This window comes from Camarhynchus parvulus, chromosome 2 (genome assembly GCF_901933205.1).
Source record: "Camarhynchus parvulus chromosome 2, STF_HiC, whole genome shotgun sequence".
In the NCBI taxonomy this organism is placed as follows: Eukaryota; Metazoa; Chordata; class Aves; order Passeriformes; family Thraupidae; genus Camarhynchus; species Camarhynchus parvulus.
The window spans coordinates 82,503,862-82,557,494 of record NC_044572.1 but is presented as its reverse complement, the minus strand read 5'-3'; the positions used below and the strand labels follow the sequence as shown (position 1 = coordinate 82,557,494).

The window sequence follows — 53,633 nt, the reverse complement described above, 5'->3', positions numbered from 1 at the left end:
GTCTTCTGAGAATAAGAGAAAAGGCAAACACATTTCTCTGTATAAAAACAAACAAACAAACAAACCTCATCCCAAAACAGAAAAAAAAAAAGAAATTTCGCTGCTTTTTCACAGCTCTGGGGATGATGTAAAAAATCATTATACAAAGAGTCTTGTAAAAGAGCAGAATATTGCCTATGCCAAAGACCACTGGTTTGGACCTGACAGCACCATGCATCTGCATGCTACAGTAAACAGCTGAAATGTGGCTTTATAGGCTTTTGTATATATGTAGTGTACAAAGTACACACTTTTGACACAATGTATCCTTTTATATACATGTTTATACATACATATAATAAAAATGCGCATGACTATGTGTGCACTGTTGTCCATATAGATACTGTATATGCAAGTTTGCAAAGTACCTACTGCGAATCAGGTTTTGTGAGGGGAGGAGATGCAGTGCCGGGCACAGGTACAGCTGGGATGTCTGTCACGCACCAGTCGAGTTCCTGTCTAGACTGCTTAAGGTAGGCAATGGTTCAGAAAGTACTGTCAGGGTCACTGACTGAGGGCCCATTGAATTTTATAATTTTTCCTCTACTTATTTTGAAAGTTTTAGGGCTGTGTTTTCTTAAAGACTGCAAACACCTATGAAAGGAAGGCCTTGTGTTGGCACAGATGATAAATGTAGCTTCCCCAGCTGCTTATCTCCTCAGATGCCAAGGGCCCGCCTTAATCACAGGCAAGCCAAGCTCAGGCAAATATCTACCAGGCAAGATCTTTTCTTTCTTTTCTCAGAGGAAGGAATTTTTATACAAGATGGTGAATCTTCAGCAAGCTTCAGAAAAGGAAATAATTCCTTTTAAACTATTGTTTTTCTGTTTTAATTTTATAAGAAATTCTGTAGAAGGATTTTGCCAGCAGAAGCTTGATCATGGTTAAAAACTGAGAAAATATTTTACGTTGTAAGTGCATCTAATCTCTTGGAAAAGAAATTGTTCAAGACAGCATGCCAGTAGGCAACGTCTGCTATAGCTACTGCTGCTCCCTCTTACTTCCTTGCTGTCACCCTCAGGTAGGCCATGACCTGGAGAGATGTTGACTTCAGTGACATGCAGTCCCTTCAGAGTCATCATACCCGCTGTGCTTCTGGTGATATTGACTGGCTCTTCTCTGCATTCTGGGGCACTCTTATGAGCACAGTTCTTTCTAAAAACAACTAATTTGAAGACAGGACTGATGTCATTACTGACATTATGCTCTTTCCATTTTACATCGCCTATCTCTCGTAACTAAAAATGGCACAGTTTTACATTTAATTTTAGAAATAATACTGAGTCACATAATTCCCTCCTATTTGCAGTTTCTTAGCTTCTCTTCTGCAAATACAAAAAGCATGCCTTTGACAAAGCTGTTTCAAGAAAAGACAGACAGAATTTATTTTCAAGTAGATTATCTGAAGCACCAACAATTGGTCTTAGTCTATCCATACTAAAATAATTCTTTCTTTGGCTGTAGTGTCTTTTATTTAAATAACAAAGAATAAGAGAAAATGCTATCTAAGCAGAAGTTCTCTGTACCATGCCATCAGACCAAGGGTGGTTAGGAGCCCATGAGTTTTCTCCAGTTTCAGGAGGAAGGAATGATCTTATGTCGTGACTGTGCCCCTAGTAGGGTGTCAGTCAAGGTTCTGACCAGCATAATTCCTAGAACATCATGTGATGGGATCTTCCTACCTTTGGAGAGGGCTCTTCAGCCCAGAATGAAAAGAGTATCATAAGAGAATATTTTAAATCACCATTAGCTCTGTTTGTTCAACAGTTGTGCACATGCTATTCAAATTCTATCGGCGGATCCGGCATCTTAAAAATATTTGTCACACACTCTTGACAGTTTTGTATTTTTGTTCTCTGACTGTACAACCTCATGACAAAATGAAACATAGAAAAGTTGTCTTAAAATATTTAGCAAAACTTAAACAAACAAGAAAAAAGAGCAGGCTTATAAAATTCCATTGCTCTAAATCTCTGGTTCAAGTATTACTAATATGGAAGTTTAGTGAACAAGCAAAACTTCTGGACTTCATATGAGAAGGATTTTCAAGATTAAAATAATTATTTTTTGAAAGACTCAACTATTTGGGCCTTCCAGGTTGTGCTTTGTGTGTTCTGCTTGCAAGGTACACATGGTGTGTGTTAGAAATAATGCTTTCTCATGAAGAGCAAACAGTTTAATAGAGATTAATTAAATTAATCTGATTATAAATCACATAAGTTTCAATTAAAGTAATCAAATGCCTCAAATTAAACATAAATTAATCACCTTGTTTAACTGGGATATCCACAACTCTTTCATGGTTCTATCATTTTGAAACATCATAAGCAATTTGCATTTGTGAATAGAACTAAAGAGCTTCCTGACCGCTGGAGTTGAGGTGGAATGGGCTGATAATAAAGTATCTATTAAAACATCATTGGAAAAAGCTCTATAGTTCATACATTGGCTCAGTTAGTCTCTATAGATTTTTTTTTATGCTGCTGCTGGAAGGCTGGTGTTGGAGAGGGAGAGAGAAAGAATGCAACCTTCTTTTCTGTACTTCATGGATCCTTAACCCTTATTTAAAGACGACTTTGGATTTTAGACCACATAACTGCTCTTGTAATTATATCAAACAGTTAAAAAAAAGCTAGTTAATGATGTTCAACATAAGTAATCATGTTAAATAGTGAAATTTAATTTCTTAAAAACTTAAATCCTCATATCTTTTGGAATGCATTGTACTGTAGGATGTCTGAGTAAATTAAATTCTCCCCTGCACACTAAAACATCAATTTCCTTATGGTAATTATCTGCTAGATTGGATCTGTCAGTCGCAGGGAAGCATGCCTGACATTATACCCTTTTTACAAAAAATGATTACAAAAAATTAAGACGAATGAGTAAAATTAAGGCTGCGGCTGGTAAGCCTATATAAAGCTCTCATAGATCACTTTACATAAGCTACCATTGTACTGGATAGTAAGCTTTTAATGACTAGTTGCATAATGAGGTGAAGGCCATTAAAGAACAGCAGGGGTAACCGATCACAGAGATAAGAGCTAAAAATGATTTTCAGCCAACTAGAAGCAATTTATTATACACAAAAACACAGGTCTAAATGAAATGTCTGGATAGATGAGGAACTTTTGAAAATTGACAGGATTTCCTTCCTAGGAAAGTTTTACAAATATGATAGGAGCCTGTCTCTGTCATATTAGATTCTTTTTCTCTCCTATTCTGTGCTGCAGAATTGGGGTAGTGGGATGGTTTTTTTATTTTTAAAGACAGATGGACTGTAGTAATGCATTTCATTAGCCCACTTGAAAGGTAAATTAGTGTGAGGAGTAGCTGATATAAAGGAAATTCATAGCACTCTGCCAGCAAGTGTTATATGGAGGCAGGTTAGTTGTTGCAAGTCAACTGACACCCTGTCTGTGCTAAAAAAAACTCATCCATGCTACAGAACTGCCTCTAAGAAAGATTTAGGGTTGTAAAGTACCATATTGCTCTCAGAGCAGTGCAAAAATCAGTATATAAGTAAATTCTCTTATAATGAGCAGTCACTTGGGACCAAAAGAGAAAAAGAACCCAAATGCCTTGAAGGTAGCAGAAGGTTAAATTTAAGGTTAAATTCCCTCCTCTCATAGGGAAAGCCACATCCCTAATTTAAACATAAGGAATGTGGGGAAGGGTGCCTAAAGAGAGGCAGGAATGGCAGGTGAAGGTGAAAACCTGAAGCTGGGCTGTTTGAAGCACTTGGTGTGTAGCCACTTTAAGCTAGACAGTGGGAGATACACACATTCATATCTATACATTAATATACACACACACAAATATGTGCATTAGAAGATTTACCATGTCTGTATAAAACCCTATTATTTATACTAGTATAGCCTTTACAACAGAAAAAAAAATCTTCACGATGTTTTTCTAATAAAAAATAATCTGGGAATAATCTTTCCTCCCCCCTTCTGATATCTCCTTTATGTGGTATGGAAGTTCATTAATCTCCTGCCTTAAAGGATTCAAGTAGGCTGGATAAACCATGAGATACCTGGAGACAGGGGAGATGGTACTGACAAACAGGGGTCTTGAGAGGAGGGCCGCAGAGATGGTTCTGGGGCTGGATCACATCATCTAAGGATTTGGGAATTGGGTTACTTTACCCCAAAGGAAAGGAGTCAGATGGGAGGGTGAGTAAGTTACAGAATAGACAATACCAGAGGTTTCTGTGAGGTTCAATGCCGAGTGACGGGAGGCAGTGGTCACAAATAGGAATGAAGGCACTACAAGGAAAATAGTATCAAAAGGAGAGTTAGGAAGCATTGGAACTTGTGTTCAGAGAGGTTGTGGAGTCTCCATTCTTGGAGAATTTTCATAATCCAGCTGGGCAAGCCTGAGAAAAATGCTTTGTCTTTACCATTGGTCTTATTGTGAATTTGGAGTTTATACAGATGCTCCTCTTGAAGACAATACTTTTTATGATGCCATGATGGTTTTCTGGGTCTTATGGCCATTTTATTCCCATCATAGTTGTGAGTTCTATCCATATTTCTTCTCCCAAGGATATATCCTAATTCTCAGGGGACAGGCTGGTTGGAGAAACAGTTTTTTTATTGCTGTTCATTTCTGGAACTCCATCTGGCTTATGTATGTACATTATCAGGTAACTATGCAAGCTCTGAATAAAATTTCTGCCATTTTGTCTATATAAGCTAATTAAACACCACTGGAGACTGTTCCTAGCTATACTACAGCAGGACTAGCTGTACTATTAGATTTTTAGCCTGGTGTTCAGCATATTTTTGCTCCATGCTGAACAGCATTCTTCTTCACATATCCAAAAATTTCTCAGACCTAAATTTCAAAATACACAGAAACTATCAGTTCTTATCTCTGACGCCTTTGTTTTGGAGTCTTGTCAACAATATGGATATTGGCTATTCCTTGACCCAAGTGCCATCAAATGGCTCTTGATGTATTTTTTTCCACCAGTATGGTCACATCCTCAGTGTTTAGGCAACTATCAGGCCAAAGGGGCAGCTTCAGGATTTACTGCCAGTTGTGCAGCTTGATGTATATTGTGAGGAGGAGGATTAACTTCATTTTTTTATTTGAATAATTAAATCCCATCTGATTTCTGGTTAAGGCATATAATGCCTTCCATGCACTGAATTTTTAGCCATTGGAAAGCTGCAGCCTGATTTACATAGCATTGATGCCATTGGACGCTGTCATTAAAGCTTTTCTTTTTAATCACTTGCATTTGTGTTGTGGCTTGCCTTCTACAAAATCTTCAGTAATTTCAATCATTTCTCCTTTATTCTTTAATTATTTTAAATGTAAATTAATTTGATCTACAGCCTGCTGGCTGTGTCATTATTTGAGATGCGTACATACTAGCATAGTTACTCTTTCAAACTGATAGTGGCTAATACAATTATATGCTTTTTTTCACTGATATCTGATCTGTTAATTAACTGGAAAATATTTTGATTGGGGTGACTGCTTACCCAAATTATTTAATTGTTCCATGCAAGGCTGTCAGAAAAAAAATGTAAATGAGCCTAGGAAGTTCTATGACATTTCACAGTAATAGCTCTTCAGGTTAGGGCTAGAATTAGACAGAGAAATAGCAAGAGCAACTTGGAGCCTGCAGGAAAATAAACTAGCTCACATTTTAATTTCAATTAAAAAAATAATAGGAGCACTTAGGTCTTGTCTATCCCTTTTCCTCCTTGATTTTCTTACTTTTTTACAAAGCAAGTCTCTCTTATCCCATATGAAAGGAGTGTGTGTAGCAAATGAAAATTAAGAGGACTGGGAGCACGATGTAGGTAAATTGGAAATTAGGTCTGCACCTGGTTAACTGGACAGTGCTTCTTTCTGATCTTAGGTAGTCTTTTTATCCTGAATTTATTTGCTGTCACTGGTGAACTGAACATGACAGAAAGCTGTAACAATTTTTTTTCAGCAGACAGCTTTATCTTTACTTCATGCAGAATACTCTGGCCATTCTTTCTTCAAAACCAAAAAGGTCCTGTAAGAAACTTGGTACAGTTTTTGAGAAAATCTAATAATGATTTTTTAACCTAAAAGAAGTGGACTCACTGAACACTCAAGGGTTCTTGAAGGAAATTTATGGATTTAATAAATGTATTCTTACTTTACTGAATAACTGCAATATTTGAATGTTAGATTTCATACTTGCAACAAAACAGTTAACTAGCCTAGGTGATGTAGAGTGAGTGTTCTGTGGGGTTTTTGGAGGTCATAAATATCAATAAGAAGGATTGATACACTACAGGATTCAGCAAGGTGTATGCTGTTCTAAAACTGAGAGCAAGCAACGAGCAGAGAGACATTAATAATTTATTCCAATTCTGAGAATGTTGGAGTTCATGACAAAATCCCAAGATAATAAGTGTACATGTAATTTACATATACAAATTTGTTTCATACAGGATGACAACAAGAGGCCATACAATTACTTTTATCTAAAGATGGAAGCTGATTATTGTCTTTTTAATGGCTGCAAATTGTCTATGTATAAGACAGATACTGCCAGAGGCTTGCAGTATAAGCAGAAAGAGCATCTCTTATGACACTTCAGTGCTGAATTAGTGATGCTCCAAAGTTGCTCTTGCAGGCAAACAAAACTACTGGTCAGTGGAACATGGATGCCTAAAGGCCTTCAACTTTTAGGGCCTATATGTGATAAACTTACTAGAGATGCTCATTTCTAGACCAAGTAACAAGCACAGAGCAGCTGCAATGGTTTTGTCTCATTCCATAAGCAATTACACTTAGGCTGGCTTCCTATTCCTCTGAGAAGCCCCCGATGAAAGTCAAATTTTGTACATGAGGGATGGTTTGGGCACCTATTTCCCTTCTTAGTCTTTACAGACTTTTTTCTAAGGCTGCTCTAGAGCTGGTGTTTTTCAGAGCAGATGTGAGGCACAGTCTTGACTTAGTACCATTAAATGTCACACACTGGTATTTGCACGAGAAGGGGTGTCCTCAATCCTTAGTGCAAAGCCAGCAGTTACATGTTCTAAGTGCAACTGCACATGGACGAGGCGATCCTCCAGCCATCCTGCCTCAGCAGTCAGGTCGGTGTTTTGTGAGCAATCTCCTCCAGGAGAGGAGGCTTGATACATACTTTGCAGGGCTGCTTTGTATTCCTGCAAACTGCGGAAAACATGGAGTCCTTTTCTAAAGTGTAAGTCAGGCCTCTTAAACCCCACATTGCTGGAGTAGCAGAAAAGACAGCAAGGGTTAAGAGATGCTGAGACCCAAAACAAGGAGATTTTAGCCACTGATGAAGGGGAATACCACAATTAAACTTTTTTTCTCCTGTGCTTTGCCAGTCTTTGCCAAGTAAATCATACTTAGTTGCTCAGTTTCTGAAAGCCACACAAATTCTCTACTTGTTCATGATGGTTTTTCTAGTTTTAATTGCGCTTTATCAAATAAGATAAGCTTCCATCTACAGTAAAACAAACCAAAGTTTCCAGTTATTAAATGCTTTTGGTTTCTGACTTCTCTATAAGCACCTTATTTTCTCCAGTCATTTTCAAGATTTCAGGCTAAGATCACCACTGCCTCTTATATAATTTTTCTACCATGAAGTTGTTTATGTGTATTGTTTACCCAACAGACATTTCTCTTTCACTTGGTATATTCATTACTAAATAATTCTGTGAGAAGATACAGGCCACTGATTTTTTGCAATTTGCATCCCCATACTCTAAGCTATGTTGAAAGCTAAGCTTTTTGGTCCTCTTGCTTTGGAAGTACATTAATATTTCTATGACCTTTACTAGATGGCAGATGAGAAGCATTAGGAATAAAATCACAAACAAACCAAAGGAAACCAATTTTTTTAAATGCGTATTTCTGAAAGGAGCAAGAGGAAAAAGAATCTAGTCTAAAAAATATGAACTTTAGCTAGAGTTATGATAATTGCACTATTGTACCTATTTTCCCATATCAAAATGCTTCTTTATGATCAATCCACTCAGCATAATGCATAAATATATTTGAAAGGGTTTAGTAGCTATGCATACAAAATATATATAGATATTATTTAGAGATATTTAGAAAGAAATAGAATAGTTTAAGGCATGATTATTTACAGTGCACATCAAAGAGATCATATTAAAAGCATGGTCAATATACTAACAACTACTTTACACAAAACTACTTCAAATTAACTTCCAAAGCCTGCTAGTTCTAAAGAGAAATTCTGTGAAACAAGATGTAAATGCAGTGACTTGTGCATGGTATAAATCCTCTGCTTTAGAAGACTATACTTTCAGAAGGCTTTAGATGACTGTAGGAGGAAAACCAGCTAAATTCTACCCAGGAAACCATTTCTCTCACAGCAGCATTGTTTTTCAGTGGTTTTACTACACACCGGAAGCCAACTCTGTTCCTGTTCATCTAGCTGTCGATTTTTGGATCTGTTCTCAAAGGAACAGTTCCAAAAATCATTTCTAGTGACTTGAAATTTGACTGCTTTATGAACCCCACATACAGTTTAACACCACCTATGATTCAGCAAGGCATTTAACATCTGGAAACCAAAAGTTGCCCCATGAACTAAAGCATTTTCTCACTGGTTTCCACTTGAGGGAAAAGAGATTATTAAATAAAAACTTTCTTTCATAAGCTTTTTTTTTTTTTTTTACTTTATATCATATGCTACACCATCAAGTGAAAGGATATTCCGGGCAGGAGAGGATGTGTGGGTTAATTCTCTTTAGTATTTGGGTAGTGTGGAAGTGTTATAAAATTATAAAATAGCAATAACCAGATTATGATACCATGAATCTCATGAATCTAGAAGAGTTCAGATTAAGTGAAGTGGTACTACTTACAGGATGGACATGATGGCAAGAATCCCCTTCTGTCTTTACTATCAAGAGCAATGCTATTTCATCCAGTAGAATTGGGCTAGATCTTATATTGAGTGTGTCACATACTTCTTTTTTAATTACTATTCCTGTTATTTTTTCTGTATGAAAATTTTCCCTCCTTGAGATTTCAGGGAATACTATATTTTAATTTTAGGGAAAAAATAGATGTTTTTATAATCATAAGAACTTCTTAATGGGAAAGAAATATTTGAAAACATTGTTATCGTTGTTTTAGTACTTTATTTTTGAGGTATTTTTTATAGTTTGGATACAAGCATTTCCCTTGCACTTGGTCTTTAAGACCTAGAGATTTTTATTTTTTACTGAAATGTTCAGAGAGACTGAAAGTAACTAGAAACTAACTTTAAAAATACTTTTCCTCCTCACTGTTTAGTTATGGGTTTTTTTCTTAGTAAATGTCCTCACCTTGACCTATCAATATAAAGAAGTGTAAAACATCCTTACATTTTTTTTACAATTTGGATTTCTCTAGAGGATTTCTAAGACACAACTTCCCCTCATTAGAGCCGGAAGTTCTGGCTCTTAATCAGTCCATAAAATCAGATGAAACTGTGCTGAGTTATCCAACTGAGAACCCACCCATTTTAAATATAGTTCCCATATTCATAGATTATTGTACATTAATTATGCCACATGTACAATGTTTTTATACATAAAACAACCAATCTGAACTTACTGAAGCGATAGCATCTGTTTTTGCAGTCAATGTTCTCAGCCCAGTGCTGGTTTAAAATGTAATCTGTTTTCATCAGCTGGTTTGAATGGAATTTAAGTTTCTGTTCAAGGTACAGCAGTGATACTGCACTTGCATTGCACAGACAGTTCCTACGTTTGTACCTAATGTCACATCACTCTTTGTACTGCACAACTGGGGGTCTGAAATATTTAATTGGAATCCTTCTCAAGCATAAAACAACACAGCCTTAGTAACCAGTAACAAATCTGCAAATATTTTTAAATGGTACATAATAATTTAATAGGACATAATAAGCCAATTTGCAAAAGAGGCTATATTTTCATCTAAAGTATTCGCTGGTTTGTATACATGTGTAGCTCCAAATGGAGAAGAACAAAAGGCAAAAGCGGGTTGCAACCTTCCTCCACCTCAACATATGCTATAATTTTGCACATGTACATGTTCTCTGTATATATTTTATGCATACAGAGGAAGTAATTAGATGAATGCATGTCTTTTAAAAATCTGGGACTGGTGATTTTTGCACAATGAAAATACAGAAGGCTGGAAGTGTAAAAGTTTCTGTGTAAGTCTGACATTTCAAGAACTGGTATCCTTCTGCCCCCCTTCTGGATAAACAACTTTCTACAATCTTATTAGGGGAAATGTTATACCCTAGTATCCTAGCTGTCATCTCAAATTCCCTAAGGGGTTGTATATCTTCTGTGACTGAGATTTGCCCAGCAGTGTCAGGGATTTGGATGCTTAGTTCCCATTATTGCTGCTGAGGATCTAATCCCTTTGTTAAGGGATGTTAGCTCCTTCTGCAGATTTTGCACCTTTTGGCTCTGTGGTTTATTCTCCCTACCTCTCAGTGTTTCCAACAAGTCTTCAGTCTACTCTTGAAAGGGTCTCTCACCATTGGTGCACTTTGTAATCTTTCAGTGAAAGCCCTTAAGTGGCTGCAAAAAAGCTACTTCTTACAAACGTTTTGACACATGTATCTACCTAAAGGCTTGGAGAAAAACAAGCCTCAGAGGTAATAGAGAAGGAATATCGATTATTCAGATGATACCACAGACCTCAAGAGAGAAAATTCTGAGCAATCTGCAAGGCTGTCTGAATTAGAATAACTATTTGCACTATTTTGGTCCCTGGGGCTCAGTAGAAGTTCCTGACTGACAAATTTGCATCTGATCTTCTCTTTCTCTGGCATGCTCCTTCCTCATGTTGCCTACATTGACATCAGAAAATAAACAGTATCAAGACAGATGCTTAAGTAGAGGTCCTCCATCTTCCATGTTTAGATTTTCCCTATTCAGATTAAGCATAAAAGAATTTAAGCATGGGTGTAAGGCATACATTCTTAGTTAGCCTCCAAACCAGGGAATATAACTTGGCTCCTTTTATTCACTACACACACAAAGCCAGTTAAAGGTTAAAATCTCATTCTGTGACATTTAACCATCTTTGCAAGGCACACTCAGAACAGCTTGAGAACTGCTGCTGCCCTGTAATGATTTCATAGTTAATAATACATTCACATACGTGTGTCCACATTTAGTGTCTCTGTGCATACAAAAAATGTTCATGTCAATGTATGGAACAGCTACAGCATCATTTTCAGCCTTACTTAATGAGGCAATCTAGTACAGATGTCAAGTTTCAAGACTTTGAATTATGTCTCTTCTTGTTCTTAGTATGGTTTTAACTGTCAATGTTAGTAAGTCATAAATATGAGAATAATGCAATAAAGACTACCACAGACACCCACTTCTGTATTATTTTATTTTTGTTCTGTATTTAAAGTGTCTGCATATCTTCATACATTTCCTTCCTCCTCACTGTCAGACACTGAGGCTCTCAGTTATCTAGGTAAAAAGGACTGGCATTCTCTAAATCATAATAGTTTTTTATTCTGCTTTGAAAGAAATCTGAGGACCAACTGGAATTGAGAAAAAAGTCCTAGGTGCTTCTACTGAGTCAACTTCCATGTTTTGCAATGTATCTGCAGTCACATAAAGAGAGGGAAAAATGGAATTTTAAAACATGCTCTCATATTCCTAAACATTAGCTTTTTTTCTCTCACTGCTTTCTTCACAAACACTTATGCCCATTGGCCACAGAGAATATTAATAATTTGCAATATTCCATAGTGTTAGAATCAGCCCCCTAAAGATCAGTGGTGGTAAATCTTCCTGAAGATCTTCTCCAGCCTTTCTTGAACACAGACACACAGACAAGACTCATACAGAGACACAGACACTCACACACACAGTTGTTTTACAACTAATGTGCACAGTACATGTGCAGACCTGCCATGGCCATGACAAATGCCCTCAAGCACATAAGGCCCTGTGGTGCCTGAAGGTCATGCTGGAGATTTGGCTTTCAAGCCTTCTAAAAATACTTTGCTAGCACTGTCACTTCTGCATTAGATGCCCAGTTCTCATGGCTGACACAGAACTGATCGACATTTATGTTCACTCACTCTCCACATAAAAAACATGGTTTTGACCTAGAGATAACTTGAAATCTTCAAAGCAACTTGCTTAATGCTGCTTCTCAATCCTCTCAATAATCAACAAAGATATTATCTCAATAATCAAACAAAATCCAACACAATCTTAGATTAATCATTGTGAAAGCAATGGGTTTCCAAGCAACCTGAGATGCAATTGGATTTGTATTTTCCAGGTAGCAATGGACACAAGAAAAAAACAACACATAGAGCATTCCTTCCTATGCAAAAGCTAAACAAATCTGCCAGAATTTAATTGCAGTAAGGGGACTTTAAAACATTATTTTCTGTCTTCACCTTGGGATTACCTGAAAATAAAAATAGATTAAAAATACATCAATAAAACTTGACATATAAAACCACTATTCATATTCAAAGATGAGAAAACCATATTTCTACTGTTTCATATCCTATACAGTCCTGTTGACTTCAGAACACTTGACACTGGTGTACAGGATTTTGCTGTACATCCTGTAGGAGCACTGTGCAATAGAAACTCCATGCAGAAATGGTTGCATGCTGCCTGTCTGTCTGATATTGCTGATACTTTTGACAGGAATACTTATTAGACCAGGTTAGCAGTACACAAGAGACTCCATTTGATACCTATAGTTGTCTTCAGGAAAAGGACCATATATTGTAGACAGCAGTTATAAAACATCCACCACATGCAATCACTTGATACTTCTTGAAAAAATATTACAATCATTGCTTGAGAATGAGCAAAGAGACAAAGAAAGGGGCCACCTTTTTAAAAATGGTAAGGATCACATCCTAGATCAAAAGTACATGGGAGAAAATTGTCTGACCCCAAATTATGGGAATAATCTCTCTTCACCTCTGCACTATGGTCTACCTTGACCTGTGATCCCTGAAATCAGCAGGAATTCTTATAATTTATTTTATAAAGGGAAGGAATCAAATGTTAAGCATGTCTCTCTTATGGGCATCAGTAACTAATGTTGAGGGGAGATTCTCAGCATCCACCATAGCTCTATACAGAAGTTTTATGAAGGACTAGAATGTTCCATCTTTGTTCAGTGAACACTAAGGACTATGGTCCTAGTCCACAAGTAGGACCATACACCTATTACAATTTGCTATCAGGGATAATATCTCCTCAGGGAAATGTACCGTATAGGTACATTTGCTCAGGCTAAGGGTGGCAAAACCTGCTCTGCAGCCTCTAGATGTGATTATGCTCTCTAGTTTATTCCTACACAACCTACTTCAAAAAGGTCAGGAGATTATGTTCTGATTCTGGAAAGTATCCATTAGCACAGAATGAGAACCCTGTTCTTGCTATACGTTAAAAGTTAAGAAAATTCCTCCACTGTGAACTACACCCACAGTAATATCTGTGTAAAGTAAAAGGAAGTGAGTGATGTGTTTTCTTCAGATCACAGTGGTGCCTGTCATTTTCACTCTTGAATTCTGGTACCCAAATAAAGCCTTTCAATGATCTTTGCTAAGATGCATTTGCCTTTTTTGTTTGTTTGTGACATTTACAAGCAATTTAGAGTGGAATGAGACTGCTTTGAGTTCAGCTTTATCATATTATGGGGACTCAGGACTTTGTTGCATCTTTCCATTCCCTGTCAACAGCAGCCCATAACTACAGATGACTGCCTATTTTCCAAGTATAACCACAAGAGAAAAAGAGCAGAGGTGACTGGATGGAGGGCAGCAGAAAAGTAAGTTAGGTCATTAATTGAAATGGTGAAACTCTTGACAAGGTGAAGTCTTTAAAAGCCACACAGCTCCGTAAATCTCCTTGAGCTTTTTCTGGATACTTTTCACTGACAGTGCTGAAAAAGTGTGATGTGCTGTGAACAGAATCCTAAGGCCAATTAAAAGTTTAATTAGAAGATAAATGTCTCAAGAAAACATGGAAACTTGGAAAAGTGAGCCCATATCCTAGATTACTACAGATATCAAGAAAGCAGAATCTAAAGCACAAAATCACAAAGGAGAGGAGAAAAAAATAGTTACTAAGCTATTAGGGAGAAAGGCTAAGTTAGTTCTTTGCCAGCATATGAAGCTTTTCATGCTAGCAAAAGGAAAAGGATTTTTCAGTGCTTTTGAAGTGTCCAGATCTTTTGAAATCGACAAATTAGACATCTAAATACTTATATTGGCCCACAGGTTTAACCAGCCTTTTATGGAAGAGCAAGTGAGAATAAAGATTATTAATTTGCTTAGTGGGGCAGCCACGGTAGTGATGGGGAGCCATGATAATTTCACAATCACAGGGTCCCAGGCTAGGTCAGTGTGGTAGCAAGGTATGACTTTGCTTCTCACTGCCTTTTAAGTGAACGCACCCATTTTTAACAACCATTTTTTCATAGCAAATACCTGTTTCTTAAGTCTGCCTGGATCAATTGAGAAACTCCATACAGTTTTCTTCTGGGAATTGATAACTTTTACATTCATGGGCCTGTTTGAACAAAACAAAGACATTTATTTAAAAAAAAAACAAAGACATTTATTTAAAAAAAAAAAGTCATCTTCTCAACACATAATATACAATGTTCCAGAAAAATTCTAAAACCTCAAAAGGACTTCAGATGAGCATGACAATAATGTAGTGGGATTCAACTTTAACTGTTCTGTATTTTTTAAGTCAATAGAATATAATGTGTAACATTTAATTGTTCTTTAGCTAAATAAATGAAATTATGATTTTCCCAGTAATTTTCCTGAACAAGCTGAAAAATATACCTCATACCTACCCATGCATTCCTGCAATTACTGATGGAGCTGTTGATGGAAGATTAGAATTTGCTGGGTGAGTTGCTGACCAATGAACCTTGCCAGAATATCCAGGAATATTTGGAGTGCTAAAGGAAACAGTTAAAAGGGGGATGGGACAGAGAAATGGTAAATTAAATGATTATAGGCTTGACTTATGACTTATAGATAAGTTCTAGAATGGATAGGTTTTATCAAAGATGGATGGGGTAAAATCTCTTAATAATAAAATGAGAAGTTCTTAGAATGTATAAACTGCCATAGATTCTTTAAAGCCAGGGAAACAACTTTATGATGATCTTGCTGATGATCTGGGCCAAAATCTCTGGTTAGACATGTTAAAGCTGAGCTCTTTAGAGAGTTCTTTTTTCTTCAATCTGCTTAGGTTAAGTCTCTGTATAATATTCATGATTAGAAGCAACATTTAATCACAAAGAAGAAATGAAATCACAGAGTTTGCATAGACCACAAAAAGCAAGGACATATTCTTTAAAAATGTGATACAGATTTAGCTCATATTTAGTTTCCAGCTTCAAATATGAAATTTACATAACAGATTTTAAGCCAACAGGTGTGATTTCTCATGGGCTAAAACATAAATGATTTCCCAAATTATTCTAAGGTTCTCTAAATTTCCCTTTAGAATTTATTAAGATGTAGTAGTAACAACATTGCTTAGACACCAACTTAAATTCTACTGCGAGTGAACCACTGAACTGAGACAGTATGCACCACATCTTGGAAAATGAAAGCCTTTTGTTAATTCTGATGCTGTTTTAATGTGAAAATGAAAAGCAGAGACCCTTAAAGATGTGGAGTAAAAAACTCTACTTATCTGAAGCAGTACAAAGAAAATTTTGATAACAGTTGTTGCAAGATGAAGCAGAGATGGACAAAATTAAAGAAAAAATAGATAATATGAATTTAGATAATCCATGAGTATTAGAAATAAAACAATATAAAACCTCAATATAGTACCTTTTTTTGCAACTCAAAGTTTTTCAGAGAGTATCACTGATATTGTTCTGTATTGACATCTCAAAGTAGGACACTGTTGGATTATACAATTAAACATAGGACACACATGAAGTATGCATATACATCCAGACTGTCCATACACATGGAAGTAAAGGCTTACAACAAGCTGTTTCATCTGCTGAATCAACTAAATATTTGGGATTATACACCTCACCTCTGTTAGTCATTTGTGGGTCTTCACATCATATGACAGATAGCAGCGCTTCCTTTCAAACAATTTCTCAAGTATACTTCATTTTCCCGGAACTCTGTGTAAAAGCAAACAATTTCTTTAATTATTAAGTGCATAGAGTTACTAGTGTCATGCATGCATTACTAGTATCATGCAGCTGATGAACTCCTTCTCTACAACTAAGTTCAGCAGGGGATGCAAAAATGGACACATATGAAGATACAGTTTATCATACTTTGTGTATCTCTGACTTTTGTAGTGGGAAACTTTGCTCTGAAATTCCTCACAAGAATAGCAGAGGTAATGACAAAAAACTGTATCTACCTACCAGAGTTATAACACAGGACTCTGTATTTGGCATGGGAGCATTGGTGGTATCTGTTGTGGTCCTTGCACCCATTGTTAGCAGAAGGACCACCTAATTCTTTGTCTCACTTTCGAGTAACCCTGCGCTAACCCATACCTTCATTCACTGCTACAGTCCCTGTGCCACGCTCCATGCTCCACGCCACGTCTATGACTCTCCAGAGAGGATGGCTTTGTAGAATCAGTACAGAGGTTTTGTAGCACTTGGAAAGCTGTTGCCTATAGAGAATCACTAAGTAGTTGGCTGGGCAGGGAAAAAATTTGCTCTCTGTCTTGACAGTAGCTGTGCAGGGGCAACAAGTGGCTTGAAAACCTCTTACAGTAGTAGAACATGTTTTCAGACTTGGCCAAAAGGAGTTGCATTAAAATTTGCTTTTTCCTGTCAAAGTAGACAACTGTTAGGTTAAGTGCACATTAGGTGACTGTAGAAAATTCTTCCTGTATATCAGGATCCTATCAAGGGAGACAATGGATATTGGGTTGTTGTCACTGTAAGCATGTAAATTCATCCAAAACTGAAAAGATATCTGATACCACTCTGAAGGAATCAGTCAAACTGTCACCCCAGTTTTATTACCCTGGTAATGGGCTATGTAGCAAGATATGTCTGCCACATGGAATGAAATTCCAGTGATTTGTGTGAAGTGAATTCCAGTGATTCCAGTGAAGTGTATGGGGGTCACAAAGAGAACAAGATGACAACAAGAAGTCCTATAGTACCTTCCAGTATTTTATAAGCCTATTTGAAGTTAAATCACATAATAATTATACTGTTATATTATCATAATTTTACACATTATAATATTAATTATATATTTTAATAGTATATAAAATACTATTTATATTTTATATACTAATATTTCTATATTAATATATTAACTGTATTATTATGCAGTTATATAATTATAATTATAATAATATAATTATAACTAAACTGTGAGGAATCTGATAAAATCTTCTCACCTTTGAAACTTGCAAAAGTAGAAGGAAAGATAAAAGCACCATAAGTGGGCAAACGTGACCCAAAAGTCAATCTGAGAAATGACCCAAGGTGAAGACTTGTTCTAGACTGTCTGTTAGAAACAGTTGACAGAAGTTGGTGCATTCATAATATGTGGGATGCATGTGCATCTGTAAAAGAAGGGAGCTGAACAGAGAGAAGCTAAAGGTACCAGGAAAGTAAGCAAGGTTACAGTACAGCAGAGCAGCTGCTCTCCTGGGAACCTGCAGAGAAGATGCAAAACTGTGCTGTGGTTATGTAGGTGATAAAGCAGAAGAAACTGAGGTTTAAAAAGTACCCTTTTGTGTTTTTGTTTTTTTGGATCATGCCGTCTAGCTCTTGTGCACTTTCTCTGATGAGCTGCTAACCCATTGCTGCTGCTGAGGAAAACAACTAAGTGCCAGCCTACCACTGGGCAACACACAAAACCCCTCTGTGGTTGTGCTGCCGTCATCAAGCTTTCTTTCTGTAACCATGACATCTTTCTTGTTCATACACTTCCTTGTTATCATCCTAGCAGCTCTTAGTCAACAGTTACAAATATATAGTGCTGACAGTTGAATCTGTGCAGGCACTACGATTTTTCAAGTGAATTGTATGATTCTGACTGCCTCTGCATCAGTGTGCTTCTGCTTTTTATGTCCATAGAATCATAGAATCACTAAGGTTGGAAAGGACCTTCAAGAACATCAAGTTCGCTGTTAACTCAGGACTGGCAAGTCCACCCTAAACCATGTCCCCAAGTGCCACATCTACATGTCTTTCAAATGTCTTCAGGGACGGCGACGCCTTCCCTGGGCAGGCATATTTTCTTGTCCTATTGCTGGTTACCTGGGAGAAGATACTGACCCCACCTGGCTTTTGGGTAGCTGTAAAGAGGGATAAGGTTCCCCCTGAGCCTCCTTTTCTCCAGGTTAAACAACCCCAGCTCCCTCAGCTGCTCCTCATAAGACTTGGTGCTCCAGACCCTTCACCAACTTCATTGCCCTTCTCAGGACATGCTGCAGCACCTCAGTGTCCTCTTTTGGTGAGGGGCCCAGAACTGGACAGTGGATTTGAGGCGGAGCTTTACCATCTTGGGATGTCTTTGTAGATTTTTGTTTCCTGGCAATGATCAGGAAGATCAATGTGGACTTTAGTAGGCCCTCCATACTAATATTTAGAGCTTTTTGAGACCCCTTAGGGTCTCTGAGATAATTCCCTATAACACAGCACTCACAGGGGATACATATAGTTCAGAAGCAGCAGCTGGACATGATGGCCTAGAGTGCCTCCAGGGTATTGGATGCCCAGGTTTGCCATGTAAATTCCACATCACCTATTTGTATAGGAGCAAAATCTAGATTTCCCCAAATAATCTGTAATTCCTGAAAACCTTGGATCCAGCACTTCAGCTTGAGCAATGGAGGTATCCAAGCTCTTTGTGAAAAAATTCTATCTAGTGAGATATACCTTGTAGATTCTTACCTTAACACTTACAAGCAAAGAGTTCCTAGCATCTTACTCTATCTTATAAACACCCCTGTATAAATGCAATAGAACTAAATCACCATATGAAGTCATTATAGCTCTTTTGGTTTTTGCTACTATGGAATAGGCCTCTCAAATCTCACTCACAGTATATAAAACTGTGCAACAACTGGTTTCCACCTCAAATTCTCTTCCAAATGTAACACATTTGTGCCCTTCTACATCCTTTTTGCCTCGGTGATATTATTTGCCAAACAGAACAACCTGTGGTAGAAATGTCTCGGGCATGGTCCTGTGTCAGGAAATTCATACACTCCTTTGTGTTGTGAAAGAACATAGCCAAGATTACTTGTGAAGACAAAACAAAGTGCTGTAATGCAGAGCAGAGAATAGGACTGACAGCATTCTGGGTTTCATTTCACACCCATCTCCCTCAGCCATCAAAGCACAATAGGGAATGGGTACTTAAAAATGGGATTGGGGTTCCTTAAAAGATAAAAACATCAAATGGCAACTCCTCCAAATATTTTGAATCATGTTGAATGCGAAAACTTTGTTTCTACAATTTCAAACAATTTTATCCTGCTTTCAAGATTTTCAGTCCCCTTTTGTAGCATGGGGCAATATTCTTCAGAAACAATGAAGCATTTCAAGGTAGCAATAAAATCTCATTTGGAAAATGCCAAAGTAGGATATTTCAACACACACTTGCCTCCACAACCCCCTGAATGAGTCAAACTGGAGAACCACTAAACAGGCATGTATGGTAGACAAGGTGTCAGTTTCTGAAGAAGGAATACTTTGTGAGAAAGCTGTACAGCAGCCCTTGGAAATGACTGTGTAAGGTGCAAGACAGCAGAGGGTCCTGTTCCCAACTAATTATGGCCTGTGAAGTTTCTGATAACTTGAATTTCCAAGGGATGCATGCACATAGACAGTTTGAAAATTACTACACTGAAAAAATATGGAAGTCACTACAGATGTACTGATGTGATAGTAGCATTTTGCTCAATGTTCTTGAGAAACCATGAATAAAGGGTAGTTTCAGAGAATATCTTCGTGCAAGAACTGCAGGACTTGAAACACTTAGGACTTTGTCTTCCTAGCAACTGCATGCTTCCCATTTCAACCTAGTGCTTTTGATCAGATCCTGTTGTCTTCCTCACACACACAATGCCTCTGGCACTTGACAGGTCACTTCAGCCTTGTCAATCTGGACCTGTCAAAAATCAGCATTGTAACCTATTTTACCAGCGTTCTGGCAATGCATTAGCTGATGTTTCAAAAGCGCTGCTATGTAACTAACCCTTGGTGAGAATGCATTGTGTAAGCACTGCCCTCTACCGTGCATTAGGAGAGCTAAGGAATGAGTAGAAAGTTTTGAAAAGATGATGACTGCCCGATTTTTCACTTAATTGAAGAGGCAGAGACTTTTACTGTGGAACAAGAAAACATAATCACTGTCCGAACTGCTTTTGTCAAATGCCAAGAGGCAGATTCCAGTAGGCACGGCAGTGAATCAGGAAGTTGTTGTAACACCAAAGACATACCAAAGAGAAAAGCACAAGTCAGATATAGGAAATAAACCTGGATTGATATAAACTGTTGCTGTGCATGCTGGAATGCACTAAATGTGCTACACTACTACTACATTAAGTTCTGCCAGCTCACTGAAGGTGTAAGGGAGCTCTAACAATACCAGGGAGAAGAGTTATCTGTGCCCGTCAGAGCAGAGCCCAGCCCCTGAATGCTACAGAGGAAATCCCCATCACCAAAGTGTGGGAGGCTTTTTTCCATTGACCCTTAAAACACCTGCAGAATCTAAAATACCACATAGAGCATAACCTTGTTTCAGTAGCTGATTGGGGAAGAAGTCGACAGAGGAAAAATGCTGGTGGCCAGGGGTGAAGTAGAATTATACGAAATAAAACATGCATATAAATATTTTTAAGAAAAAAAGAAGAGCAGATGATTATGTTGGAAACCCACATGATCCAATAAAAGCAGTTTATCTACAGTTTTCAAAATTGTTGAGTTCAAAATGCACTTCTAAATAAGAAAGACAGTATTTCAAAGTAGTTGTTTATAAAAAGAAACAATGATTTGGGTCATTAGTTATTTTCACTTTTCAATAACATGGCACCTCTCAAAAGTGCTTAGAGAATTTATCAGTCTGAGCCTTCCTGGAAGTCACTGTAGCTCTGCTGCAAAATTTCCTCTGAAAACACAATGTTTTTCCAGTATTTGGGCTGTCCTCCTCTTCCTTGGTGCATATGTGGGTTGGAGCAGCAGTTAGACACAGGAGATCAGATTGTGGTGTTTGTGGCCAGATTTTCACAGGAGCTTAGCGATCAACGTGCACCCAGAATGTGAGCTCTTTCAGAATTCTGGTTTTCATGTGTGGTTGCTGAACTATTTTTGAAAGCCTGGCTAGCTGCACAAAACATAGCCATTTAGCACTCAGCTGCTTACCTAGCTAATATATGGGTAGTTATGTGACATATAAAGCCAAATGCTGTATTCATCTTCCACAAATAAATTAATATTATAAGGGAATTATTAACAATCGAACTACTAAGAAACAAAGCAAAAATAACCAAGGAAAACAGACACAATTAATTCAGAGTTTAAAGTCTTGTAAAATAAATCCTAGAGGTCTCAGCTCTGCAAAATATGTGAACAGATTTTCAATCCTATCCCTGTTCAGGAAATCTTATTAAGCAGATACCTTTAATTCACCGATTCCAATGGAATTTACACTTCATGGGTTTGAAAAAAACAAGAATGCAAATACAAGAGAGTTTACAGTTGGCAGACAAGTAGAGAAGGTAGGAAAAAAATGAAGAGAAAGAAAGCATGCACAAAAAACCCAGTGCATTTCAAAATACCAAAAAAGTCATTTGAGCCACTGGGCAACTGTTATCCAGTATACCTAAAAAATCACACAAGCAACATAAATTGAAAATACAAAAAAGTATCAATGCATTCAACTTGGAACCTTGTTCATTGTTGGGATAAAAAGATAAGTTTCAAGCCTATACCACATGTGTTCTGACAATGTAGCCTACTCAAGCACTGAGCTGTACAATGGGATTATAAGTTTTATAAAAAATTTTATGAGGTCTCTTGGTGAAAGAGGACTGCATCAGAGAGAGATTTTCAGAATGCTCTTCCACAACAGCTTCCTAATTTTTTACTGTCCCTTTAAAAAAAAACCCAACTTATTTCTATGTTATCCTTGACAAAGAAATGGTAGAAGATTCAAGATTCCAGCTTTTAGGCATACATTGCAGCACATCTGGGAATGAAAAAGAGCAACAAGTTCATTCTAAAGCAAATTCAGGACTACATATACAAACCATGGCTATTAAGAATGATGCTACATTCCAGGGCTGGAACAGACCTCAAGAGACTATGCCATTCATGACTTTCCCCAAAGACAGCTTTTAATGAAAGCCTGGAAGAGAATGAGAAGAACTGAATTACAATCCAGGATTTTTGGTCACGTGCAAAGATGAAGAGTCTGACCCAAAGAGCATGTCCATAGCTCTCTTTGGGCAATTTTCACTGATTATTCTAGACTGCCACCAATCAGCCCACACAGTTATTAATAAGTTCATATTCATAAATTTAGCGCTTCTAGCTGAATCACAACATTTATGACAGGGCTTTTTACATGTGCTGAAAGCTCCCACAGTTATTCCATATCTGAAACACTGAGAAAAGCTGGATAACATGAATATGATTCCTAAATTTTCATTTTTATCACTCTAATTTTCAAGAAGTATGACCATCACTTTGTCCTAATTAATATTATATAAAACCAAGTTTGAGCAAAGAAATATTTTAAAAGCCTAAATATGAGAGTTCAGTTAAAAAAATAGCACATTCTTGGGCTCAGGATATGTGAAGCTTCATTCCTAACTGTGCTACTGATTCCCAATGGGAATTTGGTGAATGACCTTATCACATTGCACCTGGATTTACATCTGTAAGACCTCCAATTTGCATGGTAAGGACTTCACAATATAATCTAGAGTGCTGGATATATGCACAGCAGCTCTTCACAACACTGATCTTATATTAGGGGCTTTTAGGCTCAACTACAGCTCAGGTCAAGACTTTTATCTTTTTCTAATTCCTTAAAAAAAAGAAGAAAAACAGAAGATGGTTTCCTGTTCTGCCAAAAGGAAGAGAGGGTGGGTGCAAGGCTAACATAAAAAACATGCCCAGGTTCACCACTCTTCCTGTTTGTCTCTGCAGCTACATGACAGATGACTCTTAGTTACCTTCAGCTTTGCTAATAATTTGAATGGCAACAACTTTCTTGCATGGTTTGGGGAAGAGCAGTGTCTCACTCTGGAGTAATACCTGGGCACTGACGCTCTTGCCCAAGTGCTGCAAGCAGGAAGTGCTGCTGCTGCTCCGTGAGAGTGAAAGTGACTATTTACTAAGAGAGCTTTACAATTTATACTTACAAATCATATTTAGGCTTCTCTATCCAAAGTATATATCTGACTTTTCAAGGATTTTGGTTGAATTCAATGGCCTTTACACAACTTTCCAAAACTACTGGCAAACACACAAGTGAGAAAAACAAATTATAGGCAAAGTTTATGCCTTCTGACTTCCTTCTTTCTTCTGCTCAAAATCTGCTTGATGTCTGACAGTCATGGATGGATAACAAGTGTGAAAATCTTAATAAAATTATCCAGACGGAATTGAGTTTATTACAACTGAGTTTTTTTGAGTTTTGAGATGTCAGAATCCTTTAAATCTCAGAGATCTTGGGCCCCCTGTGGCCAGAAATCAATGAAAACAGAAAAATGAGATGCAGGATTCCAGAGAAGGCAATACAGAGTCACTTGCTCAGACTTACAAATCCACCATGCGATGCAAATAATCCCAGATAGGATATCTGCCTGCAGCAGAGTGCACACATCTGCTTCTCTTCTTCAAAGTTCCACCATAACAGCAGTACAACCTAATAGAATTAAGGGTTAACGACTCTGTAACTTCATCACAACCCAGACATCTCTGTTCAGCACTATGTTGTATTCTGTATGTACTGTATTTTGAAAGCACAGCCATTTCTCAATAACCATTCAAAACTATTTTTGTCCTAATTCAAGCAGAAAAGTTAGATGTAGGCTCTGAGAAACCTGATGACTTGTGCAGAAGGTGATCTAAAATAATCAGAATGGTTCATTATGTCATAAAAACTTGGGATTAATAGTCTTGTTTGCAATAATATGGATCAAATGTTACCTTACAATCTTACAATGATTAGCACCTCAATTTACCTGTGAATCTGCTGCTGTATGAAGAATGATGTGCTGTTCTCCACATAGGCAACAGCATGTGATGCACTGCAAAAGCATATACATTCACTCTGAAACAGATGTAAGAAACATAAATGAACAGATCTAAGTAGCTCAAAAATTACAGCTACTCAGAAGGCAGCTCCCAACAGCCAGGTGTGTTTAGCACATGCTCTGATGTGAGTAACACCCAGCATCAAGTCTTTCCTTCAGAACAGGGAGAGCAATATTTCTACAGCTTTTGACTCTCTGCTTTACCCAGTGAAGTATCCTTCCTGTACTTTCCTTACAAATGTGAACTGGGGAAGACCATTTTAAGGACAGACAGGAAAGGCTGATGCAAAAAGAAATTATGTTTAAATTAAAAAAAAAGTCTAGTTTCTCTTTTGTTTTATTATTTTAATTCTTATCATTAAGCTGCTATTTTGCCATTTTCCTTTTTCAAAAGTTTACAAATGAGCACTTAATATCAGCTCAAGCTACTAAAGACAGGTTTAGGAATGGCTCAAAGTGAAAACCTTCAAAGTTAATGATCTACCTAAAAGTATAGTTTTCCAATAGCACTCAGGGAGCTTTTGCACACTCAAAGGCCATCTAGTGACTAAAGTTAACAATCACACACTTTTGACATGGCAATATTCAAATCATATTACTCACCAAACATGCAACAGACCATTATAATAAAGAACAGAAAACATTTGAAATATGAAAGCATGGCATAGTTTCAAAATAAACGTTTCCATTCTTTTCACCCAAGATCAGATTTTTACCAGTTTTTCCCTTTTCCCAAGTAACAAGAATGCAAGAGGCAGTGTCAAAATCATGCTAAGAAGTGAAATATAGTGTGCAGTGCTTGTGTAGTGAGGTTTGGAAGTATGAACATGGTTAAGTTGGACTAAGTCTACATCAGCACTGCCTTCAAAATTTACTGCACCAACACAGCAGAAAGAAAGTAAATCAAAGGTATGTACATTATTCATAAGACAGCTGGTGGAGGCAGCTGAACTATACACTGCATGCTCCAAAATTCTAGTTATTTATTAAAATGGTCCACAAGAAAAGAACACAGAGGTGAATGGCCCTGTGTGCTTGGCATATCCCAAGATGAAAGCAATCATCTGCTGAACTTGCAGCACATAAAGACTGACAGCTCTAATATATTTGTTCAGAGAGGCTTGGGGGAAAATAGAAATAAGATAGAAATGTGTCATCTCTCGTCTTTTTGGCTATTCTTATCATCAGCCTGGGATACTCTTACAAAGTGGACATAATAGATTCCGAGTTCTAGTTTACAGGTAAAAAGCTGGAGATATCCACATGCAAAGGAGATTCAGCATACACTCTGGCACCAGAAAATGCCTTAAGATTAAATAATATAATCCAGCTACAATTCTTGTTTCAGAAAATGAGAGAGGGACTGCTTGGGCTTAATCAAAAAGGGCAAAAGTTGAAACAACGCAGGGACAATATACATACATGTACAAAGGGATATGACAGGTTTGAGAGCTTTAACTTACACTTTTAAATACAAAATGTATCAATCACTTCTTTTTTTTTCACCAGACAGAACATTCTGATAGAATATTTATGAGGTCCCAAAAGACAGGTGGTGACAAGTCAAAGTTTTGCTCTTGGAATAATACAGTGCTCATTTGAATTTGGTAAAAGACTGCAGCAAATATTTAGTTTGGCGTATATGCTAAATGAACCAGCTCAGCAGGTTCATCAGAATCTTATCTTTTAACCTCTGCTAATATTAGGACTTGAGTAAATTTAATGGGACAGTATAAGCAAATTTTCTTTAAAATTTAACTACTTCCCTTCTAGCAACACTTATTTCATTGAGTCCTTGAGAACACAGGACAATTTAACATCAGATCTTGGTCTGATGCAAGCAACTCTCACCATCCACAACTATATTCCCTTGAAAGAGTGTCATTCAAGAAACCATCCTAGCATTATCTATCTATCTATCTATCTATCTATCTATCTATCTATCTATCTATCTATCTATCTATCTATCTATCTATCTATCTATCTGTCTGTCTATCTATCTATCTATCTATCTATGCTTTTCTTCCACCCTGCTGAGGTACCTGTCTCTCCCCCATATGCCTGACTCTGCCCAGCAACTCACCTATCCATTGAGTTTGCCTGAGCAAACCTTCTGGCTCATAGTCTGGAAGGCAGATATAGTCTTATTTTTCTATCGTACTTTGACCAATTATTTTTTCTTTGTCTCGACTTAGCTCTTATTTGACCCCTTTTAAGAATTCTGTGACCTTTTACTGGACTCATCTAAAATGCTTCACTCTGAGATAGATTTGAATAGGTGAAATACAGAGTAAATAAAAGACACCAGTGCAGAAGTGATTGTTTTGGACAGACAGCAAAAACCCCTTTGAGTTAGTGCATGGGTACAATTACCATGGTGTTTTCATAGATGTCATGTCTTAATGCAAACATCAGATGTAGGAAATCATGACAATCATTCCCTTTACATGTTTCCTCTGTTCTGCTTTTTATATTTAACTCTCTCAGAGGAGAAGCATGCAGAAAATATTTTTGATACAGTTATTAACTGAGTATCTTAATTTCTCTAGTTACAGAATGCTGCTGAATTTAGTCTGCTGAGATAATTAACTGTCCACAGACTTCATAAAAGGACTGTTCAGACAACTCCAATATTCACAAAACCTGAAATTTACAAACCACCAGATCTCTGTGGAGAGGTAAAAGATCTTGTTTGGAATCTGTCCCAGAAGCCTCCGACAACCCAAAATCATAATTACATGCTTCTTGTATGCAACATCAGCTAATTAATCTGATTTAATAGTTTCTTCAGGCAGCAATCAGAATCAATTGCAATTATTATTAAAAATAATAATTGTTACAGTTAATAATCACATGTAAACCAACTTAATGTGAGATTTGTTAAGGTAGATCATTCCTATCAACCAATTTTTCATCAATATCCTTGTACTCTGTTTTGACATTCTGCATGCATGTCTTCTGTATCAATTTACAGGGAGGGCCAGGGAAAAAATATGAAACATGAAATATTATGAGGCAGTTACTGGCATGTGGTGGTGGCCTTTAATGTGTACTTGGGATTTTTTTACTCGAAAATATTTTTGTGCGTTTATGTGGATGACCTACACAAAATTTAGGCTCCCTTTTATTAGCAAACCTAAAAACAGTTACAAAGAAATTGTTCACTGACTTGGCTTATTTTAGGTTTGGGATTGTATCTTCTTTTTGTGAAATACTGGGAAACAGGATCATCCAACATCTCCCCTGTTGATTTTGGAGGCAATATTTTAGAAGAAAACATATTATCCCAAGGAACTCCTTTGTAACCTCTAGATCAATAATTTTTAAAAAAAGTAGAGAAAAAGTTCCCATATAATCATTAATGAATGATACTGGTAGATATAAGATGTAGATGTAGAAAGTAACAGAAGTATAGACTTCTTTTTTAATTGGAAATAAAAAGCTGGGGATTATATGTTGCTTGCTGGGGAAGGAGTAGTTACTGCACAGGATTTTTCACAGGATTGTCTTCTTTAAAATGGTCTCACTCACTAGGTGAAAGAGGTAGCTTCTTCTACAATAAGCTTACAGTGGTGAAGGGATTTATTTTGTCTGAACTTGAATAATCAGTTAAGGGAGAGGAGACATAAGTACACACTGGACACCAGGCACATCATGCTCCTGACAGGTGCTGAAGAACGATGTACAGCATGCCCTTTTGGAAACTACAGTTTCTCTTCACTGTCTACAGGGGAAGTGGAGATGAAAGGCACAGACTGGATACAAGCTTCTAGATAACTAAAGTTCACAGATGAATCCTATGCTAAATGCCATTAAACAGCAGAAATTCTGATTGCTAGAAAATTTTTCTGTTGTCTTGTATGTTCTGCTACCTAAAAGTGCTTAGTGCACGTTTGAAGATAAAAAAATGAAGTAAAAACAAAAGCAAAAACTGTTTTAAAAAGAAACAGCTAGTATTTGACTTGTAGACACTATGTATTGTTTTTGACCCCTATATATTAAAATTAGGAATATTAACTTTAGTGGGCCCAGCAATAGTTAATGCTAAATAAAGTAATGCTATTACTTTTCCAGATTATTTCACTTGATTATTTGGTTAATTATTCTATTTCTCTTTATATACAAACGATAAAGATATTACCATTATTTCTTGTCTCTCTTTTAGTCTTTTAAAAAAAAGGCTACAAATGGCTCCCTGAAAACTACTTGTAACTAAGCATAAACCTCACCAGTTTATGTTGGAAAGAACATGCATGGCAAAATAAGCAACAGAAAAAAACCTAAGTTGTTTAATTAACAACGAATTATTCTGCTATTGGGCAAGAACAAATGCAAAGTAAAATACGTAACTGTAAGCATGATAAATAATCTAACCCTTAGTGAAACAACAGGTGTTTTATTCAATGGCACTCAGCCTTAAAGAGGTTATTTCAAGTTTTTTACATTATTTCCAGATTACCTATAAGCTTATTAGGCATTATGCTACTACACATTTCATTGTTTTATGGGTATTCAATAGTACAGATATTTTTGAATATGCTGTAGGACATTTTTCACAAAATCACAAAATAATCTGACTTGGAAGGGACCCTCAAGGAACATCAAGTCCAATTCCTGGCCCTGTACAGGACCATACCCAAGAGTCACACCATGTGACTGAGAGCATTGTCCAAATACTTCTTCAAGTCTCTCAGGCTGGTGCTGTGACCATTGTCCTGGTAAGCCTGTTCCAGTGCCCAAACACCCTCCGGATGAAGAACCTTTGTCTAATATCCAACCGAATATCCCCTGACTCAGCTTTAGGCCATTGCCTCAGGTCCTGTCACTGGTCACCACAGAGAAGAGATCAGTGTCTGTCCTTCCTCTTCCCCTCATGAGGAAGCTGTAACTGCAATGAGGTCTCCCCTCAGTCTCCTCCAGGCTGAACAGACCAAGCGACCTCAGCTGCTCTGCAAAAGGCTTCACTTGTCACCATCTTCGCTGCCCTCTTTAGGACACTCTCAAATAGTTTCATGTCTTTTTTATATTATGGCTCCCAACACCCCCAGCACTCAAGGGGAGGTCACCTCTGTGCAGCGCAGAGCAGAGCAGAGCAGGACAATATCCTCCCATGCCTGGCTGTGATGCTGTCCCTGATGCACCCCAAGACACACCTGGCCCTCCTGGCTGTCAGGGTACTACTGGTTCATGTTCAACTTGCCATCAAACAGGACTCCTAGTTTCCTTTCCATGGCAATGCTTTCCAGCATCTCATTCCCCAGTCTGTTCATACAACCAGAGTGCAGATTCCATCACTTCCCCTTGTTGAACCTAATTTGGCTGGTCATTGTCTGGACATCTAATTTGACAAGGTCTGAATGTCCATAAACTGCTCATTTGTTGTTTTTCAAGTTGCACATTTCTTTTCACTTTACTTCACATTTTTTTGCTTCTGATTAAACTTTCTTCTTTCTATTTCTATAGGCACTCAGAACTTTGAACTTACTAAGTACCTAAATACTGCCTAAGGTAATTTTCTATCAATATTCAAAATGGAAAAGAGGCTGGAATCCTACTTTGAGATACCTCTCAGTCAATGTGATGATTACTTCTCTAGAGTAATGATTACTGTGGAGAAAATGCTTACTGTTTCAGCAGGGGAACCACTGGGAAAGCGACTCTTGCTATACAAAGGCCACAGGGAAATTAATATAATGCAACCACAAATATTTCAGTAAGTTCTGCATTAAATTCTCCAACTGAGCCTCTTAAAGATACAGTAGAAGAAAAATAAGATCTTCTCATGGATAAATAATTGGTTAGAAGATCACAGATAGAAGGAAGGGATAAATAATCAGTTTTCCAGGTGGGTAGAGACCACGGGTAGACAGATCTCCAGATAACCCATCTGGGCCTAGGACATTTTTGCCTAACATATTCACAAATTAGCTGTAAGTAGGGAGCTGGAATGCAAGTGATGTGCTCAAAAAACAAATGTATATATTCATGAAGACAAATCTTTGAATCCATGACTATTAACCAAAAAACACAATCTTCTGGTCATCAATCCCTGCTCAACAAATCATCTCATGATAGCAAAACATTTGGAGGAAGGATGATGACTTTACCAACTATCCACAGTCTTGGATGAAATGCTGGACTACACAGGCTTTTGGAGAAATCAAAAAATCTAGTAGCAGCATGGGTAAACTACTTATATATTTTAAAAATGGTTACTACCAAGTCTATTATTTAACTATGGTATTTCTATTTCTCATTTCCCAGCTTCGGAGAAAACTGTGTCTTCAGATGTGTTAGCTTCCAGCAGGGGCAAGAAATCATCTCTGCTCTTTATCAGACTTGTCAGATAACCTGGTTCATTCTGCAATTCCCATAACCTCTGTGTAAGGCCTACAAATAGAACAATATTTACAAACTGGTCGTCAGTACAAATACACCTGTATGGTCAAATTCTGAGGTTATCCTCCTCCTAACCACTGCAAAGAAAACTTGAGACCACAGTGAAAAAGGGCAGAAAATTCTGTTGTCATATGAGTGAGAGAAGGGGACTCTACAGGCAACCACTATTAAGGCCTGGTCTTCTGGCACAGAGCACCTCCCCTGTATGGAATACATGGAAAACAGCTCCTCAGCTGTCATCCTTTCTCTGATTCTTCAGTCTTAGGACAACCTTCTTCAACAGCTTCTCACACTTGTTTTGCCATCACAGAGCTTCACAGAGTTTGCTTTGGTCAGCAGATGCAAAAGTCGGCTAGAGAAGTTCAAATTTGTGGACTGCCAAAGCCACAGCGCTACATCTTCTCACAATAGAGAACTCTGTCTGCTGCAGATGTTTTATATACCACTGCTCATCTGTCTCAAAGGCTGCTTCTCTCTCTTTTTTTATGTTCATCCCAGACACAGTGGAGAAAGTGACTGTAGAATTTGCTTACAAAATGCCTGACTGATCTCTCTTTTAGCACAACTTCCCCAAATGACTTAGCTGTGGAATGTCTTGGGACTGGTATCTAGAAGGGTTAGCAACTTACATCACATGCCTGGGGGCTGGTAGTCGGGGTCTGAATCATAAAGCTAAAATCAGGATTTTTTAATGCAGTCTCATTAAAAGTAGCACCTAAAAACTCATCAACTTATTATATTAATATTTATACATTTGAAGTTAATACCTCAGCATCACAAAAAAACTTGTAAATGCATATTAGGTTTGGAAGAGCACTTAACACCACTTCCTTAACAAATTTATGCTGCACTATATCTGTTTCAAGGTTTGTCCCTGAATTCAGTTTTACTTTTCCTGACAACTTCAGCAGGATCAGCATTTTAGTCTAACAGTGACCTTTCCTGAGCAAAATAACAGCAGAAAGCCACCAGACAGTTTCTATCTGCTTCCTGGAACTACTGTCCATTTCAGAGCACTTTCTTGACTGTAACCCAAATTACTGACTTGATGTCATTCAGTTTCAGGTTTTGTCTGTGTTCATTTCAGGTGTGTCTCTATGTGCCAGAGTATGTCTCTCTCTGCCTACTTTTCTTTGCATTGGAAAAAATTATTGGGCAGATAAAATTGCTTATCTGAAATCTTCCTTCCCCTTCACTTTTCCAGAGGCTTGCAGAGAAAAACAGCTGAACATTTTTGACTGATGTCTGTGGTATAATTTTCATATGTAAATGAAGAAAACAGTAAATGAGAAATAAGAGTGAGAATTACATGGTATGGGAAAAAAAGAAGAAAAAAAAAGGAAAATTATGTAGTTTTGTAGTTTATTTTTTATTCCTTGTGGTTTCTTGGGTTCCTTACAGTTCTTTTATATGGCTGCATTAAGCAAGAAGTCATTTAAAATGCAAAGTTTGAACAGAAACCGGGAACCAAAACCACTGCCAGAATTTATGGTACTTAGAGACTTTTTGATGACAATAACATGCATAAAGTATTGTTAACTGTACAGTAACTGCACTGTTTAACTGTGCAGTAACTGCACTATTTCATAGCAAAATGGAACTAGGAGTCTATTTACATTTTGCTACCATGTTCTAAGAAATGCCTCCCCTCATCTATGAGCATGTAGCGTGAGATATCACAAAATTTTGTTCTAGCTGTAATGAGCATTTCTCTATGAAAGTCCCTGAAATTAACTTCAAACATATTGCTTATTGTTAATTATGTCCATCCTTATAAGTCCTGGGCTGGTATTTCTGCTTTCCACAATTTTTTTCAAAAAATTCTGAAACCATCAAGTGAATTTTACTTTATGTTATAAGGAGTGAATTTCCATTTTGGTACTACAACCACTACAAAATAATCAGACTCAAATTTATGTGTAAGACACTGATATAAAGTAAGAGGGTAATGTGGTACTTTGACCAATGTGCGATGGCAGTCTTCAAAAATTACTCTTCTCTGATCAACCAGACACTGGAACAGCCTCTAAATGTGCTGCACTGCAACTTGTCAGGAAATACTAAAATACACAGAAGTATCCAGGGGATTTCCTAACTTTGGAGCAATTTGAGTTTCTTAGTTTGCATTAGAGTGGGTGTTCATTAGAACTATGGAAAATAACTTCACATTTTACATAAATAGATTTTTTTAGAAAACAGTAATTACATTAAAAGTTGTTTTTTTTTTTTAGCATTAGAATTCTCACTAAAATTTGCTGACTGGCACCCCTTTGCTACAGCAGGAATAATGAATCATAAAAACACTTTATTGCAGCTGTAATATTCAGTTCAAATATCCAGGACAAATGTAAGATTGTTCCTTTAGGATTGTTCCTTAAACATAAGATTGTTCCTTTAGGACACTGGGGAATGGAGTTCTGAAACTCATTTTATTTATTTGTTAAGCACCACTGGTTCCTTTAGTGATTAAAAAAATAGTTTACCTCTGAGTCATACCCTGGACTTCCCCCTTCTGTCCTGGCTGGTTTTCTCCAGGAGGTCTTCGTGGTCAGGCTGGGCTCTCTCACCTGTGCTGGGGACATGGTGAGGCTCCCTATCACTGTAGTCTGCCAGGGATTTGATTGCTCTTCCAACACTGGGCTGCTGTTCAGCATCTGCTGCTGGACTCACAAGACCTGAGCAGGGGCCTTCTAAAGGCACAACATCTTGGTGTGGAAATAAAGGGTAATTTGCCCCTACTGGAGGGGTCAATAGATAGAAATCAAGGAAATAAGTACTGTTCTCTCTTCAGAGATGGCAAAACTGTGATTGCTCTCAAGATCCCTCATAACAGACATACATATCTCTTTCAACAGACTTGGATACCCTTGGTGATCATCTTGTAAACTGGTTCAACTGGCAAGGCAGTTGAGGACTTTCCAAAGGCACTTTCCTGCCATTCAGGTCAATCAAAAAACAGTAACTCTCTTCTATTTTCCTCGTGCGCAGTAAACTTAAAAGATGCTACTTGCTCCTCTTTCTCCAAGATTCTGAAGTCCCAGCCAATAAATCACAGTAAAAGCAGAGGCCATTATCCAGAAAAAAACAGTGTATAGAAGAGCATGGCAATGTTCAAGTACTAAATTCTTTACTGGAACCTCTAAAAAGAGATTTATCAAGTATGGTACAGAAAGAACAGGGCCATTGCATGCTCAGGTTTTTTTCTGTTGCTTAGTAATGACAGAAATCACCTCTTAATGAAATTTCTCCTGGTGTGAAACTTGGTTCATGCCTACCACTGTAATGTAGTCCTTCAAGGGGACACACATAACAAATTGTAGTGACAGCTGAGAATATTTTATATACAGTTTGGGCACTTTAAGGCTAAGCCAACAACCTGAAAACACAGAACTCAACCTGTGCTCACTTTCTATCATAACTCTACAGTTACCTGAATGAAAAAAAAAACTTCTAAAATTTGACTTCTACCAGTAAGAAGCCTTTGAAATGCCATACTGGTGTCTATATTTACTGACTCTTAGCAATTTCCATCTCAAATATTATCAGTTTCACACTAGAAATTACATTCAGTGGTGCAGATTGACTTTATCCTCCCTATCTTACTTCCTTCTTGAGAGCTTTAGAAAGAGATGTCAGGAGAGGTAAAGACATTGGACCTAGGTAAGGCACAGGATGGTAGACATCACAAGGATGGCTCTTGTTTTGTTGTTCAACTTGTAGAATGAAATGCAGTTTGAGCTGTCTTGGATTTTATTGACAGAGATTCTACCCTGTTTATCCTGGTAAGTGAATTTGCCAAGGAAGGCTGAATTATTTCTACTGTCAACATTGTGAAGTGATCCATGCCTAAAGAAGCACATGAATTAATTGGTTTTGTGTCCAGGCTAGTCATCTCTGCTACGTCTGTCTTTTACTTTGCTTCAGGAGTCCTGTGGATCATCCTTGGTTCTTTGACATAAAGAACTGCTTTCATTCTCTGGAAAAGTAACAATATACCAAATCTTCCACTAAAATGACATTTTTCTGTCAGATATTATTTGCTCCCCACAAAATTTCTCATGTCTCTCCCCTCTTTTCCTTGCCTCCATCTTTCAGAAAATCCCTTCTCTGCTGCAGCACAGATTCTAAATACACGAATGCCACAGGAGCATGCAAACGCCCTCGGATTCCAGACACTTTAATTGTCTTTTTGTAGCAGTGCAATGAAGATGGAGCAGCAAAGCTATGGATGCCCATGACAATGTCTAGTTTAGCACTCTAGTTCTTTAGTTCTGCAGCCAGGACTTCCCTGTGTCCTAGGGTGACGTTATGATGCTTGTATCCCCATTCCTGTGTGCTGTTTATCCTGGATATTATGTTCTGCACCTTCAAGACTGGCTCTGAAGAGTAAATGTTTTGTTTTGGTTTTGCTATCAGCTGCTCCCCCACAGCTGGGGACACACAGACGTGGCAGTACATAGTGCTGCTTTTGCTTTTTGCTTGGCTTTTTGCTTTGCTCTTGCTTGCTTCTGCTCATTAGTTAGTTTAGTTAAGCAGTCCAAATTTTTTCCTGGACTGTTTCTCCTTTCCCTTTTTTTTGGACCTACTCGAACCTGCTCCGGACTGGGACCTGGGAACACCGAGAGTTTGCACCTTGTGGCTGCAGCAGCTGCCCCAGCGCCGGAGGGACTGATAACAGAGTGACCATCCCCAAGAGAGACTTTCTGAATTTGTCGTCTTTTTTTTCAGAGCGGTGAAAGAGCGGTGTCATCCGGTATTGTTCATTTTGTGTGCCGGGGGGGGTGCTGTGCCTGTTAAATAAACAGGCTCTTTCCACTTCTCTCTGAGGAATCCTTCCCGAACCGGTTGAGGGGAGAGGCCGGCTGAGTTTGCTTTCTGAAGGGGCTCCCTTTTGGACGTTTTCTCCCAAATTTGCCCTAAACCAAGACACTCTGGTTTATATTCTTTTAAGGAACAGCTGCAGAGAGCGGGGTTCCCTGTGCCTCTGGCCGGGAGCAGCCCGCGCTGCCGCAAGCCTGGCTGCTCCAGAGGAGCTGCCCCTGGAGCGGGGACGGCTTGGGACAAGTTAACCAAACCCAGCTGCGGGAGATTTCGGATGGCACCGCGGCAGCAGCAGCAGATGTTTCCCTGGGGTTTGAGGATGTGAAAGCCTCTGCTCTGCTCCGCTCCCCTCCCTTCCCTGCTTTCGCCAGAGGTGAAGGCAGAGCTGGCGCTGCGGCCGGGAAAGCCCCACACGGCCGCCTCCGGCTGGGAGATGCAGGGCTGGGAAGGACGGTGAGCCCGCCCTGAGGGGCCGGGCGGGGCGTGGGGCCGCCTCCCCGCCCAACCCTGCTCCTTCACCTCCTCCTCCTCCTCCTTCCTCTTCCCCCACCCTCCTGCTGCCAACCACCGCAACCTGTTCCAGGACCTGATAGCCCTTACAGTGAAGGCATTTTTCCTGTCATCCCATCTGAACCTCCCCTGATGCAGCTTGAGGCCATTTCCTCTAGTCCTGTCGCGGTTCCTTGGGAGCACCCCCTTGGCAGCCTGGCAATTTAAAGTTGGCGTTGCTCTCTGGGACACGCTGTTCCATAATACAGGAGCTTCCCCTGTTTTACACCTGCCAGCGCTTTACCCATCTACGCTCACCCAGTGGGATTGAACTTCCTTCCTCTGTATGAATGTGCAGATGGATGCAGGTGTAGCCATCATATTTTCTGAAAAATCCTTTCCTTAGTATTTTTTCTCCTGAGAAGCTGAGAGGCCTCAGGAGCAAAATGTAAACAATGGTTATCTGCTGCTGTGGAATGCAACAGGTGGATCTGTGATTGGTCTCTTGTGGTTGTTTCTAATTAATGGCCAATCACAGTCAGCTGGCTCGGACTCTCTGTCCAAGACACAAGCTCTTGTTATCATTCCTTCTTTTTCTATTCTTAGCTAGCCTTCTGATGAAATCCTTGCTTCTACTCTTTTAGTATAGTTTTAATATAATATATATCATAAAATAATAAATCAAGCCTTCTGAAACATGGAGTCAGATCCTTGTCTCTTCCCTCCTTGGACCCCTGTGAACACCATCACATGCTGGAAAGATAAAGGATTATTTAATTTGATTCCTTTCCCCCTCAAAAATGAACAGAGAGTGCTGGAGAGAGGGGTATTTCACCTTCCCATGTGCCAAAGAAGTTGCCTGCCAGGGTGAGGGCAACAGTCTCTGCTTCCTAGTGAGGTTTGGAATTTCAAACACAGTAAATTGCTAAAGCTTTCTGGTAGTATTAAACTAGGTTATTTAATTTGTGTACAAATGTGCTGGATCTTCTTATTCTATGGTCTGGTTGTGATCAAAGATGAAATTCAAAGTTCTATTTTCTGACAAAAAAGGGAAACCCACATGCAGTATTTTAGTACATAGACACTAAAACATCAGAGCATTTATTCTGTCTTTGGTTTGAGTAGGCATGAAAGACATTGTCTGCTCCAGAAAAGACATTTCCATTTTATTGCACTGGAGTGTTATTAGTACAATCTGAGTTTCAGAGTGACATAAAGAACTTTTAATTTTGGTTTGTTTATTTGTTGGGGGTTTTGTTTGATCTGTGTTTGTTTGTTTTGTCTTCTTTTCCCCTAGGGTTTTTGGTTTTTTAACTTACTAATGTTGACATTTTTGGCATTATATTTTACCCTAACTGAATAATTAAACTTTTTGAGGACAGTGTAGAGTATGTTTCTTCTAGTGTCTTAATTACATTTGAGTTTTCTGAGCCATCTAAAGGAAGTTTTGGTCTAACTGAAGAGATACTGCCTTTTTAACTTTGGCATGCTATATGATAAAGAAGTTTCTTTTTAGACTCCCTAATTTAGGGAGTTAATTAGGGAACTTAGGGATCACATGAGTAGTGTAATTGTCAGAAAGAAAATATAGAGATCCACTTGCAAAACATAAAACAGTTTATATCTTGCAGGCTTTTTGTCTAAAGGGTTATACTTAAATGAGACAGATTAGAAACTGAAATTATTTCTCCTGTATGACTTTAAAATGACCAGTTATAGAAAAGGTAATATTTCTGCACAGCACTTACCATGAATAGGCAGTTTAGAAATGCCAGCTGTCATTAAAATACTTGGATCTAGAAAACCAATCTTGACTATTAGCATGATTGAGAAAAAGAATTTAAGTAAATAGAATTGCTATTAATATAATCTTTTGGTATAGAAATCTCTTTACTAAAACTGTCTCAAAATATAATTACTTTAAAAAAACTTTTGACAGTTACCATGATTTAAATATTTTCCTATTACTTTATAGAATTTTAATTTCTAAATACATTAATTAAAACAATGCAAATTGAACACTATAATATAATAATACAGCACTTTATTAATTAATAAATTGACTGTTTAATTATTTAAGGCTCATTCTAAACTGTTTCCTGCTAATGCAAGATTCAGACTAAATTTAATTATCTGATAAATTATTGTGAAGATACTTGATTTTGCCACTCCAATGCTGATTTTAAGGTGGAAACATTCATAAAAAATATTTTATGAAATAGTAGGAGGTACTTGATGTGAAACTTTAAGGGGGTGAATGGCATTTCCTTTCAACTCAATGGGCATAGGAATAATGGTAATTTCTAATATATCCTGGTTCCTCCTTTGGACAAGAAGTGGGAAGAGACCCCTCTTCACCTGAGGCTGTTGTAAATTTCTCCTCAGGCTGGAGGAGGAAGGTTTGTTTTCCTGTGTGAGAACAATCCACATAATATTTCTCTTCTTGAATTGAGACTCCTCCAACATGCAGAACCCCTTAGAAATACAAGAGCTCAATTTCTCTGTGTTTCAGTAGTGTCTGTACTGCTGCCCAAGTAGATTTTAAATGCATTGAACAGGATGTTAGCATTTTGCGCTTGAATTTAACTCACTGCAGGCTCTTTTGGCCTGTTTCCATGCCATAAATTAGTAGCAAAGCTGGTGAATTAACTCAGTCTGATTTTAAAGTTGAGCAAGGCATCCTCAAAAACCAGATATTTTATATGTCAAATGTACCTTTTGGGGACATGGTCACAACTGGGAAGTTTGAACTATCCTGAGCTTGGGGGTGAATTGCCCCAAACTTCTATGTGTCTGATCACTATGTAAACTGTTTTTCTTCATATATGTTCTTCTGCAAAAATAAATGTAATTCATACTTTGTATAATGCCTGTAAAAAGCACAAGCCAATAAGGAATCAGACCCAATGTATTTCTATTGTACTTGGCTGATTAAAAAACTTATTTAGGGAGTTAATTCAGAAATTTGTTTATTTTTTTCTCAGAGAGTACTGAAACAAAGGATTTTTCCTGTTGCTTGTTAAGGATAGGTTCAGACAGAAGAGATGGAATAATATGTTTAATTACTTTAAAATGTTGTTAAAGCAGTTCCCTTGTACTTAATTTTTCTGTGGCTCTTTCTGTGGGACTTACTGAGTTCTTGATACTTTATTTTTTCCCTATGGAATGGGAGTCTTTAACCTGGTCACATTCACTCTTTGAACAGAGAAAAGGAATGGGAAAATCATTTGTACTAGACACTGCTGCAGCAAGTACCATTTCAATTCCAAAGGAATTCCAGTAAGAAATTTAAAAAATAGTTAAAAAAATTTTTTGAAAGACTGTCTTAAATGTGAGGAAAGGAGGGTTTGAGAGTTGGAATTCATTTGTGGACAGGAGGATTTGCAGAGTGAAATGGCTGCTGTGCAAGTGAAATGTGTGTGCACATGAAAGAGAATTTAAACTTATTTTCTTATGATATAGCATGTAATGCCATTGAAGATACTAAGAAAGTAAATCCAGAAGTTCTATAGTATCTTCCTTTGGTAACTGTATTGCTTTCACTTTTTCTGGTTCTTTTTAAATAAACAGTTCAAGAGCTCCATCTTCGGGTTTCAGGTGTTAATGTAAAAAAAATATTTCTTTTTGCATTATTTACTACCTAAACCTCCTACAAGTTATGTAATATACATCTTCTCATATCTTGTCAGTTTGCAGTGCTTAACATTTCTAGATACATTTATTCCATTGCATTTTGATAAACTTTGAACACTCTCTTTTTAATGTCATTGTTTTCAGTTTTTCTTTCATTAACTCGCTTGGTTTTGGTGGATTATTTTTTTTCCCTTTCAATTATGATACATAAATCAATTTGACATTTCATAAAATATTTATGGACCATGACAGAAAATAGTGGCAGATGGAATTTTAAAACAGGCTGTTTTTCAGGTAGGGTTTGTTATTTGTTAGGAATGACTATGCTTTTATTAAAATGAGAACATATGCTGATTTTTGTCAATGGGGAATCTGTTCAAGTTCTTTTGGGAGCAGAATTTTAATGAAACATTAATTTTGTTTCTGCCAGTGCAGCAGAGTTCTAAAAAATTTACATATTACAGTGAAAAAAAAAAATTAATCCATTTTAGTTTTCAATAAAAAGCCCCTAATATTCCATGAAGTCTTTGGGGAAAATAAAGTCATTAGAAAAATTTTGCTCCTCAAACAAAGTTGTGAGAGTGGTATACATAACAAACACATACTGTGAAGTAAATTAAACTGTTAATCATAGAAATCCACCACCTATGAGATACTCTTATCAGTATCTTCTGTCTTTTTATTTTCCCTCTCAAGTGAAGTTTTATTTCTTCCTACTTTCTAGGTATCTGCAGTGGCATACTCTGCTGACATTCTGACATGGCAAGTACATGCAGTCCTTTTAACTTACCCAGACTGTTTCATCCTTAGAGCCAGAGAATTTGCCTTGCTTCTGTTTTCCGTAACAACGCTGTAGAGAAGTACAATTGCAATTTTTGTAATACAAGGGGTGACTTGATGGTTACCCATTATTGCTTAAATTATTGTTTAAATCAAGATAAATCAAACCCAAGTTGTGATTTGACCTCATATTTCTTCTTGTCCCCAGCAAATATCTCAATCTGTAACCAGTTCATGTGACTATTTGTTGTTGCTATTAGTTTTTGACTGCTGAATCTTAAGTTAGCAACAAGCACCAATCTGGTGTCACATAGCTCTTTAGCCTGCCTTCTTGAAATAATTGTTAATATGTTCAGTATTTTATTGTTGCCTTTTGTATTTGAGAGCTTCTCCTCCATTGTTATTTATTTTCTTTCCCAGATTTTTCCAAATTAATTAGAAATCACAATGCCTTAACTCCCTGTAACTCACATTCTTTCCAAGCAGAAGGTGGAGACAAAGAACACAAAATGCTGAGAGGCTGAAAGCTGTCCTTATCTTCCTGCTGGCTCCAGTTCTGTACCTCAGAAAACGCTGTCAGAGAACCTCAGGTCTGACTTGTACTAGAATGCCACCCGAACAAAATGTCAGTTTTCTTCCAGAAGCCTTGAGCATCTTGCAAATCTCTGCAATCTTTATGAATGTTTTTAATTCTATTTAAAATAAACACAAATTACAGCAGAAATAAAATACCTTATATTTCATCTCCTGAAGAAATTAAGAAGGTCATGGTCATGACAGAACCCAAGTTCATTGCTTTATTGAGGGTTGATATATATATGGATTGACCTGCAGACTGATGGTATTGTAACAAGGCATCTGAATTTTATCCATGTTTTGGACAGTGCTTTTTCCCCTTTTCCTCATTATGGACAGCCTTAATTTAAAATGTGACAGGTCTTTCTTAAAACATGAAGCAAAATTTAAACTTAAGTGTTATTTAGAATAAGCATGCTTTTCTGATATTAGGCCCCTTTGGCATTGTTTTTTGTTGCTGCAATGAGTCATGGTTGCAAAGATATTAAGGAGATACTAAATTAATATGCATTGAAGAAAACAACTATTAAAGAGTGTAGATTAACCTAAAGTATGCTGATAATTTTCTCTTATAAATTAAGTAGTTGTATTAATGTCATTGTTCTGTCTTCCAAGTTCAAGTCTTAAAAGAATTTTTAAGTGTAGCACCAAGACAAAACTGCTTAAAATAGTGGGATATGTTTCATATCCACTAATATTTTTTTATTTCCACTAATTTTTCTTTAAAAATAAAGTAACAAATTCAGTGAAAATATTTTTAAAAGAAAAGACTCTTCTTTATCAAATTCCTTGTTACTGAGTGGTTTTAAATTATTTTAAGTGTTTTGATTAATTGCAATTCTGGACTGACTGATGTATGCTTATCAGTTCATCCAGCAGGATATAACTATTTTTTAAATATTTCTTTGGATTCTTGCTCATAATTTTAATGAAACCAAGATAATTATTTTCCGTAATTGTTGTAACAATAACAACCTTCTCTCTACTCTTCCACTTGTCTGTAGGACTGTTGACTTCAAAATATTGCTTTCTTCTACAGTAGGTATTCTGACTTCATCTAACTTATGTTCACAGAACCTGAAGCTCGAAGTTTATGTTATATTCTAAAAAAAAAAAAAGGTAGAGTTAAGAATGTCTTGCTTTCTAAGTTGCATGTATCTAACTTCAGAATACAAAGTTACCACTTTATTTTCTCATTAAACAAAACAATTACTGGAAAATCTGACAGTTAAATTTTTCTCTAAAGGTGAAACATTTCTGAGAAATAATTTAAAGATTGATTTTGTTAGTTTGTAATATTATTTAATGTACAATAATGGCTATGAGTGATATAAAGGTTTATCCTATTAGTGTATTTTTTCCCTCTTCTAACTTTAATACCTGTAAACATGACTACTACTTGAATAGCTCAGTGAAATTTGAAAGTTAAAAGGTATGATGTAAATGTTTTATCCCAATTCTGTTTCTAAACAATTTAGTATTAAGAAAGAATATTTTCATTATTTCTGGGACAGACCATTGTGAGTATTCTAGGCTTGGCTCCAGTGTTCTTTTGAGATGCAGGGCAACATCTTTATTTTATGGTGTTTTTTTCTTTTTTTATCCACAAAAATTTGGTTAAATACAATCCTGCATTTTTAAATCCTCGAATTTTAAAATACCTGACATCAATGTTCTATTTTTGGAACACTATCTGATCTAAGATAAATATTTTTATGATGGAGAAAATATGAACAAATAAGAACAATAGTGAAGAACTTTAATTAAAGAGTAAGACTTTATTTTGAAAGGAAAAAGAAAAGGTTGCAGTTCTTTTTTTCAGCCTTCATTTTCTATCAGATGCCCTTCTGTATCCTATGATACATGCTTACAAAACTGCCATGGAAATTTACAGTGGTATGATAGAATTTACCACCTTGGCAGGTTATGATGATAATGACACGATAATTTTGTTACTTATGGATACATAGGGCTTTTTTCCCATTCCTCCAAGAGAGAATAAAGTGACTTTGAGGAAATAAAAAAAATGTGAAGAGGGAAACCTGTGCAACATATAAAATTTTGCCCCAATAAACTACTAATAAACCTGCTGGCTAGTAAACTTTGAGAAAAAGTATTAAAGATTTGCATTGGAAAATGACTAATCAGATTGGAAAATGCATTAACATGTAGAATTCCAGGTAGTTTTCATGCCTCAAGGTTAAAAATGGACATCTGTAAATGGCAGTTTTTTCCATGATAAGGTATTGCACAATTGGAAATGTCTAATTACAATTGGAAATAGTAGGCTGTTTTCTGCATTATAAGGTACAGTAAAAAATCTGAGTATTAGCTAGGATGGCCTTCTGATCTTAAGAATTTCAAAATTCTTTTTCAGAAAGATGACTCTAATTATGTCATTATCTGAATAATCTAGTATGGCATGACAACCCCATATCATTGTTTCTACATGGAGTATGTAGGGTACTTGTATATTTATTATTTTTCTCAAATAATAAGGAGACTGCTTAGAGATCATGACTGTCTCATCAACAATATCTTTTGAAGTCTGAGCAGGGAACCCAAGTTCTGCTTTTTTTTTTCCTTCTATGCATGTCTCAATTACCCTTTAGTGTGATTTCATTTTTTTCCAAAGAATAAGAAGAATGTTATGATTAAATTATAAGCCTGTCTAATATCTTATTAATTTTACAATTTAGACTGTGAACATTAATCCTTTTACAAGGCAAATCCTATCCTATTTGCTTTCCTCTTAGTCTATACTGGCATCTATCAGAACTCTGTCCTTGGTCTGATATTTTCCTATTACACAATCTGAAAAACCATCTATATCATAGTTGTTATTCATTCTTAATCCTCTACATGCCAACCTTCATGGTAGAGCCTCTCCTGTTTATCTGATTTTTAGTCTAATACTTCCCTGTGTTTTTGCGCTCAGTCTGTTGATGGACTTTGCCTTCTGAATTTTTAGCATTCTTTGCCTCAAAATGGTTTTGTTTATATTTAAGGCTGTGGGCAATGTCCTTGTAGGTGAAGCTGCTAATCTCCCATTGGATGCACATACTCTGGTTATCTGAGTGCCCTGCACAGTAACTGATATATTTTGATGCCCAGTCTGTGATGCATGACAGACACAGTCAGGAGTGTTGTCATGTATCTAAGTACTGAACCTTATCTGATCTGACAGAAGAAAACCTCTGATTCACAATTAACAAAAATTGCCCATTTCACTCCTCTGGCTTCTGTTTACTGAAACTGCAGTTTCATCTGTGTTGAACAGAAAACCATGGAGACCTCAGACTTCTTCCAGTTGACAGGGTTAAATCCCTTAGGGCAGATTGCTTGAGTAGTATCCCAAGTTGCTATGCCAACCTTGGTTCAGCAGCAAAAAAAACCCAATGGTGGCAGGGATTCTTGGCTCTGTGGCAACTTCAGGTGTACTGCAGTCAGCAGCAGGAGGGCAAAAACCACTTCAGTAAGAGAAGAAAACTTATGATTCCCTGATTTAACTTTGTATGGGGATGAATTGGGTTTGGTAAAAAGTATTTTTTTGAAAATGTTAATCAAAGGACTTCAGCCACCACAACTTGGTAAATACCATGCAGACACTCCTTATTTTAGAGCTTTTATACATTTCTTTTTTTCCTATTCAAAGAAAACATAAACAGACAAAAATCTATTTAAACTTTCTAGCTGATTAAATGTTTGCTGTGTAAAAAGAAGGGTTTGATCATTTGGCCTCCTTTAACTATGGGTGTAATCCTCTCTACATAGTAAAAAATATCTGGGTTTTTGTGTGACTACTGAGTCTTCTAATCCCTGTCATAGCAAGTCTCTATTATGGTAAGAAATTAGGATTCATAAACTTTGCTTGATACATCATTTTATTTTCAGTGTAGTTGTAGGAAAGAAAAAATGGAAAGGATGAATTATGAATCAAGTTTTAGGAAAGACTAATAAAATACCTCTTCTTAGGATGCTTTAAAATAAATAAATGCAACTGTTTAAGCATCTGCAGGAAGAGAGCCTATCCTTCAGTGCACTATCTGTCAGAGTTGGAAAAACCAGATTCTCTGTCAGACCCATTAGCTCTTGACACATACACTCCCTAAGAAGGTGTTTTTTGCCCCAAAAGTCTGTCTAGCTACATGCATTCAAATATCATGACAACAATAAAAGCCCACAAAGTGCAATAAACACTTTCCTTTCTGTAGCATTAAAACCTAGTTGTTTTTTGAACAAGCAGCTTTGTTCACAGATTGTTCCAATCCTTGTATAGAGTTATGAAAAATTTAATACTGCACAAAATTTAATTTAAAATCACTAAAACTTTAAAATTAGCAAACCATTTTTCTTCAGCTGGCATAGTGGCTCTTTTGTACTGAGATGTGGAAATTGTTCTTTGAAGTTTTTCAGCAGCTATTGGGCTGGCTGAGAATAAGAGGTTTTTAAAATATACTTTGAGTGGAAGGAAAAAACTCTTCAAAATAATTGCTTCTTAAGTTCAGGATCTTAGAGTTTCACTGCGTTAACTAGAATTTTTGATCTTCTAAGCAGCCCAAATAGAACAAAGAAGAAGATAATGTTTCAATTTTTATTTCCAAATGCAAACATTGGAATAGGCCTGTTCCAATTGGGTGAAAATGAACATAGGCATTTAGATTTACAGGAAAGCAACTGCTTTTCATACATATCACCCCCTAATATATGCATGGAAGGAATATATGTGTGGGAAGACTGTGAATGTCCTTTCATACTAAAAAAAAGAGCATCCTAGAATTTTTTAAAACAAAGCAAATGAATAACTGAGAAATCAAACACCTGCAGTCAGCCTCTCAAGTATAAGCAAATTCCCAGACATTCTAAAACCTTCTATTGGTAAACAAAACAGTTCTTCTGTAGATAGAAAACAAAAGAGAATCGGAAAAAATACGAAACAGCTTATAGAAGATGGGTCTATCTGTATACTCATTTTATCCTTATAAATGGTACATGAGTTATTTCATCCCTAGGAAGCTTTTCAGTTAACTCAAGTTTATTATATATGTACATAAGTACATATAAAAATATATACACATATAAGTTTTACAGGTACATATATTACTATACATGTTACCTTTTGTTTCTGTACATGAATAATTAATCACTGAATTCGGACATCTTTATATATTGATTATTTAAATTTGAGCATGCACAATAGTTTAATCTGAACTTATGGTTTGGATTGATAGCTGTTTCTAAATGTCTAAAAATTCTAATTCTGAAAAACCCGTCAGCATGATTCTGTTGTCATTTAATTTTGTTCTTATTGTATAATTTCAAAATACAAAAAGTTCAAAATCAAGAAGCTGATCTACTGTAAAACTTATCTGAATAAGAGATGGGGTGAAAGGATGGGCAGTAACTTCATTTTTTATCTGAAAGAACTGGAAGAAGAATCATTCTGTTGGTTTTAAATTAAGTAAACAGGGAAACTAAAAATAGGAACATTTCTTCAAATAAAATTGTACAAAGTTAAGGGATTCATAAACCTTGCTTGATACATCATTCATACTTGTTCAGTGGGATTTAGAATCCATAACAGAGTTCTCACAGAAACAGCTCTGCTTTGCATCCTTCTAATTCCGGAGGGTCCTGGAAAATGGTCTAGCTCCCTCTCTATCATTAATTTAAAAAGAATTTCAGTTTTCAAATATGCCAATTTCCACCAACTCCAGGGAATCTCTGAATTTGCTTTTGGTCCATGGTGCATGTGAAAAGCATCCTGTGTAATACAGACATATTCAGTATTCATAATCTCAGTTGGAAGGGACCCACAAGGATCACCAAGTCCAGCTTCTGGCCCTGCACAGGACCATCCCCAGGAATGACACCATGCGCCTGAGAGCACTGTCCAAACATTTCTTGAGCTCTGTCATGCCTAGTGCTGTGACCACTTCCCTGGGGAGCCTGTTCCAGTGCCTGACCATTCTCCAGGTAAAGAGCCTTTTCCTGACATCTACAGCAAATGAGAGGCTACATGTAATCCCAAAATCTGCAAGATAGGTTTACCTAAGAGAACTGCTGGAGGTCCCTTTCTAGTTTTGTTTTTCTGTCTCTTACAGTGGCATATAAAGGATTGCTAGGGGGGAAATGTAATAACAGACCAAAAATGGAATAAAGTTTTCATAGTGTTGACTCTTGCTCTTGGCAGTCTGCAGTTTAGAGATACCCTGAACCAAAGTCAGTGACATCAGTCTCTGACATTACTTTTATAATTTTAACTGCTTTTAAAAACAAAACTCTAACAAAAACAAAACAACAACAAAAAACCAACCAAAACAAACTAAGAAAACAAACCCCCCACCATTCAAGTATGTATAATATTAAAAATCAGTGGGTTTGGTTTGCTTTAAACTTATTTACTTTTCAATGGGTACCCCTCTTTTCTATACCACAAAAAGTGCTGCAAAAATGTTTCCTTAACTCCCTTCCTCGTTTAGTTTTACAGTTAACAGCATCACAGAATCACTGAATAAACTCAGTCGGAACTGACCCTCAAGGGTCATCAAGTCCAGCTCCTGGTTCTGCACAGCATCATCCCCAGGAGTCATGCCATGTTCCTGAGAGCATTGTCCAAATGCTTCTTGAACTCTCTCAGGCTGGGGCTGCCACCACTTCCCCAGGGAGCCTGTTCCAGTGCCCAACCACCCTCTGGGTGAAGAACTTTTCTCCAATATCCAATCTAAACTTCCCCAGACTCAACTTCAGAACATTCCCTCAGGTCCCGTCACTGGTCACCACAGGCCTCTGCTGACTCGTGTTCAACTCTCAGTCAAACATATTGATTAATATTTAATCAATATTCACGTCACAAACCTGCTCACTTGTCTGACTGAACCTACTGCAGAGAAGTAACATGAAAAAAATGCTAAATTTTAGGGAAGGGTGGATACCTTAGTCACTTAAAAATTTTTGCTTTAAAAATAACTGTATGTGAACACAAATTCAGCAGAGGAGGCAGTATTCATTTAGATAATCCCGTGGAGTAAGGCATTTTAGGTCTGGTTTCCTTTATAGAACTGGGGGGGAAAAAACCCATAAACCAATAATATAACAGGCTCATAATTACATGATCCAAAAGGAGATCCCTTACACTCAGACATACCATTAAAATAATTAATGATTCCCATGTAGAAATTCTGATCTTTTCTGGTATATGAAACATTCACTGTTCTAGGTAGGATAAAAGTTCTACAATAAAGTCAGGGACTCAGTCCATCAGAAGAACAATTTACTTTTCCATTGCTGCTGATGTACTTTGAAAAAATATTCCTGATCCTTTCACTGGATTTCCAAGCTTTCTCTTTTGCAGACTTCCTGCCATTTTTGCAGTTCAGTAACATGTTATAAGTATAGCAAAGCTGTCCTTGATGCATCTTAAAGGTGTTCCAGCCATCAGTCAACAGTGTTCTTACTTCTGGCTCACACAGGACAGTTGTGTATGTCAAAGATCAGAACTACATGTAGTTCTTCAGTCTCTGCAGTTTTTCTGACAATGTGAATCTATCTCAGCTGTTGCAGCACACAAGAGAAAATTACGTCTAGCTCACAGGCTAAAAACCAAACCATCATCCAAAAAATGAAGGACAGGGCACCATTATTGTAAGAGCCTAGTCAAATATGGAATCCCAAACCATTCTTGACAAAGAATTTGCATTTTCTTTTTAATACTGCTCCTTTTTACTAGCACTTAATTTTTTAAAAAACACAGTCATCTGTATAGCAAAATTAATTAGAAGTTTAGTTTCTTGTGGAACAAAGTTGTCCCATATCCTCCTGCAAAGACCTCAAAGAGATGCATTTAATTGTGTTATTTTTATTTCTCAATGTCTTTCTTAAAATCACAAACCAAGAAAACCAGCATGTGTCTACAGTAACATGTTGTTTTGAATAGGAGTGTGACTTTGAAGTGAATTGCTTGATTGTACCCACTTACCACATTTTATTTGGATCATTGTCTGGTTTCTTGAGTGCACAAACTGGAATCATTTTGGATGAAGTTTATTGAAGAGGTTTGGTTCAAAAAATATGTGCTCAGACTGTAAAACCAGATTAGGACTGGTCTGAAGTAAAAGCCCTAAGATATGTGTGATACAGATATTTCATTGATTTATTTGCTCAGTCTAAAAAAACACAGCTTTTGCACCACACTAACTGTATGAGCTTGTGTTGTCTACATAAAAGGTCTGAATTATTTAGATTGTTAAAAGTCTTGGCGGGGGGGTGGTTTGGTTTGAAAATGGAAACAATTTTTTTTTTCTCAAAATATTTTACAAAAGTGATAATTTTACCTTGAAATCAATTACAACTGAGTGCAATAAAATATAATATAGGCTTTTTCAACAGCAAGATGGGCTGCATAGCATTATTATTGAACCTTTTATTGTTACTGCCTGAAGACTTTTGAGGAAAGGACGCAACAAGTGTCATCAAGTGACCCCCATGTATGGTCAGTGCTCAACCCAGACATTTAACACTGCTTCTCTTTCAAATTAAAAACTCAGTTTAAGAGCCATGCTCATGATCTGTCCTTTGAAGTAGAGCCTACTTCCTCTCTGCCTTGAGCTAAGGAGATGTGTTAAGACTTCGGCCACCATGACATGCATAGTTTTCCCTTCAGAAGGAATATTTTACAATACTAAACACATTTCCTATTTTGGCATAGAAATACAATTTTTGAAGGTCCATTGTGCAGTACTTGCTTACCATGAACTTCCTGTCTTGCTTACTTTGATGTTTGCTGCACATTAAACACCACCAGCAGCTAGCTCATAAAGCAGCTCTGAAGACTGAAAGGTTGCTAGTCTGTTTGACTATACAGAGGTAAAAAGAGACTATTTACACATTTTGTCCTTTTTTCCAGTAATTTTTTTGAGGAGAGTCTTAATTTTTTCCCATTATTTATAATCTAACAGCAGTGAAACCAGATAGAACTCTCATAATAAACTATTTCGCTTATATTGAGTTATCAGTCCAGGTAAGTGGGATGGTCTTTCCTTGAAAAAGTTTTACTTTTTAAAATATGCCTTGCTAACTTAAAATAAATGGGTTTATTCAGAATTTAATATGCAGAGATAGGAACATTCTGTTTCTCTGGGAAACAGTTTTTAATATTAGTCACTACCAGGCAGTTCATTTAATGCCATTTACACAGCCTTAAGTGAAGCTCAGTGGCTGAGAAACTTATGATACAGCTCTTGACTAAAAAAAGAAAAAAAATCCATTAAATGTAACAAACTGAATAGACAGTAATCCTTAATAACATTAAAATACTATAATTTTAAACAGTTACTCTTTAGGAGATTAATTTTAGCACAGCCATATGAATTAATTTTACACATGTTAATGCCTTGATTATTATCCGATTGTGTTTTTAAAGAACATATAATTTAATGATATAATACTTGTAGCTTTTTTTTTTCCTGCTCTAATTAAATTTTCTTCTCTCAGCAGGTAAAAAGTCTCTGATAAAGTGAAATACTGTAAAGGCAACATTATTTATTAATTACTAGCTCTTATTTTCTTCTTTAAAGGATATTCTGTTCTTGGGGAGATGTAAGAAAGAGCTCCCATTGCCCTCAGCAGGAACTACATCTGTTCTTTAATTCACAGTGCATACCAGTGCTCATTTAGAAACACAGTACAGCCCAATAACTTCAGTTAACCTCTGAGGAAGTTTAAAATTTTGTCATGTAGCCTTCATTCAGAATAATAATGATTTTAGCATCTTGACAGAACAGGATAGGAAAAGGTTTATTTGAAACAGTTTTGACAGAAATGTTACAGTTTACATATATACAAAAAAAAATCTGAAATATGCAGCAGCATATTTCAGATAGAGGTTCTAATAAGCTGCCTTAATTTGTACTATGTTTTTGGTGTTCTGTTTCTCTTTTTAGCTGATTTCTTTTCTATTCCTTTTTTCTTCCTTGACACCCCTTCTCATTTTTGTGACCGTACCCACACCATGGTACCTCTTCTTCATTTCCTTATTTCTATTTTCTATTTAGCATTGTGTTGGTCTTCAGCTTTGGATAAGTAGAGTGGTTATCATGAAATAACTAGAAAAATGTACATGGTACATTGGATTATTTGTAAAAGATGCTCAGTATGCATTTAGCTTCACAGTAAATGTGAAATAGCTGATCCATCTATAAAAGCAAATTTCTTACCTATACAGAAACACTTTCAGTTGCTCACAGAGAAGGAATTACTGTTCATCTATTAGTTCATCTAGTAGTTCATCTTCTTGCTGTCTGGGGAAGAGGATTCAGTTTTTATGCCTCTAAAAATACTTTTGTGACAGTTGACTAAAAATGTGTACTATAACTGACCAAAACATTTGAGATGAAATATTGTGCCACATATTAAAGCATAATTTGCATGTTTCTTAAGCTTAGAGTTCATATTCCTTATTCTCTTACTGTAATCTTCTGTTAGTTTAAAAACTATGAAAGAAAAATTACAATAATAAAGAGTAAGACTTACTTATGGATGTAAACCAGAATGCTGAAATGTAAAAATCTCTTTAGTGTTTCCAACTGGTCCAGCGTATGTTATTTCATCATTTAAAATTCTGTATGGATTCAAAAATTGTTTAGTTTATACCTTGAGGATTAAAGCTGGAAATTTTATTTTCAAATATGCAAATACTTTTCTTATTTTGATTTTATATTTGTTCCTCATAATCTTCCACATTTTTTCTTGAAGCTTATTCAGACTCTAAAAATTACCATGAGTTCATAGCCTGGTATCAAACAGCCCTCTGCAGCAGTTCCCATAACACTTCTGAGGAAGTATTTCTTCTGATACTAAGGAAAGTAGTTTCTGAACTTAGTGAGTGGCTGTTAATTAACTCAACTTGCCATCATATAAAAATGCAGAGAGGAGGTCTACAGAACCTTACATCTTCAGGTAAAAATCTGCCTTACTTTAAAAGCATGATTAGAATTTTTATTTTTAACAGTATTTAATGCTTACATGCAGAAAATATTTTAAAGATAATAAAGTTTCTCAACTGTAAAAGTACATCCAAGTATTAAATGTGAAATTCATGTCAATAGCAAAAGGATAGTTGATCTACTCAAGACTGCATATTTGACATTATTTCTAATAGCTTTAGAACTTATAGCTGTGGATAGATGAAGATGTTTCTAATTTTGTATCATAAACCATTATAATGTCCCTTGTAACACAGGAAGGAAAGTGATACAGTGCATTCTTTAACTGCCCTGAGAGCTTTCAGCCAGCCAAGTACAGCAGGTGATAAATCACTCCATGCATGCACCTTGGTCTTTATAAACAGCTTCCCAATGATAGACTAAGGCTGGATGTCTGATTTTCAAGAACTTAAGCTGAATGAGATGGACCTAATACTTTTCCTTCTCTAAATGGCACCAGTCAAAGAGAGAGATGTTATAATTTTACATTTCTTTAAAACAAAAGGAGCCAAAAGGAGACTTGGATAAAACTGAATTGTCTGAAATTTTGAGTTGGCTTGATTTATGGCAAGTGATTCAGTGTCTTGGGAATATGTCACCAAATTACACGATATTTAAGGATTCTTAATGAGTGTGATTGTGTATTGTAATACTTATAAAACTTTATATTTGATATCCAGGTATTTAGATGTTTGAATATGAATGAGTTTATACACAAATGAAGACCCTTCAGTATCTTAGTTATTCATTCTCCTTTGATAAAGTTGTTAAAAATACATTTTTGCTTCAACATGAATTTGCTTTTATAAAATACTTTCATTACCATATTTTCACTAAAGACATTAAGTGTAGAAGTCAGAAATCTCAGTGCCATGTCAATCCAAAAGAGATTTTTTCCCCTGAGATTTGTCCTTAAACGTTTCATTTTAAACACTGAAGCCATATGAAAAAAAAAAAGTTTCATTTATGCTTTGAGTTCTGAAGGAACCTATAAATGAGTTCCAATGTACAATCAGTTAATTGAAGTGCTTTGTTAGTAAAAGAGATATCTAAACCCCAAGAAAGTGCTACTTATAACTGTTGAGCTGAATGTACATTAGAACATCTGCAGTATTTTCTTGGACTTACTGTTTCTAATTACTGTGGTTCTAAAAAGGCCATTGTTTCCCTATGTTGCATTAGATTAGTCACTATGTATCAAGACATGCAATTTGAAAAGATCTCTTTCTGAACAAAGTGCACCAATTATGCTTCATTTTTTTTTTTTCATTAAAGCATTGAAATCTTTAGTCTGTTGTGTTTCTCTGAAAACTGTATTTGTAGTGATGTACCTGAAAAATCTGCTCCCTCTCATAGGTAGTTAGTTAATTCTAAGGTTTTTGAGACTACATAAATGAGATTTGGCCAATGCACAGGCTTTATAGAATATTTGAATGTTAGTAGAAGAAAGCCTTCAGTGAGAGATTTTGATGAATGTAAACTTTGATATGAGCCAGTCATAAACTATATGGTCTTAAGTAGCTCCAAATCTTAGAAAGTACTTTTTGATTTCTACATAGCATTTGGTATTTCAGAATAACTTCCATAATAGAGGTAGGTAAAGTTTGTAATATAAAGA

The 53,633-nt window shown here is 36.7% G+C and overlaps 1 protein-coding gene across 1 annotated transcript; it reads right to left on the bottom strand.

The window, feature by feature from the left end:
* Nucleotides 1-11,625: 11,625 nt before the first annotated feature.
* SPATA48 (spermatogenesis associated 48) lies at nt 11,626-34,227 on the bottom strand. The gene is given in 10 exon segments (XM_030964178.1): nt 11,626-11,650; nt 14,896-15,003; nt 25,125-25,227; nt 25,759-25,799; nt 26,990-27,053; nt 27,501-27,641; nt 33,302-33,514; nt 33,517-33,609; nt 33,612-33,666; nt 34,165-34,227. Coding segments are annotated over 10 exon segments (906 nt in total).
* Between the last annotated feature and the right edge of the window lie 19,406 nt (nt 34,228-53,633).